Source organism: Oryctolagus cuniculus, chromosome 6 (genome assembly GCF_051225735.1).
Source record: "Oryctolagus cuniculus isolate XC-2025 breed Fujian yellow rabbit chromosome 6, ASM5122573v1, whole genome shotgun sequence".
Lineage (NCBI taxonomy): Eukaryota > Metazoa > Chordata > Mammalia > Lagomorpha > Leporidae > Oryctolagus > Oryctolagus cuniculus.
In genome coordinates, this window is record NC_142872.1 from 63,256,316 (window position 1) to 63,326,802 (window position 70,487).

The window sequence follows — 70,487 nt, forward strand, 5'->3', positions numbered from 1 at the left end:
GATGCCGACATTGCAAATGGTGGCCTCACCTGCTGCGCCACGAGGCCACCAGCCTCTTGGTTCTTAGTACGATTCGGAGCAAGGAGAGATTTGGGGCAGTCAGATCTCAAAGCCTTCTTAAAGGGTAGGGAATCTCGATTCTGACCATTCGTGACAATGATAACTCTTCATACCATCAAAGAGCTCAATAGCTTCCAGAAGTTTCCAGATCTGGTACAGACCGGAAACTTTTAGAGCTGGGAGGAGTGGCAAATGCCATCCTGATCAGTTGCATGGCCAATCATGACTCAAAGCCGGTAGGTGAAGGATACCACTACCCTATCGCCAACCTCCTCTGGTCTTCACATTGAAGATGAAGTCACCCACCACCCCTGTAGCACCCCTCCCCACGTCCTGTGCCAACCTTGTCTCTGACCACTGCCTGTCTCCCTAAGACACCCAGCTATGCCCCGCCTCCATGCTCCAGGTTCCTTGTGGAGGCCGAACGTGTCCCCACAGCAGGGCATTTGCACTTTCTGTTCCCCAGTGTGGCTGTTGCTTCTACCTCACAGGCCTGGCTCAGTTACAGTATCACACGCTCAGAAGGATCTTCAGCAGTTTCACTCCAGGCCATGTGACATGACTGCACTCTGTTTCATGTATCTGGAGCCAGAATGATCTGGCTTGCTTCATCTGCCTCCAGCTCAGCAGGTGTTTATCTGGCATAGTCATGGCTGCATCCCAGAGGAGACCCAGGGCCTGACACACACAGAGTAGGGGGCTCAGTTCTCCTCTGTTAAGTGAATAAACAAATGAATTTCACATCCTGCTTTTAAAAATCTGAACCTCATCCCAACTCTATGTGGCAAGCATCACCATTGTACCTATATTATAGGCAAAGAAATGGGCTCAGAGAAGAGACTGCATTCCCCCAGGCCACTTACTTAGTTACAGATTGCTGCATAACCAACCACGCTGGTTTGCAATAATAGGGTGCATTATTGCCTTCGCTTCCTTGGTTGGCTGTGTGGCTGTGCTGTCCCAGCTGAACTCATTCCTGTGGCTGCTGCCTGGTGTCTGCCGTGAGAGCTGGCATGGCATGGGATGGGGTGGGGACATCCTGCTCCATGTGTGTGGCTGTTCAGTTGTCTCAGAGCGTCATTCCAACAGGGCGACGGCTGCAGCGGCAAGGGCTCTCAAGGCCTGACCTCAGAAGTCACGCAGCATCATTCATTCCCAGTGGTCCCAGTGGTCAAAGCAGCAGGGACATAGACCCACCTCCAGGTGGGAGAAGCCTGAGCTGAATAGTCCAGTCTGGGAACTTGGGACCAGCTTGATGGAGCTTCTGACCCCCGACTGGGGACAGACCAGGGACACATGACCATCCAGCAGTGTCAGATGGTTCCAGAAACCATTACAACCCATGACATATTTACCTCTCACTCCATTCCATGTGCACTGGGAGCTTGGGGGGCTCTGGGGTTCCACTCTGGGATCCCCAGGGATGGAGCAGGTGCTCCTTGGAGGAGTTTTAGTCCCATGGCAGAGAGGAAAGAATGTGGCTGGAACTCACTGGCCTAGAGCCTCTGTATGGAAGGCACACAACCATTTCCACCTCTGCAGCAGGAGCCCAGCAAGTTGCAGACGCCTCGTCCACTTCCTGGAGGGGCGATGAATTTGTGTGGCCAGTGGCCTCACCCATCACAGACCCTGTTTTTCATCTTCCTCTCCTCTAAGAAAATATTTTTTAAAAACATTTATTTATTTATTTGAAAGGCATAGTTGTTACAGAGAGGCAAAGAGAGAGAGAAAGGTCTTCCATCCACTGGTTCACTCCCTAGATGGCCACCAACAGTCAGAGCTGTGCCGATCTGAAACCAGGAGCCAGGAGCTTCTCCCAGGTCTCCCATGCGGGTGCAGGGCCCCCAAGGACTTGGGCCATTTTCTACCACTTTCCCAGGCCATAGCAGGGAGCTGGATCAGAAGTGGAGCAGTCAGGTCTCGAACCGGCGCCCATATGGAATGCTGGCACTGCAGGTGGCGGCTTTACCAGCTACCCCACAGCGCCGGCCCCTGGTTCACTTCCTAAAAGCCTGCAATGGCTGGGACTGGGCCAGGGTGAAGCTAGGAGCCAGGAAGGCAGCCCCAGTCTCCCCCAGGTGGTGACAGGGACCCAGGTACTTGAGATCTCACCGCTGCCTCCTGGGGTCCACATCATAGGACACTGGAGCCAGCAGCCTCAGCAGGGAATCAAACCCAGGTGTTGTGCTGTGAGACTCCGAGGTCCCACCCTCCAGGCTAAAATCGGCTCTCTGGTTTTAATTAATAACCCCTAGACTAATTGATTTTTGTCCCCTGATCCTTTATGTTTCTAGATTTCAGATCCCAGAATTGTCTAGACTTTCACCCCACTTCCAGCCTGGGGACCCAAGGCTAGGACAGCCTGGTCTCAGGTGGTCTAGCGCCGGGACCCCCACTCCCAGGGCAGGGTCTCCAGCGCGCGGGGGCGGGGGGGGGGCGGGGGTTCACCACCAGGATTCTCCTTCCCACCCAGACCACACAGGCGGACACTCAGTCTCAGGCTCTCCAGTAGAGGGGGCGTGGGCATCACAGCCAGGATGGAGGGGGAAGGCTAAGGAAGGAGGGTGCAGTGTGAAGGAAAGAAAGCCGATGTCACCGGCAGAGAGAAAAGGAGAACTGGGGTCAGTGTGGGAGACGAAGGCTGGAAAACGGAGGGGAAAGGAGGGAGGGGGAGGGGAGAGGGGAGGGGAAGAAGGCGTGGAGCGGAGTGCGGGAGGGAGGGAGGGAGGGACCTAGGGACAGAGGAAAGGAGGGAGGGAAGAGGGAAGGGAAGGAGTGTTGGAGAGCGAGGAGGAGCGAGCCGGGGGCGGAGACGAGGAAGTGGGTGCGAGGCGCGGGGCGCGGGCCGTGCGCGCCGCCCGCTCCATCCCTGCCCGGAGCGCAGCCGGCGCGGGCGCGGGGCCGAGGCGAGCCCGGCGCGGAGCCCCCGCCCGCGGCCGCAGCACCAGGTAAGGCGGTTGCCGCCTCCCTGTGGGGGCCTCGGCTCGCGGTGTGGACTGAGGCGGGCGCTGGTGGGGCCGTCCGGGGCGGCTGCTCCCGGGACCCCGGCGGCCGTCGTGGCTCCGACCCCCGGCTCAAACCCGTATCCCGCCACCTCCCTGGCTGTGCCTGACCTTGTGGCAGGTGCCTCCAGCTGCCAACCTCAGTTTCCTTCTCCGGGGTCGTGCCTGCGCGGCCGGGTTAGCTTTGCGCCCCCTCCGACCACGTAGGTGGAGCTTGCTTTGGAGAGTCCCTGGCTCGTCCCCGCGCCTGGGAGGTGGCATTTCCCCGGGGCGCTGTGCTTGTCGTGGGCAAGGGGTGACTTTGTGCCTAAGGCGAGCCGGTGGAGAGCCCGGGGGTGGCGGGCAGGGGACCGCCGGCCTTCACCCTCTTGGCGAATGGGACTAGGTGGCACGCGGGCCGGGTAGGGGGTCTTCCCCGGGACGTGGTGAGAGGGATTGGCCCTGGGGTGAGAGGGGGCAGTGGCCTCTTAATAGTGCGGTGACCTTGAACCTCCCCCCCCCCCCAAGCCCGCCGTGGGAGTGGGAGGCGCTCGGAAAAGTGACTGGGCTGTGGTAGCCCTCTGGGCACCTGCGGAACCCTGAGTCGGGGGAACTCATTTGCATGTGCCAGGTCTCCTCCTTCTCCTTGGTCAGAGATGGCCAATGGGTGAGGCCTTGATGGGGGCCCAGGGGAGCAGGGAGCAGGAGCCCCACCCCTCGGCCCAGACACATCCGGAGGCCCGGCTGCTTCTCAGGTGACGGTGTGGGTCGGGGGAAGACTCTGGGTTCAGTTTCTCAGAGCCTGTTTGTAATGGGAAGCTATGAATTTCAACTAGCAATGAGTTCTGCTGCCGGGAGTTCATCAAAGGCAATTGGATGGATTGGGTTTCTTGACATCGCTCACCCTAGGATATCAGGTGAATTGAATACAGCGAGAAAAAGAAGCATCCCTCCCGTTCCTGCTCCGTGCGAGCCCGGCACTCCGTGCCTTGGGTCTACAATATTGGCTGCAGTCCTAACGACGGTCCTGGGAACCCGGTGCCATTAAACCCCAATTTACAGATGAGGACACTGAGGCTTACAGAGCTAAGTCGTTTCCATGTGGCCACTCTGAAAAAAAAAATAATACTATTGCTGGGGCTGGACCTAGGTCTGCCAGCTTCCAGAGTGCTTCCAACATCACCACCCAGGCCCCAGACTGTGGCAGCGTTAGGTGCACCCCACAGGGCACCTGGCGTGGGCTGGTCAGCCTGGCTTGCTGGTCCCTCCTGTAACAGGAAGAGCTGCTATGTGATCCCGGGGTGGGGGGGGGGGTGCACCTGCGGGTTTGGGTCGTTTGCCAGATGACTGATTCCCCCAGGGTCCAGGAGGCAAGAAGGTCGTTCTTCCATGCTACACGAGAAGCAGATACCAGGCTGACCCACCCACCCCCCCAAGCCCCAGCCCGCCAGCTTCTTTCCTTTCTGCATCCCCTTGTCCCCATCATGCTCATCTCCATTCATCTCAGCCTCCACAGGCTCTCCCGGTGCTTGGGCGGGCACTTTCTGCCCTCTACTCTCGGGCGGATGACAAGCCGAGCTGACCCAGCCAGCCCACAGCTCTGTGGGGGAAATTTGACAGCTGTGGTTCACCAGGGCCTCGAAGAAGGGAAAACAACATTAAGTTCCAATCCCAAGGACTTAGCTGAGCCTTGGGAAAGAGATCCCTGATGATGGGGAAAAGGGAGTCCCAGTGGGCCAGAGGGATTCCTTTGCCAAAAACGCTTTAAAAGACGGGGAGTCCATCCAAAGGAACAAAGGTCCTTTCAAAGGCCAAGATCTTCCCAGTCCCCAAGGGCTGGAGCGCGCCTGGTTGGCCGGTAATGGGGGCGGCCGTGCACCCACTGCAAATGGGGAGTTTTTAACCAACAGGGAATGCATTTGAATGCATGCAGATTCATGGCGCAGTCCCAGTTGTGTGGCAAGAACTTAGGAAAAAAGACTAGAAGGAAGCGGACCGAGGCATGTGAGCAAGGTTTGCCCACAAGCGCTGGGAGTAGGGGAGATTGGTTTCCTAACTGTTTATTATGGGGGACTTTTCCATAGTGTATGTGTCGAACATAGTCTTTAATAACTAGCAGACACAGAGCTTTCTGGCTTCCAGTGCTGTGATTTTGTGGAGAGCAAAGAGGAGGGTCCCTGGCTGAGACAGCAAATGGGTGTGCAGCTCAGAAGATCTCTGGGAGACCGAGTTGTCTCTGAAACAGCGCCCTATGTGTTTACCAGATTGGATGTTTCAGTCTTGTTTCCTATCTCATCCCCTGCAGTTCTGCGACACCTTTTGTCCCATCGCCAGTTTGCTACTATAGGTCTGAAGAACGTGCTTCCTCTGTTAGAAATAGCCCAAGGCGCCCCAATCCTGAGTGAGTCGTGTCCAGAACCATTGGACCGGCATGCATGGCCCACCCCAGTGTGGGTTCTGCCCAGCTGCTACACCCCACCCCCACCCCCTGCTGGTCCATCTAGCCATCTACACCCAGTGGGCTGCATAAGCCAGGTGCCTGTGCACGCCTGAGGCTGTGCCCTTGCCATCTCTCCTGCCTGTGATGCCTTCTTTTTGCTTAGCAACCTCCTTCTCACTCAGCTTTCAAGATTCCATTCAAGCCGGACCTCCTTGGGACCCCGTGATGTGTAGGCATGCTCCTTCCCCAGGGCTCCTCGAAGAAGGGGACAATAGGATTGGCTCCCCCTGCCTCCCCCTGCCAGCACCCAGATCAAGGCAGCCACGTACATACTTATCAACAGCAGTGCTGCTTCTGTGTTGAGGCCTGGCAGGCCCCTAGAGGATGATGCAAAATTACTAATGCCAAGAAAATCCGACATTTGTTGCATTCTTCCTATGTGCCGGTGCCTACCCGAGGAGGATGGCACCACCAGCATCCCCACTTGCAGAGAGGTAGACTAGAGTCGGATACATTCAGCCTCTCACCCGACGTCACACAGCTTTCAAATCCAGGCCACCTAAATCCACAGCCTATGCTCCTCACCTGAGTCCGGGAGAGCCGACAGAGTGGATCAGCCAGTGTTTAAGTACTCATCAGAGAGTCCCTGTGAGAAGAAATGAGTCTGCGAGCACTGGCTCCATGGTGACGTTGATGGGCAGAGGTTTGTGCCAGATGCTAGGGACCCAGACACCTAAGTGCCACCTTCACAGGGAGCTCGCAGGCAGCAGGGTGGGGGTGGAAGGGGTGTGGGGTCTAGTGCAGCACTGCCACGAAGCACGGCCTGCCTCCCCATCCTCAGAACATCATCCTGTCCCCGCGTGTCCACTGCACAGGCTGGAGAAAGCCTGGATTGGAGGAGAAGGGCTTTCCCGGTCAGGGAGCAGCTCTTGGGTGGCATCCGCAGGTGTTTCCCGAGTGCCTCTCATGGGTTGGGCACTTTGAGTCCTGTTGGGCTGCCCGGCCTCCCTGCTTGCCGACCATCAACCTTCACGGAACTATGATACTGTCAGATGCACCCATGGTTTTTAGTTTCTTCCCAGAGCTGTGCCTCCAGCCCCACTGTCTAATTTCAGAGCATTTCCCTCCTCCCCAAAAGAAACCCGCAGACAGGAGCTGTCCCTACCTCCCCACTCGAGGCTGGCCAAACTGTCTTAGTCTGGATATTCTCTGTAAATGGGATCCTGCAGTATGTAGCCTTTGGTGATCATCTTCCGACCCCTCGCTGACTGTTTGCAAGGCGCAAGCACAGCTCGTGATGTCTGGATAACGCGGCGTGTATAGGAGATGCGGTACCGCCATTCCCTTATCTCTTAGGTCCTCCCTGGGCACTTGGGTTCTTTCCACTTTCTGGCTATGAGGCATAGCGCTGCTGTGAGCGTTTGTGTACAGGCTTTTTTTGGGAAGCATATCTTTTCCTTTCTCCTGGGTAGTTACCTAGGAGAGAATTAGTAGGTCATATGGTAATGCGGTGTTTCACTCTTTGAGGACTTGCCAGATTTTCTCCCCAAGCGGTTGCACATTTTTTATATTCGCAGCAACCAGCGTGCAGGGGCTCCAGCTTCTGCAACGGCCTCACCGACGCCATTCTGGCAAGGGTGAAGTGGCATCGTCAGGGTTTTGATCTGTGCACCTCCGGTGATGGGTAGTAAACTTGAACCCTGTGGTGTGATTGTGAACTTGAACCCTGTGGTGTGATTGTGAACTTGAACCCTGTGTGTGTCTTTGGAGGACTGTGTCTTCCCATCAGGATCCCCCTTTTAAACTTCCTTCCTTAGGCTGAAATGCAAATGAGGCCCCGCCCCATGGGGCACCCCGACTTTGTCTCCCCCCCCCATCTCCCCTGCTGTGGCCCACTGGTCTCAGCAGCCTCCAGTGCTTGCGCTCACCATCTCCTCTGCCTGGATCCCTTGCGTCGGAGCTCCAGCTTGGGTCAGCCTCAGAGAGGCCCCCTCCCTCTTCCCACTCCCACAGGCCTCCCGCCAGGCCTGCTCCAATGCATCTCAACATTTCCTTTGATTGTTTTTTTGTCTTTCCTGATAAGATGTTGAAAACCTGGGCTCCAGGTATGATACTTTTGACTCTTGTATGGCCCCGGGCAAGTCACTTCCTTTCTCTTGGCCTCAGCTGCTCCATCTGAAAACCAGAGTGGGGCGTTGGCGTGCATTGAGGCTGTAGGCCAGCATTGCTCTGGGAAGATACTCTTCTAACCACCAGCCCTTCTCTGTCAGAGCTCTTCATTTGCTTAGTCAGTCATTCAACAAACATTCCCCAAGGTCCTGTTTGTGCTAAGTCCGGGGCAGTGTGCTGAAGACACAGACATGGATAAATGTAGCACCTGCCAAAGGAGTCCAGAGGGGTGCAGGCCTGGCACCATTGCAGTGAGAGAGGGGTGGCTGGAGCCACATTGGTCACGGATTAGAGCAGGCAACGTGGCCAGTTATCACCAACCCCTGGGGTCCATCTCCAGGAGCTGGTGGCGGCTTTGGCTCGAACTCAACCTGCAGAAGCACCAAGAACTGGACATCTTGGCCACTTTCTGCTCCAGAATCACCCAGTTTTCCTGGTAGAATCATCTTCCAACCACCAAACCCCCTCTGAGGATCAGAGCTATTCATTCAACAAACAGTTTCCAGGATCCTTTTGGTGCCCAGTCTGAGGACACAGAGACGGACAAATCTAACCCCTTGTGGAAGGATTCCAGTTAGTGACAAAGGTGTCCCCCTGCGCTGGGACAGCGCAGCCCCTCAGCTGCGTGGGGAGACCCCACGCCCCGTACAATTCGCAGAGTCGGCTTTGCAGGGGAACGGGAGAGCAGCAGGTGGAAGAGCATGCGCAGAGACACAGAGCTGCAGCACCGCCCTGTGTGCTCAGAGCATTGGGAACACTTGGGCTTTGCCTGAGGTCTTGGGGCAGCAGCAGGAGGTGCCAGAGAAGCAGCAGGGCACAGATCCTGAGCGGTCTCCCGGCCAAGCCCAGACATCTGGGCTTTGTCCTGCAGACTGCGGGAGTTGCAGTGAGATTGGGAGCTGAGGACAGAGGCCATCGGTTTGCATTCTCTGAAATGCTCTTTCTGCACAAAGGAGAGTGGGACTGGAGAGAGAGAGAGAGAGAGAGAGGAGAGAGAGAGAGAGAGAGAGAACAGGAAACTAATCATGGTGCCCTGGCTCTTGTTCCTCGCTGGGACAGGGCTGAAGGCCAAGCGCTGCAGCTGGAGAGAAGGGAACAGGTTCAAAAGCTGCTTGGGAGGTAAAGCCACCTGAGGAGTGAATGTCACGGAAACAGCTGATGGCAGCCTCCTGAGCTCCCTGCGACCGTACAGGAGGCACAGGGCTGCAGGCAACTGGAGTTTGTGTGTGGCGCTTTCTAGGTGGCTGGAGGTGGGGGAATCGAGGTAGCAAGAGACAGTGGCCCATTCCCAGAGATGTAGATGGGGAAGGGCAACAGAGGTGCAAGGAGCAAGGGCGAGACTGGGTGTGGAGCACAGAGAGCATGCTGGGAGGAAGGCAGGGGAAACAGAGGCTGCTGGGGGTCAGGGCAGTGATGTTTGGCTTTGGGGAGCCAGGAGCGAGGGTCCTGGCTGCGAGGCCACGGAGTTTCGCTTGCAGATGCAGAGCGGGCAGCACCCCCAAGGAAGCCGCAGCCAGGGTTGGACAGCTGCTCCCAAGTCCTTATCAGCTCTCAGGGCCCACGTCTGTCTCGGGGTGGGGGTCCCTACAGGCAGGGGTGAGTTCTAGCATCTCAGTTGGCTCTTTGGAAGCCCTGCCATCCACAGCCCCTGCATCACAGTGCCCACTGGCTGGTTCGGTGATGTCCACGGGGGAGACCCCAGTTGGTGGGACTCACCCCTGAACTCCAGCACAGATTCTGTTCCTTTAACAAACAGAGCCCTCAGGTGAATGCTGCTTCCTTCTGAAGCTTTATCAGATGGCTGTGTGTTTTTTTACTTTGTCTTTCAGATAAATAAATCTTTAAAAGACAGAATTAACTCTCAACGTAGAACATTTTGAATAATGAAATATGCAAAGACGACGACAGTAACCAGTACCAGTAGCCAAAGAGAACCACAGTATTCTTCCTTTCTGGGCATAAATTTTAGCTGTTGTTTTTGCCCTGTAGGTAACAGGGAAGGAACTCACAGTTAACAGTCATTCTCTGCATACAGTTTGAATCCTGCTGTTTCTTTGACCTACATATAAGCATTTCCCCGTTATTACCTCATAGTTTCCAAACTGTGATAGTAACAGCTATTCTAATTCCTGTGACACAATCTACTCAATGACTCTGCTAGTTTTGAACATGGAAGGACCAGTTGTGGGGCCGGCATTGTGGTGTAGCTGGTAAAGCCATTGCCTTTGACACTGGTATCCCATATGGAGGCCAGTTCATGTCCCAGCTGCTCCACTTCCAATCCAGCTCCCTGCTAATGCACCTGGGAAAGCAGCAGCAAATGGCCCAAGTGCTTGGGCCCCTGCCACCAATGTGGGAGGCCCAGAAGAAGCTCTTGGCTCCTGGCTTCAGCCTTGCCTAATCTAGCCACTATGGCCATCCAGGGAGTGAATCAGTGGATAGAAGATTCTCTCTCTCTCTCTCTCTCTCTCTCTCTCTCTCTCTCTTTCTCTCTCTCCCACTCTCCCTCCCTCCCTCTTTCTCTATAACTCTGCCTTTCAAATGAATAAATAACTCTTCATTAAAAAATAAAAGGTAATTTGCAGCATCCAACTGTTGTCAAGAGCACAGTTAAACCTACAGCTTATTGTGTACTTGGAATTGGGCTGAGTGAGCGCTGGGCAGCCAGGCATCCGGTACAGAAGCTGAGAAGCCATGCTTTGATTCCCCAGTGTGGGGACCAGGTAGACCAGGTATAGAATGGGAACAGGAGAGCTCCTAAGAGCACAGCTGAGAAAGAGGGCGTGGGCAAGGTCCTGGAGGGGGAAGCCGCAGAGTTCCACAGAGCGGGTGGAGGAGGCAGGTGCATGGTCTGGGTGCCCTGAGTGCGCATGCATCAAGAATGTGCGGTGTTTACGCTCACTGAGTATGGACTCAGCAGTAAGTTCTGGGGCTTCACCACAGCAGTCAGATAATCTGCTGGGGGACTTTTGTTACTGAGGGATCTAGTGTGGAAAGGCATCAAGCCACTGCTCAGCCACCAAGAGCAGCAGGTGGAGGGACAGAATGTGACCCCCTGGTTGGCTTCGGAAGTGCCCTGCTTTTAACCCCCGTATTCTTCTCAACACCTTGTGAGGGTGGGATTCTTGTTCCCCACCATGCAGGAGGGGGCATTAGGGCCGGAAGCAAAATCTCTTATCCAAACTGCAGGCTGAGATGAGAGTCGCGGTGAGGGACAAGCTAGTTGTGGAAGGACAAGCACTGGCCAGTGCAAAGAATTCCAGAGAGTGGTTCTGAGGGCTGACAAGGTTGAAATTGTTTGCTCGCTGAAGCAGAGTGAAGGTGAAAGGCATTCAAAGCAGCTAAAGGGGGAGGCAGCAAGGACATGGGCAGAGTTGTCCAAACTCAGAAGGGCGCTGGGAGAAGCCGGGGAGGCGGGATTTCCCGGGAGCAGAAGGGAGGTTGAGGCCAGCACTCATCCTGGGGCTGAATTGTGGGGAGAAGTGGGATACTGCTGGTGCAGAGGGGTTCGTGCAGACTCTTGCGGGGGAGTCCCAGTCTTGTTAAGCCGCTCTGTTATTGATGTTCAAAGGATCCTCAGCAGCAGGGAAAAGCATGCAAGGAGAGCTTCCGTTCCCTTTTGCTGGCCAGTCTCCAGCGTTCAACTTTTTCCCAATGATCTTTCATCCATTTCCCACCACCCCCTGTATTTTTGTTCGTCCAGATGAGGACTTTAAAGTGAGCCTGGGGCATCATGCACTGTGCCAGGAAGAGTTCAGTGTTGATTTATAACGGATAAGCATACGACGACTTTTCCTGAGCCTGTGCTCAGATCAGGATGCACACAAGGTCCAGGTCGTGTTTGGATGCCCCGTCCCTGGAAGGACCCTTTTCAAGCTTCCAGAGAGCATGAATGCTGCACTAAAAGGATTTTGTCTTTTCTGTTCACAGACTGAGCAGAACCTTGGCGATTAGGTGTTTCTGTAACTTCGCATTGCTTTTCTCCTTCTTCTTTTTTTTAAAGACTTGTTGATTTCTTTATTTGAAAGAGTGAGAGTGAGAGTGAGAGCAAGAGAGATCTTTCATTCACTGGTTCACTCACCAAATGGCCACAACAGCCAGGGCTGGGCCAGGCCACAGCCAGGAGTCCACAGCTCCATCTTGGTCTCCCCCATGAGTGGCGGGAGCCCCAGTACTGGGGACCATCTTCCACTGCCTTTGCAGGTGCATTGGCAGGACACTGGGCTGGAAGCAGAGCAGCCAGGACACAGACCCAGCATCCCAAGCGGCAGCTCGGCCTGCTGCCCCACACCACCAGCCCTGACAGTGCTTCCCTAAGGTTCCTGACTCTTATTAGCCTCCTGAGCAGCTCCCTCAAGCTGACAAACTCTGATGCTTCAGAGGCCGGGCAGAGCACAGCACTGCCCACTGTTGTTTCCTAGTGGGTCCATGCCTGTGCAGAGAGGGGCTCCTAGCACTGAGCCCCAGTGTGAAGGTGGCAGGTGAGATGTAGAACAGGACCCTTTTAAGATTTATTTATTTATTTATTTATTTGAAAGTCAGAGTTACACAGAGAGGAGAGGCAGAGAAAGAGAGAGAGGTCTTCCATCTGATGGTTCACTCCCCAGATGGCCGCTACGACTAGAGCTGCGCTGATCTGAAGTCAGGAGCCAGGAGCTTCCTCTGGGTCTCCCACGCATGTGCAGGGGCCTAATGACTTGGGCCATCTTCTACTGATTTCCCAGGCCACAGCAGAGAGCTGGATCAGAAGTGGAGCAACCAGGTCTCGAACCGGTGCCCATATGGGATGGTGGTGCTTCAGGCTGGGGCGTTAACCCACTGCGCCACAGGGCCAGCCCCGGAGCAGGACCCTTCTAGAACAGCACGTGCTCCTCGACTTACAGTGGCGTCACATCCCAATAAACCCATCTTAAGTTGAAGATCTCCCGAGTTGAAGATGCATTTGACTACACAGAACCTACTGAACATCATAGCTTAGCCTGGCCTCCCTTACACGCGTTCAGAACACTTACCCCAGCCTGCAGTTGGGCAAAGCCCTCTCAGTCAAGCTCTGTTTCATCATGCAGCGTTGAATAGCTCATGTATAACTGCTGGACTGGCAGTGAAAAGCAGAATGTCTGACTGTGTACAGCTTTCGCATTGTAGAGTCAAAACACCAGGTTGGACCGTTCTCAATCTGGGACTCTTTGTAACTGGAAATGTAGAGTTTTCCATGAAATCCCCCAGTCATTCAGTGTTGGCACTTTTTAAACAAAAAGCATATACATTCTTGGAACCAACAACAACACTCTTTAACAGGATGAATTCAGTCGATGGCTACTTCTTGTGTCTTTGCCATGTATGTTATTGAAAGGGAGTGACTTCCCCATCTGAGGAGGCAATCTAGGAGAGGCAGCTTGGCCATGGATCTGGAATGCTGGACAAGCGTTACAGCATCCTCAGTGGCCACTGGGTTGTTTCCAGTCCTCCATGCTACTAGTAGATGACCCAGAGAGACCTCACGCCCCTCCTCTCTCGGTCTCTCTGTCTTTCTCTCTCTCACTTTCTCCTTGGGTCATCAGTGTGCTGGAGAGCATAGCAACATTCAGGCTGCAAACCAATCATCTGCCTGAGGCAGAACCCCAAGACCCTTGAGCCCACTGGGGACCATTTGAGGATCTGCACCATTCAGATCGCTGCTTAGTCCTCACCTCCACCCGTGGCCAAAGATCTACCACGTGGGGACAGCCGAATAATGTGGGCCATTTACCGTGAAGCCACGATGTGCCCAACCCCGCCATCCTTTGCGGTGGCTGTCTGTGTCCTCAGTGCTGTGTGCTCGCTGGATGTGACAGCCCTGGAGGGACAGTCTCCGAGAGGTCTGACGGCTGCCAAGAAGTGCACAGACCCAGGTTGGCCCAGGGATGAGTGAAGAACTCCCTCCAGGTGGGGGCGGGCAGCCATGGGGGTCCCGAGATGGATTGGGGTGGACCATGACAACGGCTTCCGGTAGGCATGCAATCAGGCCGTGGCAACACACCTCTTCCAGTTCTCTTCCTTGCCTTCTTCTTTGTGGCCAAGAGAAAGCACAAGCCAGTGTAAACCCCTGGGTAGCACCAGCCCGGCGCAGGCCAGCTCCCCTTGTAACCAGGAGAGGGTCAGCGGGGAGCCACACGCAATCGTCTTTGTGTGAGGTCCGTGATGTTTCAGGAGCCGGTTTGAAGGAACAGAATCCCGGCGGCTGTTGTGATGATCACACAGTTCCTTGGGCAATAGATTCATCCACTTGAAAGAAAAATACATTTAAAAAAATAGTCTGGGACTGGTATTATGTTTGTCAAAGCTCATGCATGGGGTTTTGGAAATACAGGAGGCAAGGGAGAGAGAGACAGAGAGAGAGAGAGACAGAGAGAGAAAATCTCAGGAACTAAAAGCCGAGAGGGCTAGGCTCTTCGTGACTCTGACCGGCTGTGTGACACCAGCTGAGATCTTTGGCCTCTATGTGCCCTGTTGGCAGAGTGGGCGCTGGTGACTGCCCTGATGGTTCTCCCACAAAGCTCACATGCAGGTGATGGGCAGGCTAAAACAGCCTGAGACAGTGGAGGAGGACAGAGAGGGTCTCAGAGGTACCCAGCAGGTCTAAATGATGCCAGCCAGCTCAGCTGTTTGCTATTGTGTATTTATTTATTTAATTGAAAGGCAGAGAAACAGACTCAGGAAGACAGAGAGACAGAGATCTCCCACCCTCAGATTCACTCCCCAAATATCTGCAGCAGCCCGAGCTGAGCCAGGCTGAAGCCAGGAGTCCAGAACTCAAATCTGGGTCTCCTGTGGAGGGGGCAGGGATCCAAATCCATAAGCCATCACCTGCTGCCTCCCAGGGTGTGCTTTAGCAGGAAGCTAGATTGGACAGTGGAGCCAGCGGGGACTCGAATCAGGCACTGTGCCAAGTGCCTGCCCCAGCGCTGTTCTCGCTGAGGTGACCCAGCCCAGCAGTGAACATGCCCATGAAAAAAATCAAGTTGTACCTTGCTGAAAGAGCAAATCATTCAAGGGCGGGGCAAGGAGGAGAGAGAGGAAGGAAGGGACGGCGTCGGTGTGGGCAGCTGGGTGTCCAGTTCATCGGGTAGCAGGGGAGGCGACAGTGATGGCAATTAGCACGGTGCTGATGAAAGTGTCAGCAATGATGATGGTGGTGATGAGACCACGTGGAGGACTGGAAGCTGTTTAGTATGGAGAAGAGCAGGCGGCGGAGGACATGGAGCTGTAGGGGACTGCCGGGATAAAGGGACTTAACACTTGTTCTGCAGGGCTCAGCACTTTTCAGAAACCACACATACACACACACACACACGGAGTCCCAGATCTGAAATGCAGAAAGCAAACTGCCAAATTCCCCTTGATAAATGCCCAGCTGGCCTCGCACAAAGGTCGCAGCATGCCAGTGGAGGGGAGCGGCAGCTGGTGACACGACAGCAGTGTCTGCACAAATCCTATTTTGTGGGATATTTCCACGCGTGTATTAGTTTGCAGTGGCCACAGCCTCCTAAAGGAAGAGTGTGCAGGGCTCTGTAACTGTGGTTAAATGGCTGTGGCTGATGGGTAAGTGCTTTGTAAGAGAGTGAGTCCCCCAGCAATGGAGGTATGCAAGGAGAGCTGGTGGCTGCCTCTCCAGGACGCTGTAGAAGGGATTCCTGAACACGGGGTGACCGCTCTGATTCGCTTCTACCCAGAGCTCTCCTATGCCATTATCTGAGTCAGTATGCGTTCAGCCAATCCAGTGAGTCTCCATCCATCCCCAGTTAAGCGCCTGTCAGGGAGCAAGACGGTGCCTTCTCACTCCTGACCCTCATGGAGCTCATATAGCAATGGGGAGAGACAGTGAAGAAATAGAGAAACAAAAAATAAGGCAGGAAAAAAAAAGAGTGTGCTCCACAGAAAGGAGACCGACTGGAGGGGCTGTGATACCTGTAAATCGTGCAGCTTTGCTGGGTGGGGCGGGGGCAAGGGGGTGTCCAGGTCTGCCCCTTTGCAGAGCGGATCATTGCATGGAGGTTTGAATGCCTGGCTCAGTGGGCTAGGACAGCAGCACCTCCAGCACACCCCCACCCCCCAGGTACATCAGTCGCTGTCCCCCCACCAGCCCTTAGCTATCTATCATCTATCTAGCTATGTGAGGTATCCCCAAAAAGCTTATGGAAGATGCACATTGCCAAAATAGTAGGCATGGATTTCAAAAACTTTTTGCACCATTTTTTTTTGTTCTTGTTTTCACCATAAAGAGATAATGAGTGGGGACTGGCATTGTGGTGCAGCGGGTTAGGCCACTGCTTGCATCCCTGGCAGTCCGTCAGAGTGCTGATTCGAGTCCAGGCTGGCTGCTCCACTGCCCACCCAGCTTCCTGCTAGTGCACCTGGGAAGGCAGCAGAAGATGACCCCAAGTGCTTGGATCCCTTGCCACGTTTGTGGGAAACCCAGACGGAGTTCCTGGCTCGTGGCTTTGGGCTGGCTCAGCCCCAGCTGTTACAGCCATTTGGGGAGTGAGTCTGTGGATGGAAGATATTTCTCTCTCTCTCTCTCTCTCTCACTCTCTCCTTCTGTCTGTCAATCTGCCTTTCAAATACATAAATGTTTTTAAAAAATGTTTATTTATTTATTTGAAAGAGTTACAGAGAAGGAAAGACAGAGGCAGAATGAGAGACCTTCCATCCTCAAATGGCTTCAGTGGCTGGGGCTGGGCCAGGCTGAGCCAGGAGCCAGGAGCTTCATCTGGGTCTCCCATGGGGGTGCAGGGACCCAGGGATTTGGGCCATCTTCTGCTTCTTCCCCAGGCCATTAGAGGGGCACTTGATCAGAAGCGGAGCAGCCGCGACACGAACCCAGTGCCCATATGGGATGCTGGCATTGCAGCAGGCAGCTTTACTTGCTACCCCACAGCCCCAGCACCAAATATTTATTTATTTATTTATTTATTTGAAGGGCATAGCTACAGAGGCAGAGGCAGAGAGAGAGAGAGTGGTCTTTCATCCACTGGTTCACTCCCTAAATGGCTGAGGCTGGACCAGGCTGAAGTCAGGAGCCAGGACCTTCGTTAGGATCTCTTCATTGGATACAGGGGCCCAAGGACTTGGGCCATCTTCTACTGCTATCCCAGGCCATGGCAAAGAGCTGGATAGGAAGTGGAGCAGCCGGGACTGGAACCGGCGCTCAGATGGGATTGCGTGTTGTTGTGGGCAGCGTAACCTGCTGCCCCACAATGCCAGCCCCCGAGATGCCACTTTAAAGTCTATGCTTTACAGTGGCTAATTGTGTGGGATGTGAATTTCAGCTCAGTTGAGAAAAAGTGAAAGAGAAATAAAAAGCTTTCTCAGGCACACGAAGAGCATTGGGACATCCTCATGAGACTGTGGAGAGGCCGGACAAATGGGGTGCGCCCCTCCCTGGTAGGAAAACACCACAGCAGGAACCCTCACACCAGGAGGCAGTGCTGGAGCCCGAACAGGCTCCATGGCTTCTGGGTGTGTATGCAAAGTTACAGCCTCTGGAACCAGGCCAAGTTCAAAGTGTTCCCTGCCTCGTCACTAAATGTGCAGGCTTGGACAAACGACTTCTCTTCTCTGAACCTCAGTTTCCCAATCTGCCAAGTGGGAATAGCAGCCATCATCTCTGCCCCACATGGAGCCTGGCCCACAGTAGGTAGCTGGACAATGGGCGTGGTCAGTGTCCTAGCATCAGGCCCAGGTTTTGTGCTCCCTCTCTCTGATGCCAGGGCGTTGACAGCCATCATAGTAAAGCGTCGCCTTGGCTGCCAGCCTCCCGCTGGGCTGCAGGAAATCTGTCTCCGGGATGCAGAGGCCCTTCCCAACCTGAGCCAACAGCAGCAGTTACAGAACCACCTCCACGGTCGATTCCTGGATGCGTTCACCTTTCAGCCTGTGCCGGGGGGGGGTCCCACCTACAGGGCAAGAGGCTCTTAGGGACGGAAGCAAAAGCATGCAGGGCTTTGGGCCCTCCAAGGCTCGGGAGAAATGAAAGAACGGGAGCAGCGCCCCTGCGGGCCGAGCCCTTTCTCCCTAGTGAGCAGCCTCCAGCGAGCTCTCTTCCAGCTGTTCAGGCTTCGACCAACGCCCAACCCACTAAGAGGAATAAGTTAGAGACTGGCTACCATGGAGATGCAGGACGGTTCTCGCGCGGGAAGAAGTGGTGTGTTGCTGCGCACACACAATGGCCCCATCCCTTATTTTAAAAGTACATGGGGACTCTGGAGGCAGACAGACCTGGGTTCAAATCCTGACCTTTCTTCTCCCTGGCTCTGAGACTCCGGGCAAGGTCTGTAAATTTTCAGAGCCTTGGTTTCTGCATTTAAGAATGGAGGGGAGAAGCATCCGCTGTCCTCACAAAATCGTGGGAAAGCTGACACGGGCAGCATGCTCAGAGCTGCAGACCCACTGTGCAGTCAGCACGCGATGTGCGCCGGTTCGTAGTCGCGGTATCCGCGTTAGCGTGAACTGGCTGGGACCGGGAGTCATGGGTTCCCACAAATGCTGCCGGTGACCTTCTTTGTGCTCCCTGATGGTGGCTGCCTGCCAGGAGCTGATGTGATTGATCCTCCTGGCCTGCTCCCGGGCGATCTTGAAGATGCAGTAGTAGGTGACACACATGATCAGCAGAGGCAGGTAGAAGGTGACCAGGCCGTCCACCAACCCATACACCTCATTGACCTGGAATTTGCACTTGGGGCTGGTGTGGTGGCCCTCGCTGGTCGTGTTCCTGCTGTTCCAGCCCAGGTGGATGGACAGGAAGGACAGGGTGATGGAGATGACCCAGATGGAGACCAGCGAGATGGTGACCCGGCCGGGGGTGACGAGCACAGGGTACCGCAGCGGGTCCGTGACGGCGCAGTACCGGTCGATGCTGATCATGAAGAGGTTGAGGATGGAGGCCGTGCACAGCATCACGTCCAGGCTGATGTAGATATTGCAGAAGACCTTGCCGAAGCTCCACCTGCAGGACAGCTGGTAGATGGCCGAGAAGGGAAGCACCAGGAGGCCGAGGAGCAGGTCGGTGATGGCCAGAGACACGATGAAGCAATTGGTCAGGCTGCGGAGGCGGCGGTTCAAGCCCACGGCCAGGCACAAGACCACACTGCCCCCAGGCTAGTCTGATTGCAAAAGCAGTGAGGAGAGAGTGCTGAGTCCTGTGAACCATGAAGGGACTTATGGACTGAGCAGACCAAGCGCCGGTGCCAGCCGGGAGCCCATTCCCACCACGTGGCTCCGTCCCACCAGCAGCCACCCCTTTGTGTGCTGTCTTTCTGCCCAGCACACCCCACTCCTTCCCTTCATCCAGCAAACCATGTGGCTAGCAGACTTTGAGTAGGTGAAACCCACTCAGGATGCAAAGTTTGGACAGGCCCCAAAGGGAACATGGTGAGAAAGAAATCCCCCTGCACCCATGACCTGGCTATGTCAGTGCTCCCTGGAGGTGGCCACCAATGCCCTGCCCAAGCCAGAGCTGCACCCCTGGGGACGTGTGGAGCTGCCTGCTCCACACTTGGGTGCTTGTTCCTCTTTCTGAGTGGCACTGGACACACCCTGGGGCCTGCCTGCATCGCCCTTGACCGGAACGTTCCCATTCTGCCTGGTGCAGTTTTGCTTTCCCTCCAGACTCTGCTGGTGCAAGCAGGGCTGTGGAGAGACACACAAGACAAATTCTTAGAATTGCAACTGCTTGGGGCTGACGCTGTGGCATAGTGGGTAAAGCCCCTGCCTGCAGAGCCGACATCCCATATGGGCGCTGATTCGAGTCCCGGCTGCTCCACTTCCAATCCAGCTCTCTGCTATGGCCTGGGAACACAGTAGAAGATGGCCCAAGTCCTTGAGCCCCTGCACCCACGTGAGAGACCCGGAGGAAGCTCCTGGCCACTGGCTTTAGATGGGCACAGCTCCTCCTGTTGCAGTCATTTAGGAAGTAAACCAGTGGATGGAAGATATCTCTCTCTCTCTCTGCCTCACTGTAACTCTGCCTTTCAAATAAATAAATAAGTCTTAAGGGGCGGGGGGAAGGAAGGAAAGAAGAAAGGAAGGAAGGAAGAAATGAAACTGCCAAGGCCTTGATGTTCCAGACCAAATTGATGCCACCTGCTACAAATGCACGCATGGCCCACCCTCCCAAGGCTGTGGCCCACGGGGCTCGTTCTTCCTCCCAGGCCCCATGGACTCAGGGCACCTGCCCACAGACCTCACTACACATCCCCTGGCTCGCTCTGAACTGGCTTTTCCATGTGTCTCCCCAGCCCCACAGTCTGTCTGGGCTCCTGAGTGAAGAGAGAGAGAGAAGCCTCCGACTGCGGCCATCAGTGTTTCTTCCCGGGGAGGCCGGGGGTCATTCAGGTGTGACCATGGAACCTAAGCCACCTTGGTCAGCACCCGTGGCAGGGCATCTGCAGGGGCTCGGAAACGTGTCTCCTTGAAGAACGTTAAGGGGCAGCATCCAAATCGCTCTCAGCTCCCTGGGCCCACTTGGGGCAGCTCCGCAGGGGTTGACACCGGGGAGCTTTCGGGTGCCCTCGGCACGCGCTGTCTGGGACGTCTGAGGCGGCTCACTTGAGAGGAGTCCTGAGAATTCACGGTGCATGGAAATGAGGATATGCCTTCCAGCCATCCAGGGGCATCAGTGTCTTGGTATTCACAGTGATGTCTGGGGGTGGACAGTGGTGTCCCTGGGGGGGGGGGTTCACCACACCCCCACCTCCTGATGTGCAGCAGGGGCACAGGGACCCTGGAGTTCTCTTGCTGCCTCCCGGTCACATGACCTTCCTCTCAGCCGCCCCCTGCACCTGCCAGAGGCTTCCTGGGTTACAACCCACGCCTCCCTCCTCCAAGCTTTTGCTGAGCTGTTCTGGATCGGGAGTCTGTTAGCTCCCCTCCCCCATTTTCATGTAGTTCCCTGCCACTTTCCCACTGAACACAACTCACACGGCACCTCCAGGAGGGGCCTTCAGAATCTGCAGGGCTGGGTTCCCTCCCAACCCCCACCCCCCTCCTCCCGCCACCGCCACCAGTGCACATTTGTGTCTCGGTCACCTTCCCCTTCACCGGAACTCCAGCCAAGGTGCAGTGAAATGCACAGCACCCCAGTAGCTCAGTCTTTGTCATCTCCCCCAGCCTGAAGTCAGGGCTCCCAGCCATGTCTGCCCTACCCTGCCCCTGCTGCACCCCTAGAACCCACCCTGTGCCAACACCAGGGGTCTTTCATGCCTTACTCTCTGCATGTTCATAGCCACAAAGTGAAGACAGACCCATCATCATCCCCATTTGACAGAGGAGAAAGCCGAGGCTCAGAGGAGCGAAAGGGAAGGCCTGCTGAAGGACGGAGGGAATTACCCGAGTCCCTGCTTTCAGCCCCGGGGCTCCCCTGTGTTCTCCGATCGTCTGTTCCAGCAGAATAGGACTCAAACCTCCCACCCTGTGGGGCTGCTGCGCGGCTCGTCGGGAAGGGGCCTCGCACACCGGCTTGCTCGGGGAGGCTGGTGTATTCACCTGCTGCAAGTGAGTGCCTGGAGAGTCAGCTTTGCCCTCCAGGCCCCCCGAGAAGCCCGGTCAGTTCACTGAGTCCCCCAGACGGCTGGCTGCTGGCGTGCCATTCACGTCCCCACGTGGCCGGGTTTCGGGACTTGGACCTCTAAAAGGAGCTCCAGCTGACTTCCCACGGAAAAGAGAAGGGAAAACTCTGGGCTGGGATTGCTACAACTGGAGGCCCCCCAGGCTGGATGCTATCTGGGGAGGCCTCCCCCTTGGGAGGGTGGACACAGTGCCCACCAGCAGCGCTACTGGGATGGGTCGGTGGGAGCGAGGCTGTGACCAGGGCACGCCCTGTTTTCATTGCTGTCAGGTGGAAAGATGGAAGCAGGGAATTGTATTCTTGGTCTCCCTTCAGCTCAACTTCCAGAGAGGCCTGTTCTCATGGCGAATCACCAGGGATCCCCGAGGAGTTCACCTGAGGCCCGGAAAACTCAGGACTCTGCCCAGAAAGGATAAAGAACCCCACTTCCTCTCACCCCAAGAAGCATGAGCCTCTGCCCAAAAGGTGGAAGATGGGAGTGAGAGATGATAAAGAAACTATCCTGGAAGGCTTCCTGGAGTAGGTGCCAGAGGGGGCCAGTGCTTGAAAGAGGAATAAGAGCCCACCAGGCACGGAAGGGAGGGCGTTCCAGGCCATGGAAACAGTGCATGCAAAGGCTCAGGGTCAGTACAGGCACTTCTCAGGACTGGGAGGAATTAAATGCCAGGCCACTAAAGGGTACTTATCAGGCAGGAGTCGAGGCTCAAGAGGGAAGACAGGACCAAGTCACAAAGAGCCTAGAATGCCAGGCCGAGGATCTGTGCTAAGAGTACTGAGGCTAGGAGAGGGGAAAGACCAGGGCACAGAGCCTGGCATGGCCAGGTGCATTTAGCCCAGAGTGCACCAGGGCCTTGGCTGCGACTGCTCCAGAGGACAGCACCCCAGGCAGCTGCCGTGGGAGGGGCACTGGGGCCTCAGGGCTGGCCAGCTGCCCCCTGTGTGCCTTTGGTGGCCTAGTGAAGATGGCAGGTAGAGGCTCGAAGCCTCCATGGGCCGAGTGGGCTGAGGGGCATTGCCCCCATGGTAAATTCTCCCCAAAGGGCCTCTTCCCAGGCTGCTCAGGCCAAGAGGAGATGATTCAAGAGAAAGCAGTGCATGTGTAACTGAAACATCTGCGGTCAGCCTGCTGGGCGGGGAGAGGAAGTGGCTGGAGCCTGTGTTAATGAATTTCATCTCCTTTCCACCTACGCACACACGCGTGCGCACACACGCACACCAGAGAGGGAGAATAGGAGAGGTGGTAGAGCGGCTGTTTAATGTGGGCAGGTAGACAAGATGTCATTTATGTCATACTGTTTTTTCACCCTTCTGTGAGTGATTGAAAAACATTCGTCATGAAATGTTGGGGGGAAATAGTACCACCCTTGCACACCCGTTCGGACACCTCTCCAGGCCCCAGGGAGCACATCTTAGGCCTCGAGGTGGGAGAGCACATGCACCTGCTCACACATGCATGCACACGATCCACCCAAACCTCTCCTTCTACACAGAAAACAAGAGGTGTTTACTGGATGGATGGATGACGGATGGATGGATGGATGAACAGACGGATGGACAGGTGGAGGGATGGATGATGGATGAATGGATGGACAGATGGAAAGGTAAAGGGATGGATGGATGATGGGTAGATGGATGGATGTGCAGGTGGAGGGACAGGTGGAGGGATAGATGATGGAGGGATGGATGGATGAACAGATGGATGGACAGGTGGAGGGATGGATGCATGGACAGGTGGAGGGATGGATGATGGGTGGATGGATGGATGGGTGAAGAGAGGTCCAGTTAGAAAGTCAAGCTGAAGCCTGATCACTGGGCGGGCATTAGAGGCACCAGAGGAATTTGGATTGAGTTTGGATCCTGCTCTGCCCCTTGAGGTATGACATCATATTGGCCCCTCAGTCCTCACCCACCTCGACTTTCCTCTGTGTTAAAAGGGGACAGTGACTCGCCTGTCCTGTGGGGTTGTTGTGAAGACCCAGGGGTATTTCGCTGAACGCGTGTGTTACACCAGGACTGCCCCCGTGCAGAGGTGAGCCATCACCTGCTGATGGGCGCTTATTTGCCATGTCCTTTCCTGCCGGCACAGACATCCTGGTCCATGCATCTTCCCATGAGGGTGGCTGCACTGCAATCGGCTGGGTTCCCAAGGGAATTGTGCCTAAGTGCCTAAGTTCCCAAGGGAGTTGTGCCTAAATGACCAAATGGGGCATCCGTTATGTATTGGGAATTTTTAGAGAAATTAAGGCTTAAGGAGGTTGTAGAGTTCTGTGTAGGGTTATGTATAGAAGGGAAATTCAGAAAGGCCCCATCACACCAAACTGTCACCCAGAGCCGCCTTCCTGACATGAGGGCTTGGGTATGTGAGGGCTCTGACAGTTGGCCCTTCCTGTATACCTCAGGGATACTAGGTTTTCTATAAGCTTATAATCACTATGAAAGTTGGAAAGACTGTTCAAAAGAGTGTGTCTTTCTTTTTTATTTGAGAGAGAGAGAGCTCCCATCCATCAGCAACTCAATTCAGGTCTCCCATATGGATAGTGGGATCCCAACTACAGGCCCACCTTGTGGTTCAGGGCGTTAAACTGTCCCTTGTGATACTGGCATCCCATATGGGCGCCGGTTCCAGTCCCAACTGCTCCACTTCCTTGCTTGTTCACCTGGGAAAGCAGCAGAAGATGGCCCAAGCACTTGGGCCCCTCCCACTCACATGGGAGACCTGGAAGAAGCTCCTGGCTCCTGGCTCCTGACTGCGGCCTGGCCCAGCCCTGGCCTTTACAGCCATCTAGGGAGTGAACCAATGGATAGACGATCTCTCTCTCTCTCTCTCTCCCCCTCTCTGTACCTCTGCCTTTCAAATAAATCAATAACCAAAAGGAACTCAATGACTTGAGCCATTACACCACCTCCTAGGGTCTGCACCAGAATTGAATTCTGATCCAGCTCCCCGCTAATGTGCCTGGGAAAGCAGTGAATGAGGACCCAAGCACTTGGGACCCTGCACCTGCATGGGAGACATGGTTAGAGTTCCTGGCTCCTGGCTTGGACCATTTGGGAAGTAAACCAGCAGGTGAAAGATCTCTCAATCTCTCCTCTCTCTCTATTACTCTGCTTTTAAAAATAAATAAATTAAACCTTAGGGGGAAAAAAGAGAAACATTTGTTGAAGAGAGCAGAGAGAAGAAAGGGGAGGAGAGGGGAACCTAATTAGGTAAGAGGCTGGTTCATTCAGATTTGAACCCCCAACCCCCGAACACCAGCTAAAATGTCAGCCCCATGCCAAAATGCCTAGACCCAGCTGCTAAAGGAACCCAGACAATTTTGATCAGAAACAGAGATTCTCAAAAAAAAAAAATTTCCCTTGTTGCTACCCCCTCCAAAGTTAATTAAGTGTGGTGGAGAGATTCATGCTGCTTGGGCTATTTATGTAATGAAAAGATCTTCTAAAAATAATACCCAGAGGCTCGGCTCGCTCACTGGAGGGCCCGGCGGCGGAGCCAGCTGGAGCGGCAGAAGGCGATGGGGAGCCCTGATCCTTGCTCCAACGCGGTCGTTCTGAGTGAGTGACGCTTCTCAGATTCGGCTTTGCACAACTGCCCCAGGCAAGAGCCTGGGCGAGGCTTCATTCACATCCTGCGGGGGTGGTGGTGGGGGGACCGGCTTGCTCCGGAGTTCTGTCACTGGATTTCTGCACCCTTAGACCTTGGGGGATGCCTGCCGGCTGCGCTCTGAACAGTCGGGAGGGAGGAGCGTGTGGGAGAAGGGCCCCCGGGAACCCAGCAGGGCCTCAGCTTGTCTCTCATCAGGGGCAATCACAGAATGTCATCACCAGGAGGGAAGCCTGGAGGTGACCAGCAGCCCTGATGCAGTCACAGGCATGGTGTGCGCAGCTGTGTTTGCGGTGGGGCTGGGAGGCAGACAAGTGCGCCCACGAGGGGGATGCAGGGACGGCCCGCCCCTCCCCCACAGGCTGCCCGGCCCACGCGCCGTTCGGCACCAGCTGACCACAGGAGTTGCTAAATAAGACCAGCGTGAGTCAGGGCTGTGCTGTGAGCTAGCGCGGGGTGGACGGACCGTGGAGACGACAGGTGGAGACCAGCAGGCTGAATCTGGCCCTCTGTCTGTTTTTCTGACGCCCGCGAGCGGAGAACGGGCTTCCCATTTTCCTCCTGTACTGAGCGCTTGCAGAACTCGGTGCAAAGCTGAGCGTCACAGACCCTTACCTGTGGGCAACAATTGCTGGTGTCACCTGAGAACATGGCGGGGGAGGCGCTGTGGAATTCGCCTCTCCGTGTGAAATGAGGCACACGGAGCCTGCAGTGTGTTTAGGATGCAAAATGAGGACTCCGGCATTTATCTATGGCTGCTCTCTGAATTCTCAAACGGGTTTTGTAAGCGGCAATCAGTCTTCCAACATCAACTCGATGACGCTGCCTGCGGTTTTTATTTTAATTTTAGAAGTGGTTTAATTGACATACAATATTTGTACCTATTGATTGGATATGGTATAATTGGATACGAGCACACAGTGTAATGATAAAATCAGGGTCAATCAGTAATTCCAGCTCCCCAAATATTATTTCTATCTGTTGGGGACCGTCAAACTCTTCTCCGCCAGTTATTTGGAAGTGCATAATTAATTGTTGAGGACTATAGTTTTCCTACTGTGCTGTAGAACATGCAAGCCAATTCTCCCACGTCGTTCTATGTCGGTACCCTTTAGCCAAACCTCTGTTTTCCCTCCTCCCCTTCCTAACCTCTGATAACTTCTGTTGGTTTCTATATTTTTAAACTATTCTTAAAATTTCTTTTAAGGAGAGAGAGAGTGTGTGCACAGAAAGTCCTCCAGTTCTCTGGTTCAGTCTCCCAATGCCCACAAGGGCTGGGGCTGGGCCAGGCTGAAGCCAGGAAGCTGGAATTCAATCCGAGTCTCCCATAGGAGTGCCAGGGACCCAGTCACTTGAGCCATCACCACTGCCTTGCAGGATCTGCATTGACAGGAAGCTGGGGTCAGGAGCCAGAGCTGGGACTTAAAACGCAGGTATTCCAGTGTGAGACACATATATCTCAACCACTGGGCTAATTGCCCACTCCTGATTTTCTTTCAATAAAGATTTATTTATTTATTTGAAAGGCAAAATTACAGAGTGTGTGCAGGGTGTGTGTATGTGGGGGCGGGGGAGACAGAGAGAGAAAGAGAGAGATCGATCTTACATCTGCTGTTCACTCCCCAAATGACCACAACGGCGAGGGCTGGGCCAGGATAAATCAAGGAGCCAGCAGCTGCATCTGGGTCTCCATATGGGTGGCAGTGGCTTAAGTACTTGAGTCATCTTCTGCTGTTTTCTCGGGTAAGTTAGCAAGGAGCTGGATCGGAAATGGAGCAGCCAGGACTCTAACCAACATTCATACGCTGGCACGGCAAATGGTGGCTTAACTCACCATACCACAATGCCAGCCCCACCACTCCTGGTTTTAAAACATCAGAGAAGGGGCCAGCACCATGGCGTACTAGGCTAAACTTCTGCCTGCAGCACCTGCATCCCATATGGGCACCGGTTCAAGTCCTGGCTGTTCCACTTCCCATGCAGCTCTCTGCTATGGCCTGGGAAAGAAGTGGAAGATGGCCCAAGTGTTTGGGCTCCTGCACCTTCATGAGAGACCCATAAGAAGTTCACAGCTCCTGGCTTCAGTCCAGCTCCAGCGTTGCGACCATTTGGGGAGTGAACCACTGGATGGAAGATCCCTCTCTCCATCTCTCCCTTTCTCTATGACTCTGCCTCTCAAATAAATAAACACATCTTTTAAAAAAATTGGAGAAAATCAAAATAAGAAGATTTTGTGCCATGTGAAGATTGTATGAAATTCGCATGTCCATGTCCACCACTGCGTTCTGCCTGGGGCGCAGCCACACTCACGCACTACGTGTTGCTTCACAATGGCCGTAGCACAGGCAGCAGAGGCATTGCTGGGTGCCCAGCAGACTGTGTCCGCTCCCAGCTCTCTTCTGGAAACCTCTGCCGGGCCCCACTTTAGAGCGTAGGGACACTGCCTCAACAGCGGCAGGCACGGATCTCAGCCTTTGTGGGGGTGAATTTGCATGTGTGTATATTCACTTCTGAATTTTATCATTTACTCATTGTTAAGCATCATCAGATGCTTCGTGCCAGCTCGAGGGCCAGCCATGAACAAACAGCTGCAGCCCCTGTTCTCCTGGAGTGTGGGGTCTGTCTAGAAGGTTCTTTATCCACTATAAATCCTTCCTAGCCCTTCCAAGTGTTGTCCTACAAGACAAGGTGTTGTTGCCTCTGACATCCTGCCTCTTCTTGTGTACCCTGATTGTGACAGTCTCTCCTAAGGAGGGGTACCCACAATGGCCTCCACCTGCTGGTGTCCAGGCGGCAGGTCAAGATCTAGAAGGATCCATCTTGGATCAGGCCGTGCTCTCGGTCTGGTTTCCAAGTGCTCAATGCTCAACCCTTGCATTTTCAGCTCCTGCTATCCAGTGACCTCAAAGGGACACCATCAGTCCAGATGCCGGCTATGGAGGAGGACACGGCCACAAGGTCCCATGATCCCTCCCGCATAAAACCAAAGCCACCTCCGGACATGCGCCCTGGTGCCTCAGGCTCTATGCAAAACCTGGAGGGTGCAGGCCTACCCCAGACCCAGGACGAAGCCAACTCAGCAGGGGACCCTCTTGGGACTGGAGTTTGAGCCCCAAACTTGGCTTCGAGGCTTTGTCTTGCCCTCTTCTTTATTGAGATACACGCCAACAAGTTCCAGACGACACTGAGTCAGGGATCGAAGGCCTTCCGAATTCGCACACTTGCCTGGGCTCCACTGGGAGCCCGAAGGGGTTGGCATAACTGACACACTGGGAGGCTGGAGGAAAGGCAGCCAGGGATCGTGGGCTAAGGGAAAGAGCTGGAGGGTCCCAGGATGGAGCCCAATGACACAGCCAATGACACAGCCTCTTCGTCTTGCCTGGAATCTACTGCGTTCAAGGTCACCCTCAGTGTGGTCCTCACCATCCTCATCCTCATCACCGCAGCCGGGAACGTGGTCGTGTGCCTGGCCGTGGGCTTGAACCGCCGCCTCCGCAGCCTGACCAATTGCTTCATCGTGTCTCTGGCCATCACCGACCTGCTCCTCGGCCTCCTGGTGCTCCCCTTCTCGGCCATCTACCAGCTGTCCTGCAGGTGGAGCTTCGGCAAGGTCTTCTGCAATATCTACATCAGCCTGGACGTGATGCTGTGCACGGCCTCCATCCTCAACCTCTTCATGATCAGCATCGACCGGTACTGCGCCGTCACGGACCCGCTGCGGTACCCTGTGCTCGTCACCCCCGGCCGGGTCACCATCTCGCTGGTCTCCATCTGGGTCATCTCCATCACCCTGTCCTTCCTGTCCATCCACCTGGGCTGGAACAGCAGGAACACGACCAGCGAGGGCCACCACACCAGCCCCAAGTGCAAATTCCAGGTCAATGAGGTGTATGGGTTGGTGGACGGCCTGGTCACCTTCTACCTGCCTCTGCTGATCATGTGTGTCACCTACTACCGCATCTTCAAGATCGCCCGGGAGCAGGCCAGGAGGATCAATCACATCAGCTCCTGGCAGGCAGCCACCATCAGGGAGCACAAGGCTACTGTGACACTGGCGGCCGTGATGGGGGCCTTCATTGTCTGCTGGTTCCCCTACTTCACCACATTTGTTTACCGGGGGCTCAAAGGGGATGACGCCATCAACGAGGTGGTGGAAGCCGTTGTTCTGTGGCTGGGCTATGCCAACTCAGCCTTGAACCCTATCCTGTACGCTGCCCTGAACAGAGACTTCCGCAACGCCTACCAGCAGCTCTTCTGCTGCAGGCTGGCAGGACGCGGCTCCCATGAAACGTGTCTGAGGTTTAACAACGCTCTCCTGCCCAAGAGCCAAAGTCAAGAGCCCAGGCGGCAGGAAGAGAAACCCCTGAAGCTCCAGGTGTGGAGTGGGACAGAAGCCACAGCCCCGCAGGGAGCCACAGACAGGTACCAGCCCTTGCCGCTGTTCGTACGCAGGACGGAGGCATGGTTGGGGGGTGGTCGTGTGCCCTGATGGGGCTGTTGTGGGGTTAAACAAGGAACTAGAGCTCATGGTAGCCTTTATGGAGCACCTGCTATTATGCGTCTGCTCTCGGCGTGGAAGTGCTCAAGTCAGTGAAGGAGAATGGCCAGGTTGAAGAGGTGGGGCCCAGGGCCAGGCTACGGGGGTGGGCCTCCTAGTGGCCATGGTCGGGAGAGCCGCAAAGGCGGGGACAGCCTCAGCACACCTGTGCTTTGGAAAGAGGGCTCTGATGGCCCAGGAGGTGTGGACCAGCACAGGGTCAGTCTGCAGGGGGCTCTGGTCTGTGAGAGAGGGAACGAGAAGGAAAGCCAAATCTGGGAGGCATAAAAAAGCCATAATAACACTCTCAGATGTTCAAGAGATGCGAGAGGAAGCCGCAGGACTCCAGCGCCAAGAGACGTCAGGCTGACAGTGTCAAAACGAGGTCTGCAAGACTTCATGGGGGACAAGGCCAGTGCAGGGTGGTGATGGGAACCACACCAAGGGCCTGAATGTCCCTGAGGAGGCTGGCCATGTGCAGAGGCGGCTGCTGGGCTGGGCTGAAGCTGGCGAGGGCGGTGAAGGCAAGAATGCTCATAGAACACCTGCCACATAGAAGTTGCTCAATAAATGTCGCTTTCCTTTCTCTCCCCACAGACCATGCCTTTGCCCCCCAGAATGCTGGTTTGTGGAACTGACCATTCATTCATTCATTCCTCTGGTCCGTCATTCATTTGCAAACATTTCTCAGATACCCACCACATGCCAGGAACCATGTTAAAAGCCAGGGGTGTAGAAACAGCATCTAGGGTGGTGACTGTGGTGAGAAGATATGGGTAGCCTGGGCCTCAGCTCTGAGCAAAGCCCTGCCCCTCCGGGGGCTCCGAGTGTTGCCCCTATCTTCATGCAGCCTGCCCTGCTCGCCTCTCAAAGTTGCCTGCAGCTAAGGGACGTGAACAGGTGCTACAGGCTGAGGAAGCAATGCTATGCTCCCCCGCTGGGATCTAAATCCTCTCTCCAGCGCTGAGTATCAGATGCAAGAAAAAAAATTTGGGCAGCACTGCATATCCACACCCTGGGGCCCTGGGTTCTGCCTAATTAGACCACTGGGCCTTATAGCCCCTGGTCCTTGTAGCTGACCCCAGACCCCCAGCTGTCCTAGGTCTTCCTCCACTGTCTGTCTGGGGCGAGCTCTTGCTCCTGCACGTGGCCTCTTGCCACAGCCTCCTCCCTGGCCTCCCCACTGCCACACTTCTCACTTCAAAGCCATCCTCCAGGCCAGCCCAAGGTGTCCTTCTCGCACAAACTTCTAGAACCTTCTACACCCAGTCCTGATGGATGGAATGCCCATCTGTCCCCATCCATCCATCATCCCTCACTGAGAAATCAGCCTTGAAGGCAAAGCCAATTTAATTCACAAAGCGAGAGAGAGAGAGAGAGAGAGAGAGAGAGAGAGAAAAGTACAGGGTTATAGATAGAAAGCCGTTGACCCGATGCAATTTGGTCCTGCAAAACACTTTGTGCTGCTCTTCCCTGTTTGGCCAGAGTAAATAAGCAGCCTTTTAACTCTGATCCTTAAGGAAACTCACTCAAGCAGCGCCTGGCAACGTGGCTGACATTCAGGGAGCACGCACTCTTTGCCAGTCCGACGCTTTCGACATGGTTTCTGGGCATTAATCGGGGTATGAGCCCTCCTACTGCCAGCCCTTGCACCAAGTGCCAAGAGTGCAGGAGGGCATGAAACCAGCGCCCCCCACCCCCCAGCCCTTTCACCCCTTGCAGCTGCTCTCGTCACCTGCAATTGCTCCCAGTCCCACTAAGGAGCAGACTGGTCACGGTGCAGGGCAGCACATGCCAAGGTTGGAAGTCCTGCACCCCTGGCGTCCAGAGGGGCCAGGGCATGGGCCCTGGAGGGGAGCACTTAACAGGTCAGACCTCTGCACTGAGCTTTCTAGCACAAAGGGAATGACCCATGCGCCCAGGGCAGGGCTAGGCTCTGGAGATTAGGATCTCATTTCAGTCCCAGTGCAGCCCTGTGAAGTAGGGACTTGCTTAATCTCTGCCTCACAGATGGAAACTGAGGCCCAGGAACCCCCAAGGGACATGGCCAAGGCTGCCACCGTGCAGCACTCAGAAGAGCAGCTCCCCTATGGGCTGCTGCCTGGTGCCAGGGACACCACGAGTCAGCCGTCCCCTTACGCCGGGGATACTGGGAGTCTGAAGCCCACAGTCTCTTCTGACCCCCTTGGCCACCCTGGGGCATGGGGGCTGTGAGCACTTGGAAACAGTGCTCCCTGGGTCACAGGCGGTGGCCACAGAGCACAGCTGGAGCACGGGGTCCATGCATCCGTCTGTCCCCAGCTGTGGTGTCCTCCAACCCCCAGTACCAGGGAGACCAAGAGTTTTTGTAGAGAACAATGAGAAGCGAGTTAGGCCACATCACCCCAGGGAGTGAGCGTGTGGACAGGCAGCAGGCCAAGCACAACCAGAGGTTAACTTCCCCTCTGAGGCTGCCACAGAGGTCGGGGCCTCATGGGCCCCTTGATAAGCTGGCTCCTGGCTCTCTGCTGGCTGATAGCACGAAGCTGCTGCCGACCCAGAGCCCTTATCACTGCCAAGTTTTGGGTGTCTGCCTGAGCCAAGAATTCCAAAGGGAACTGATCCAGCCTGCCCTGGGACGGACGGGGACGGGAGCCCAGTCAGCCAAGAGGAGGTCCTGGGAGAGAGAGTGGCCAAGCTGGCCGGTCAACCCTCCCTTCCCTGTGGCCACCCAGCTGCCTCCTCCCGCCCCAGTGTGAGGCTCTGTCTGTCCCTTCCTCAGCCCCTCACCCCATCTCAAGTCCCTTAACTGGATTCCATGTGCAAGGTCCCTTTGGCATGTAAGGTGACATTCCCAGGTGATGAGGTCGTGGACCGATTTGGGGGTGCCTCATTCCACCCATGTGTGAGACCCACGCCCCTGGCCTGGCATGAGAGGCCCTTCATGGGGTGGCCCATGAGCCCCTGGTTGCTTCGTTTCCTGCCCACACCCACCCTCTGATCCTGCCAGAATAAGCTACTTGACGTCCATTCACTTCAAAGGCATTCGCCAAGGACTTGCAAGACGCAACCCTGTTTAGGGCTCAGCAGTGAGCAGAGCACACCCTCCCCGCATGGCAGTGTTTTCTAGAACATTTGGTTCCCCAAGGTTGACTCCCAGGCTGGCAGCAGACCTCCATAAACAAACTGGGCTCTTTACACAGAGAAAGGCTGCCTAGACTCGAACTTCACCCTGGGACTGACCATCACCTCGGTGCTAGTCCTGAAGATCTCAATGGGGAAACTGAGGCATGAGGAGGCAGGCCAGCTCTCTGAGGCTCAAAACAAGGTGGGAGTGGAACTCTGTACCTCCAGACCCCTGCGCAGAGCTCTTCAGGTTCCTTTCCCACCCACTCCCTTGCTCCGGGCAAACTCCAGAGGCACCTGGACTACCAGCAGCCTCTTGCTTCTTCATCACTGTAGATCCCCTGCACCTGCGCCCATGGCCTCCATATTCCCAGACTCCTGAGGGTTGGATCAGAGCTGGGGGCCTCCTCTTCCTTCCCTAAGCTCTCCTCCTGCCAAGGGACCAGTGTTGTCCTAACACCGGGTTCTAGTCCAGGTTAGGGTGCCAGATTCTGTCCCGGTTGCTCTTCTTCCAGTCCAGCTCTCTGCTGTGGCCCGGGAAGGCAGTGGAGGATGGCCCAAGTGCTTGGGCCCTGCACCTGCATGGGAGACCAGGAGGAAGCACCTGGCTCCTGGCTTTGGATCTGTGCAGTGCGCCAGCCACAGAGGCCATTTGTGGGGTGAACCAACGGAAGGAAGACCTTTCTCTCTGTCTCTCTCTAACTCTGCCTGTCAAAAAAAAAAAAAAAAAAAAAAAGTTCCAATAGAAAGCTCTTACCCCAGCCCCCAAAGCCCTGCACTGCCTGGTTCCTATCAGGGCCCTAACTTCCTCCCAGGCCCCTCTGTTGTGCCGCCCCACGTGGCCTCACCCCGGCCCAGACCCTCTTCTTACCCCTTCAACACATTCTGCCAGTTTAATGGGTTTGCTATTGGGTCCTGACACTGTGGCAGGCGTGGAGCAGGCCCGGGAGTATTGCTGAATGCATGAGTGAATTGATGTCTGTACCTGGTTCCCAAGAGCCCTGGGAAGTGAGGCTCAGCAGGGGAAATCCCCGGAGCCCAGTGAGAGCTCCGAGACCCCCGGCTCCCTTCCAAGCTGCGGCATTACAAGGGGCCTCTCTCCCAACCCGAGCATCAGGAGCAGGCCCTCAGCAGAATCAGCAGAATCCTGAATTCCCACAGCATGCGTGCTGGGGTGGGAAGAGCCCAACCTGTCCCAACAGGTGGAGCACAGAAAGTGATTGGCAACCAGAGGTGCCCGCTGCCCGGGCCACACCTGCTGTGTCGTCTTGGAGGGGACAAAGCTGTCTCTGACTTGTGCTCCCTGTGCTATCTGGAGAGCTGAGGCCCCCTGAGGCTGCCTGGGCGCTCCTTCCCCGGGGTACCGAAGGGTAGGCAGAGCCTGCAGGAGTCACGGCTCCTCCACTTGCTGGCCACTCCATCCCAGCTGCAGGTGCCTTCCTTGCAAAGCAGTGCTGCTATCGGCATGTGTGAGAAACGCAGGAACAGGCACAATTCCTGGCATGAGGCGGGGACCTTGACAAATGCAGCTTTTTGTTCTCCACCATCAGGCACTCGCTCTCTCTCTCTCTCTCTCTCTCTCCTCTCTCTCTCTCTAAGTTTTATTGAGATATATGTCATGTACTGTACAATTCATCCACTTAAAGTATACGAGGGGACTTCAAAAACATTATGGAAGATGGAATTAAAAGACAAGTTTTTCCAGTGCAAAAAATGCTAAAATCCAGGCAAATGAGGTTTCTTCAAAATACATGGAAACGCATATTATGAAAAAACTATGCATAGATTTCAAATTTTCATGTCAAAATAAATTTTTTAAAATTGTCTTTTCTATAGGATATAGTTTTTTTAAATCTGTGTGTGTGTTTTAAGATTTATTTACTGGGGCCAGTGCTGTGGCATGGCTGGTTAAGCATGGCCTGCAGCACTGGCATCCCATATGGGTGCTGGATATGGACACCAGTTTGAGTCCCGGCTGCTCCACTTCCAATTACACTCCCTGCTGATGCCCCTGAGAAAGCAGTGTAGGATGGTTCAAGTGCTTGGGCCCCAGCACCCACGTGGGAGAGCTGGAAGAAGCTCCTGGTTCCTGGCTTTGGACTAGCCCAGTTCCAATGGTGACTATTTGAGGAGTAAACCAGCAGACAGAAGATCTCTCTCTGTCTCTCCCTCTCAGTGAACTCTGACTTTCAAGTAAATAAATCTCTAACAAAAACAAGTTTAATTATTTAATTAAATTATTAATGAAATTATTTAAACATTTTATTAATTAAATATTTATTTAAATATTTTAAATTTTAAGTTTTATTTTATTTTAAATATTTGAAATTTTGAATATTTTAATATTTAAATAATTAAATATTTAATTGAATTATTAATTGGATTATTAATTTAAATTAAAGTTTATTTATTTGTGAGAGAGAGAGAGAGAGAGAAAGAAAAACTTCCATTCACTAGTTCACTCTCCTAATTCCTAAAACAGCCAGGGCAGGGCAAGGTCAAAGCCAGGAGCCCAGAACTCCATCTGGGTCTCCCACATGGGTGGCAGGGACCCAAGTACTAGGGCCGTTATCTGCTGCCTGCCCAGGCATATTAGGAGGGAGCTGGATCAGAAGCAGAGGAGCCGGAACCCAAACCAGGCACTCTCACATGGGATGCAGGCATCCCAAGCAGTGGCTTAACCCACCATGCCATGGTACCTGACCCTACAATAAAGGGCTGCTTGACTTCTATTTTTCCATGAGCTTGTCAAAGTCCCCTCATACAATTCAGTAGTTTCTAGTACATTCAGAGTTGCAAGGCCATCACCCCAATCCATTGCAGAACATTTTCATCCCCTCCTAGAGAAAGCCTGAACCTGCACCCTGCACCCTGTAGCTGCCACCTGCCAGTCCCTGCCTGTTCCCCCCACCCCCAACCTCTGGCCTCCCTCCTGTCTGCATCCCTTCACCTACTCCAGGCACAGGCCACCTGCTCTGTCATGCCTGGCTTCTTTCACTTGGCATAGTGTTTTCAAAGTGCCACCCTTGTGTTGTGCCTTTCCAGCCTTTGTCTTGCTTCCACTCTTCCTGGTCATCTTCTTCCCTGTGCCCCTCCTCATCTCCCCTTCCCCCCTCCCCAACCTGCCCCTCCAAGGCCCCACTCCTCTCCTTCCCCAGGTGCTCGGCTGCCCTTGGCCGTCCACAGCCTTGGGTGGAGAACTGCAGGTGTGAGGCTGCGCCGCCGTGCACCGCCCAGGGGGGCCTGGAGCACCCCACTCTTGGGGCCTGCACCCTGCTCAGCTGCCCAGCCCGGCGGATGGGCTCCATCCGGGAGTTAATCCTCTGTCTTCTGTCTCTCCAGAGTGTTTGGGGAGTGAGCCCTCCCCCGCCCCCCCATGAAGGCAGGGGAAGGAGAGCAGAGAGAGAGGAGGAGGGAAGCCCTTCACAGCCTCAAAAGTCAAGGAGAATAAATCGTGGCCCCCCAGTCACTTGAAAGGTAGAGAACCTCTCCATTACAGGTCTGGGGATCGCGCTTCGGAAGCCACCTGCAGGCCCCAGCTTGCACCTGTCTGACCCCCCTGCGCCCCCCAGCCTGCACCCCTTCTCCCCAGGAGCCTCCCCAGCCCCTCTGATGCAGATCTGAAGGCCCTGCCTTCCCAAGGGTCCTGGCAGGGAGGGAAGAGACACTGTACCTTCAAGGCCACTGCTAGTATCTGTGTGCCCTTAAGTGAACAAAAAAAGAGGTAAACACACAAAGAAAAGACCCTTCCTTCAGGGGACCCAACCCCAAGGCACACAACTTGGGGAACGGAGGGAGGGTTGGGTTTCAGCCCCTCCTCACCCCTTTTCAGCTGATACCTTTGTGCAGTGAACAACACGTGCAACCGTACAGGGGCTGTGTGGCTTCCTGCCCTGCAAGAGATACTGTGGCTGAAGGCAGGGGTCCTCAAGCTTTTTCCACGAAGAGTCAGCCTGTCACTGCCTCAGGCTTTGTGACACTAACTGTACCTAAATGACTGACAAGGCAAAGACATCACGCCAAGCCCCCTCCCCAAGCCCCACCTCCCGCTGGGTCGTGTCAAGAATCTCAAGCAAATGAGTCACACAGAGCAAGGAGGCAGTGCAGGAAAGTGAGTCCTTGCCACGACCTGAGTTCAGGTGCAAGAGCCGGGGGCCTGGCGAGGATCTGCAGAGAGAAGCCCCGCCTGGGGTGGGGGGTGGGCAGCAGGGAGCCTGGGTGTTTTACGCCTCCACCGTGGACAGGCTGTGTGAACTTGAGAAGGTGGCATCCCTTTCTGAGTCCCAGTGTCCTCATCAGCTAAGGATGCTGGCAGCGGGAGAAACACATGGAGTCTGTCTCCGGGTTGTTTGCTTCGGGTGACACTGGCATGCATCAGACTCCAGCAGTGATCTGTGGCCGGGTCAGGGGCAAGCATGGGGGTGCCTGACACCAGCTGTGTACTGCAGGCTACTCACAACCCCCAAGGCTGTCCCAGGGCATAAGTACCGCTCCCTTCCTGCCTAGAGGCAGGACACAGGCTGGCCCAACTGTCCCAAACTGGCCGACAGTGCTGCAAAGCCACTGTGTGTCTGCCCCTCCTGTATCTGATCCATGCAGACAGCCGCAGGGTACAGGGAGAGCCGTGCAGACCAGGCCCGCGCATGCGTGGGACTCGGCCGCTCCTCGCTGGAGGATGGGCCACATGTGCTGTCGTCACTCAGGGAGAGTGGCTGACCCCAAGGCCGCCCTCTGACTGAGGCAAGCGCCTTCCTGTCTCTGAAGCTCTGGAAAGTGGGGTTGAGCGGGAGGGACCTCCCCTTGCTGGCCAGAGAAGGACCCGCTGCATGACCGCTGTGGCCCGAGCAAGACCACACCTGGTGGAGGTGTTTGGTTTCCTTCTTCCCAGCAGCTCATGGGTAGTGGGAAAATGTGAATGACCCAGGTAGTGGGCACAACGTCCGTCCAGGAAGCTGGCTCGGCCACTCCCGGCGGGTCTCTGTCCAGGCACCCAATGGAATGCTTTAGCCTACTCCTGGGCTCCCCCCAGGAGAGTTGGGAACCAGCCACAGCCTTTGCCACAGGTCCCCATGCCCCAGGACTCCCAGGTTCAGCTCACTGTAGGTTCAGGGAGATTTGGGGGCTCCCTTGCACCCCCCGAGGGAGAGAGAAAGGGCGTGCAGCCATACCTCCTTTCATTGCACATCAATGTTCCTTGCAAATGTTGCGCTTTTCCAAAAGGAAGGTGTGTGGCAACACAGCACAGAGCAAGTCTGCGGGTGACATTTTTCCAAGGGCTCAGGTGATGCAAGTGAAAACTTGTAGTAAAGAAGGATTTTTAAATTAAGGCACAATGCTGTTGTACAGTTAGGAGACTAGCGTGCAGACACAACTTTTATAGGCACTGGGAAACCCAGCACCTTGTGTGGCTCCTGTAGGGCAGTGGTGTGGCGCCAGGCCCACGCCGTCCGAAGTGCACCTGTCCTGGGCAAGCTGAGGCCCCCACCCACCACCTCTGCTCCCCTGCACGTGCCCCTACCCTAGATGCAGCCCTGTGCTGGGCTTCCAGGAGGGAAGCCTCTGCAGACCCCTCCACTCCTCCTCTGCCGACCCCCACCCTTATCTCCAAGCAGGGTTTCCATCCCAAAGGCAGGGACACAGGCAGAGCCCACCCAAGCCCAGCCTCCTGCCCATCCCCCATGGTACCGCCTCCTCCCTGCATGGTGGGGAATTAGGAACTGCTCTCCCGGGTATTTTCTTTTTAAGGTTTATTTATTTATTTGGAAGGCAGGGTTAGAGGGAGAGAGAGAGAGAGAGAGAGAGTGAACCATCAGCTGGTTCACTCCCCAAATGGCCACAATGACCACAGCAGGGCCAGGCCAAATCCAGGAGACAGGAACTCTATCCAGGTCTCCCACAAGGCTGCCAGGGGCCCAAGGACTTGGGCCATCTTCTACTGCTTTCCCAGGCACATTAGCAAGCAGCTGGATAGGAAGTGGAGCAGCCGGGACTCGAACCAGCACCCATATGGGATGCCGGCATCGCAGGAAGCAGTTAACCTTACGCACCACAGTGCCAGCCCCTCTCCTGGGCTCTTGAAATCCAGACAAACTGTGCCTGTCTCTCGCCTCCATCTCTGTCTCTGCCTCATCCGTGGTTGCTGCCCAAGAGGTAGCGAGCAGTGCTGATGTAGATAGGCAAGGGTGAGGGGCTACAGCGAACCCTCACATGTAAAGCACCGCCCTACCTTGCCCCGCCCCACCGCACAGGCACCATTGAGTCACCTGGAAATGGTAACCAGCAGTCACCAGCGCTGTGGTAACAGCTGAGCCTGGGACAGTCACACCAGCCTGGGAGCTGGCTGACCTGCGATTTGTATCAAAGGCCTTGCTTCCGGAAGCCACGTCACCAGCTGGGGCCCGGGCAGTGTTGTGGGGCCCACAGGGAGGAGAGGCCACAGGCATTTAAAGATGGGAGCGGGGCGGCTCTGAAGGGACTGAGGGGGAGCCACATGAGAGGGAAAACCCTGTTGCATCCAGAGAAGGTCCACAAAGGCCCCACCCAGGAGACCAGCATTGGCGGTGCAGGCAGCTAAGCCTGGGGACGCGGCGCCTGGCAGGCCTGGGTTGAGCCTCAGCCCTGGTGCTCCCTGCTAGATGACTGCGGGCAAGTGGCAGGCCTCTCCCAGCCTCGGTTGTCCTATAACCCCATGGCTCTGCAGCCAGGCCGACCTGGGCTCTCTGGACCCCAGGCCCAGCAGCAGAAGGAGGCATGGAGGCTGGGAGGGGGCAGGAAGTAGTGCCCCTCATGCCTCACCTCTCCTCAAGCACCATGCCCCAGTGTGCTGGGACACACCTCGCACCAGCTTACTGGCTGTTGTGACCTTGGGCAAGTTTCCCTAACCTCTCTGCAGCACAGAGAGGGGAAAGAATGGTACCTATCCATGGGGTTGGCGTGAGAATTCACTGAGTTGATACAAAATGCTGAGAGGCAGCCCTGCATGCAGTAGGAGCTCAACAGATGAGGATGGGTGGCTCCCCTGTGGTTGCACCTGTGGCTCTGAGCACAGGCTCTAGCCCTAGCAGACACGGCACAGGGCCTGTTCCCTCACCCTCCAGCCGAGTGCCCTTTGTCAGGACACTGAACCCCATGGAGGGTGCGAGGTTTTGAGTTAGGTGAAGTCCTAACATCATAAAATGGGTGATAGCAAGAGCATGGAAATTTCATTCAAAGGTGGTGTCTGGGCAGTGGGGCCTGGAAGAAGGTCTCTAGAGGATCAGGGGCGTGCCCTCAGAAGGTGCTCTCACGAGAGGACTGTGTGTAACAGCCTGCGGGGGGGCCCTCTCTCTCTCCCTGCTTCCTGGCTCCGCGTGTGACCCCTCCTCTGCCTGTGCTCCACCACTGTCAGCCTCTGGCCTCGCCACACGGGTGAACCCCGGTGGGGGTGGGGGTTGGACTGCCCAATCTTGGACTGTGAACCTCCCAAACGGGAGCCAGAATACACTTCTGTCCCTGCTGAGTAGACTGTCCTGGGTATTCCGTTGCAGTGACAAAAAGCCCATGGCTACGGAAGGCCACAAGGCATAAGCTCACCAAGTGTCCCATCACACATGTCCCCTGGAGTTTGGGATTAAAAAGGATGTCAGTGAAAACTGCCTAGATGCACCTGCCTACAGCCCTGACTCTCCCAGAGGTGGGCGAACGCTTCCTTACCCGTTCGTGCCTGGGGCTCTCACAAAATTGGAGGAAGCTCAGTCTGGGTCATGGGCTGAGACCAGGCGGGGGTCAGTCCCGACAGGCCTCTGCTCCAGGCCTGCCAGCTCACAAGCTCCTCAATGCAGGCCATCCTATCCAGCTACAGACTCCCTTTCTGCCTCAGCTCGGTCCATCCGTGTCCCTCCTTCCCTTGATGAGCTAAACCATCCCCGCTCCCACCCCACAGCACTCATGGTGAGCCTGGTGCCTGAACAGCTGTCCCTGCTTCCCCAAATTCCCCTGTGAAATTGCCCACTCAGATACCACGTGCCCCATGGAGCTTCCCCGCTGCCTAGAGCCAGAAATGGCTTCTGGGTCACACCACGCTGCGGGCTCCCACCCGGGCAATCCCACACGTACTCTTGTACCCCTGCAGAGCTGCCTGTGTGCGCCCGTTCTAGTGCACATGCATGCATACACACATCCCACTCGCACGGGCTCACCTGCAGGCTCACATTCGCACACACGTGGCGTTCTGGGGCTGCCTTTCTTGGAGAACGTTCACTGTATTTGGCACAAAAAGTGAACCGGGGCATTTGCAAAACTCTCGCAGGAAGTCCCTAACCCCCTTCACTTTCGATGCCGACTACTGTGGGGCGGGAAGCAGGCTCCGCCGTGCGGATTGGGTGGCAGCCGTGTCAATCACCCCTTGCCCTGAGCCCGCCTCCCCTGCCCTGCAGACCCTGGGTGCTGATGCACCCTCTGTTTACTCCCAGGAAGTGCCCCGGGGGGCGGGGGAGGAACACTGCTTTCACGAGCTGAAGTTTGGTCATTGGGCGTATTCGGTAACATTGGTTTGTTGTACAAAGGCTCCAACGAGAGCCCTCGTGCTGGTTTTGTGGTAACCTGGTGGCCCGACACTTCTGTCTCATTTAACACGTGCTAAGTAAACATCCAAAAATTAGATGTGGCTCGGGGAGGAGGGCCGTCCCTGATCACTTAAAAGCCGCGAGGCGATGAGGACCACCGACCGCGGGGTGAGGCCGGCTGAGGGCCAGGGCCACCCCTTCCTGTCTAGGCCCCGCCTTTTCCGGTTCCGCCGAGTGAAGCCAGGCCCTCCCCTGACCGTGTTCCCAGAGTGTGCGGGAGCCTGAGCGAGGTTGAGTACAGGCAAAGCAGGTCTTGCCCTGGACCTTCAGCTCGTAGCCCTGGCGGGATCCAAAGGAGAAAGAAGAAGTGGATCCCTTGGAATTTAAAAATTTCCCCCCTCTCATCTCATCTCCTGGCTCCAACAGCCAGGATTTATCCCATTTTCCACATGAGAAGGGGGCGTAAGGATGGAGACCACGGCAGAGGAGTGAGGGGCCGACGCTAAGGGCAGGACTCCTGATTCCAAACCTCCCACGTCCTCCCAGCTGCCCTTGCTGCTCAGGGAGGGCTCAGGGTCCCCGCAGGCTCTCCAGGGTTCGCTGCCCTCGAGGCTATCACGGGAGAACACAGACACAGGAAGAAGACAGACACAGACGTCACAGGAATGCTTCTGCTTCTGACCATTGGTGGATTTGAGAAATTGGAAGACAGGAAGACCGCTATGTGGAATCAGGCTTGGGGCACAGCTGCCCACAGGCTGTATAAGCCCTGCGAAAGCATTTGCTCCGGCCGTTGTCAAGGCAACCACAAGCAGGAATCAGCATGCAGTAACTCTGTAGCAGGCTAATCTTTAAGTTCATAGTTTCGTATGGCCCACAAATGATAGTTATACCTATCTGCACAGCCCTTGGAAGAAAAAAATGTTCACTGCTCCTGAGAGATCCTTGGGAATTTGCATCCACGGGTTCACACTCTTGAACACCTTCTATAAACCTGGACAATGGGGTAGAAGATAGAAGATTCCCTATCTGCCTCTGTAACTATTCCTTTAGTCCAGAAGACAGACAAGGCCACTGACCCATAACCCAGTGATGTGCACAGAGGGCCTTTAGGAGCCAGGAGGGATCAATAATCCTGGGAGACCTCCCAGACCAGCTACCGAAAGGAGGCAGTGGCTGGATCTTCTTTAAACAAGAACAGGAAGTGATCAAAGAAGAAAAGAAAAGAACCTCAAGCAATGAGACTACCGCGTGCACAGGCACAAGAGGGAGCAGGTACACTGGTGGTTCTGCCTGATAATCGGTCCTCAAACAATAGAGGGGAGGGGATTGGAAGGGGCCCTGGCATTCACTGTCTGTTGTCTTTATAATAGTCCTGTGAGGTTGCTGTCATTAATTTACTTTACAGATGAGAAAGCTGAGGCTTAGAGGATCTGTGGTGGACGAGCATATTATAGCGACCTCAGTGTGAAAATATAAGATTCAGATCCAAGTAATGTGTGTTTAGGAATATTACTCATCTGGACACTTTTAGCTGCAAGTGGAAGAAACCCTGTTAAAAAGAGAGGGAGTTGGTGGGAATAGGTGATTGATTCATAGAACTAGAGAGCCCAAGATTAGCTTGAAGCATGGCTGGATCCAAAAGGTCAAATGTCATTAGGAATTGTTCTTTCTCCAGCTTCCAACTCCACTGCTGCCCTTGTTGATTTCATTCTCAGATTCTCCCCAGGGAGCCACCAGCAGATCCAAGCCCCTGTCTCATCATCTTTGCGGAGCCAACAGAGAAGTCTCCCACCACTCCAACAAATAGTTTGAAGCTTCGTCATCACTGGCTGTAATGGGTTGTGTGTTTATCTCTGAACCAACTGTCATGGACCCAAACCTGGAGCCAGAGGCTCATTCACATGGACAGAAAGTGAGGAAGGTTGCACCCCAAAGAAAAACCAAGATGTTGTTGTCAAGAGAAGGGGGCTTGATGATGGACAGGTGACAATGACAAGTGTTTATCACAGCATTGATTCTGTGTTATGTTTTTCCTCCTGGAATCCCACTTGGCATCTCCTGCCTTTAAGCAGTACCACTCAGGGCAAAGATGGGCCACTGGGCCATGATGCTAAACCTATTAAGTATCTCTGCATGTGTCTAATCCAGTCTACACCGTGCAAGAATCCCAGATCGGTGTCATCCCAGCTGACATGTGGCGTGGAAGGGCCACTAAGTAAAGAAGGAAAGGGCTCCACGCCAGGAGACTGTTTAAGATCAAATGTGCCTGTGAAAACGCCTACAATAATCAATTTTTCAAAAATATGATAGAAATTCCAAGTGGCAGGGAGAAAAGAGCAAGTGGAGTATTTAATTTAAAACAAGGTATGAAAAAAAAAACAGAGGAAATTGAGGAAATCTGAGATGAGCATAAACACAAAAACAGATGGGAGAAATGAATAAAATCATATCAGTAATTACAATGAATGCAGTGGGATAAACCAGCCAATTACAAAAATGAAGATGGTCAGATTTGATTTTTAAAACCCAAATAAGTATTTTTTAACCAAAGAAAGGCTTAAAATATAAGGAAATAAGATTGTTGAAAGTATATGGGAAAAAGTCATACATAACATTACTTCAAAAAATTCATAGAAAATAGAAGATAGGTTTATTTTGGTGGGGAAAATTTTGAAATTCTTGCAGGTTTTTTTTTTTTGTAATCCAAATTTCCATGAACTTTTTGAGGGCACCTTAATTCATGGATTTCAAAAGTTTTTTCCACCAAAATAAATTTTAGTCCAATGTTTCACAGACTTTTTGAAATATCCTCATACTAGTCAAATATTAATTAAAAGAAATCTGAATAGCTATATTAATGTCAGACAAAGTAAACTTTATGTGAAACTTATTATTAAAAATAATAAAGATGGCCACCATATTTGGAAAAAAAAGGTCAATTCACCAGGAACATAATTATTCTAAACTTGTGTATGCCACATAGCCTAGCTATAAAAATATGTGAAATTGACAGAACCAAAAAGAGAAGTTAGCCAACAATCACTCTAACAGAAAACATAATATCACTTATCAACATTTGAAGATCAAGAATATTTAAAAATCAATAAGGGCATATAATAATTAGAAAACACAAATAAAAAGCTTAACTTAATGAACAAATGAAGCAGTACTTCTAACAATGCAACTGCCAACACATTCCATTTAAACATCCCTGGAGTATTAAAAAAGCTGACTGAGAAACAAGGAAGCCAGAATCAATATATTTAAAAGAATTATCTTACCATAACAAAATTAAATAACAACAATGAAAAAACCCTCACTTATGTGCAAACACATTTTTAATAGATCATGGGATAAAGTAGTTATGGATATTAGAAAATATTTTAAAGTAAATGACAATGAAAATATTGTACACCACAACTTATGCTGTTAAAACTCTATTCAAAGGAACATATTTAGCCTTAAATGCTTATATTTTACAATACGAATTTGAAGTTTAATGATCTAAGCATCTAGTTTAGAACTTAAAAAGAACAACAAAGGGGCCAGCACTATGGCAAAGTGGGTAAATCTGCCACCTATGGTGCCGGCGTCCTATATGGGCACCGGTTCGTGTTCCAGCTGCTCTACTTCAGACCTAGCTCCCTGCTAATGGCCCAGGAAAGCAGCAGAAGATGGCCCAAATGCTTGGGCACCTGCCACCCACGTAGGAGACCGAAAGAAGCTCCTGGCTCCTAGTTTCGGCCTGACTCAACCCCAGCTGTTGCAGCCATCTGGGGAGTGAACCAGTGGATCTTTCTCTATCTCTCCCTCTCTTTCTGTAACTCCGACTTTCAAATAAATAAATAACTCTTTTAGAAAAACAACAACAAAGTCAATCCAACAGGAGTTCTTAAAAAGGAAACAGCAGAAACAAAGACAGAAATTAACGGACCAAAAGACAAAGGTTTAGTAAAGAGAAAAGCAACAAAATCAAAAGTCAGTTATTTGACAAATTCTGGCATGAAGTGAATTACATTAATAAAACTGATTATAGTAAAAGAAGAAAAAGCATATAATCGGAGCAGAAAAACATTGGACAGCTTTAGCATTGATTCACAATCTGAAACACAAAGCAAACGAGATTGCAGAGCACATTAAGAGTAGAAGAAACCCTCTTGGCCCTGGAAAAATGTAATGAAGCTTTTCTGCTAGGAGAGGCACGAGGCTGGCGAGCACACTCCTAATTCAGTGTTTTACTGGAGATCAATGCAGTAAGTCAAGAAAAAAGGTAATTAAAAAAATAAGAATGATTGAGCCGGCGCCGCGGCTCACTAGGCTAATCCTCCACCTAGCGGCGCCGGCTCACCGGGTTCTAGTCCCGGTCAGGGTGCCAGATTCTGTCCCGGTTGCCCCTCTTCCAGGCCAGCTCTCTGCTGTGGCCCGGGAAGGCAGTGGAGGATGGCCCAAGTGCTGGGGCCCTGCACCCCATGGGAGACCAGGAGAAGTACCTGGCTCCTGCCATCGGATCAGCGTGGTGTGCTGGCCGCAGCACGCTGGCCGCGGCGGCCATTGGAGGGTGAACCAACGGAAAAGGAAGCCCTTTCTCTCTGTCTCTCTCTCTCTCACTGTCCACTATGCCTGTCCCCCCCCCCAAAAAAAAAAAAAAAAAGAATGAGAAAAGAACAAAACTAGGTTATTCATGGCTGATAACTATCATCTATGTAGAAATCAAACAGTACCTACTAACAGATGAATAAGAGCAGTGCAGCGTTGGCAGACATAAAATCAACGTACATCATTGCTATGGTTTGACTATGATTTGGCTACCCAACACATGCAGGCAGCTAAACTCCACAGTGGTATTAAGAGGGTAGAAACTTAATCCACTCATCATGCTTAGAAAGAATGTGAGCCTTGGGGCCAGCGCTGTGGCATGGTGGGTAAAGCGACTGCCTGCAGTGCCAGCATCCCATATGGGCGCTGGTTCAAGTCCCAGTTGCTCCACTTACAATCCAACTCTCTGCTACAGCCTGGGAAAGCAGTAGAAGATGGCCCAAGTCCTTGGGTCCCTGCACTCATGTGGGAGACCCAGAAGAAACTCCTGGCTTCTGGCTTTGGATCTGCACAGCTCTGGCCATTGCAGCCATTTGGGGAGTTAACCAGTAGATGGAAGACCTCTCTCTCTCTCTCTTTCTCTCTCTCTGCCTCTGCCTTTCTGTAACTCTGCCTTTCAAACAAATGAATACATCTTAAAAAGAAGAAGGAGAAGGAGAAGTGCCTCGTGGAGGGCCCTTAGGTTACCGGGGGCTTGCCCTTGGAAGGTAGTTCTAAATGAAGGCTTGCCACAGGGTCCTTGCATTGTGCACACTGCCATTGTCATCTGCCTCCGTCGTCAATGGCCAAACCAACAGAGTCACCCAATCCACCCAAATGGACTTGAACTTCCAAAATCATGAGCCAAGAAAGACTTTCCTCTTTACCAAATTAGCTGTATTTTTGTTACAGTGACAAAAAGCTAACCAGCAAAATGGTCAGCTTTTTAAAATGCCATTTATAAAATCAATTAGAAAAATAGGCATAGAATACCTAAGCAGAGATCTTTCTATCACTGTGTATTTTTCTTCATAAAAATATTTTGTTAGATTAATACCTGGGGGCCCTGTGAGTTTTGATATTGTCCAGTGGTGTCACTTCATAGAGTACACTTTCTAACTATGTGTTGTTGGCACATAGACAGAAGGACTCCAGCAGTAAAACTGAGTCTTGTGTGTTTATCTGTTCCAGTCACCTTGTTGTGCCCTCATTAATTCAAATAACTTGTAGATTCTGGATGAAAAGATTCAGTGTTGTAAAGAGGTTTGTCCTTGCCAAATTAATCTGTACCTTTGGGACTCTCCCCCATTAACATTCAAAACCATGTCTTCATGGAAATTGACAAGCTGATTCTCGAATTTATATGGTTAAGAACGGGCTCAGAAATAACCAAGACATTTATAAAGGAGAAAAAATAAGCGCAATTAAGTCCTTGTGTTAGTGCTGCAAGGACAGACAAGCAGGCCAGTGTAAAGGAATATAGCATCCACTTAGCACATAGCTCAGTGAGGAAAATCAGTCTGTAGATACTGGAATTGGAGACAGAGAAGGGAGCAAAATGATGTTGGATCTTACATGAAACACAAAAGGCAACTCCACTAATGGTTGAAATATAAAAGACAAAATTTTAGCTTTTAGAAGAAAATACAGTACACTTCTATGACATTGGGATAGGAAAGGATTGCTTGAGTAAGGACAAAGAAACCAAACCATGAAGAAAAAGGAGATTAAAAAGAACTGTTAAAGTTAAGAAATGCTGTTTTGCAAAAGATACCATGAAGAGGGTGAACAAAGCAAACCCCACCTTGGGAGGAGATTTGCAACACAAACCACAAGCTGATATTTAAACAGACATAAAAACCTCTGTGCACCAATGATAAATGGGGAGAGGGAGGAAGGGGAAGGGGAGGTCAGGAGAGACAGGAAAAGAGAGGCAGGCATTAGGGGTAGCAGTCAAGACATCTGCTTTTATATGGGCGTGCCTGGCTTCAAGTGCTGGTGCCATTCCTGACTTCAGTTTCCTGCCAGTACAGAACCTGGGAAGCAGGAGGTGGCGACTCAAGGAGTTGGGTCCCTGCCACCCACCTGGACACTTGGATCATGTTCCATCCCCTGTCTTCAGCCTAACCCAGCCCAGACACTGTGGGCATCTGGGGAGTGAACCAGCAGATGAGAGTCTGTCTGTCTGTCTCTCTCTCCCTTCTCTCTCTCTCTCTCTCTCTCTCTCTCTCTGTGCCTCTCAAATAAATTAAAAAATAAAAGAAAAAGAAAGAAAAATAAACATTGGAGGGAAGGAAGGAGGAAGGAACAGAGAGAGGGAGGGAGGGAAGGAGAGAGAAAGAAATGTGTAGAAGACTTCAACAGGCGTTTCACAGAAGAGAAACAAATGTATATAGTCAATAAAAACAAAAAGGGCTGCAGTCTCATGTGTAATCAGAGAAACGAAGACCAGAAGATTCCATTTCACAGCCAGCAGACCGACAGCATCTTCAGAGGTCCAACAAGCCCAGATCCCGGTGAGGAGGTGCCGCCGCGGCACCTCCTGCCCTGCCACTGGGAATGGAGTGGGTCAGGCACTTTGGAAAGCAGTGTGGCCGCACCAACCATGGCTGAAGCCACCAGCACTCATCACTTAGCATCTCAACTCCAGGGTGCGCCAGGGGGCAGGTCCAGGGATGCTCTGAGCAGCACTTCTTGTGTAAGGATAAAAATTTGGAAACAGCGCTGGCGCCGCGGCTCAATAGGCTAATCCTCCACCTAGCGGCGCCGGCACACCGGGTTCTAGTCCAGGTAGGGGCGCCAGGTTCTGTCCCGGTTGCCCCCCTTCCAGGCCAGCTCTCTTCTGTGGCCCGGGAGTGCAGTGGAGGATGGCCCAAGTGCTTGGGCCCTGCACCCCATGGGAGACCAGGAAAAGCACCTGGCTCCTGCCATCAGGTCAGCGCGGTGCGCCGGCCGCGGCGGCCATTGGAGGGTGAACCAACGGCAAAAGGAAGACCTTTCTCTCTCTCTCTCTCTCTCACTGTCCACTCTGCCTGTCAAAAAAAAAATATGTGGAAACAGCCAGATGGCCATCAGCAGGTAGAGAGCTAAATAAATCGGAAGATGCTCAGACATTGGAATACTCTACAGCAATGCAGATTTAATCACAGGTTCACCCCTCACCCAATCCAGTTTTAATCTCAAAAATATGTTAAAGAATGACAAAAAGTCAGCTGCAGAAAAACTTCTAAAACCTGTTCAATTTATTTAAAAATAAAATACAAGACGAACAACATAGCATATCATTTAGGGTTACAGAATTATTTTGGACACTAGATTTCTTCTTCATATTCTTTAAACGGTGTATACGTGTATTATATAGAGTCTTTGGAAGACTGATGTATTTCATGTAAGCATATTTAATAACCAAATTGATATGTAAGCAAAAGGTGTGGCCATTAGGGGGATTTATTTTCTTCTTTTTGTTAATTTCTATTTTCTGCTATTCTCTGATGAACATGTATCTCCAGAAGACTCCTCAGTGTGATTTTTTTTCAAAGAAAAAACGTGGTTACTTCCTAGGCTAGGGTGAGCTCTTCCACCACAATTTCATTCATTGTGGTGGGAGTTACTTTCTCAGAGCCAAGGGCTCCTTCTGGAATGTTAACCCAAGGGCAGACACCTGTGTGCTTGGTCAAATATGTACACTGCTAACACAGAAGGAGACACTGCCGAAATGCCAGACATGTGACCTTGATGTCCAAGTGAAGGTGCAATGTCGGGGGGTGGGGTGGAAGGCTGCCCAGCTCCTGGGACAGCTGGAGCTGGACTGCGTCGACGCGGGGGAAGGAAACTTGGGGGCTGGCTGTGTCCTTGCTCACGGAGCCTGACAAAATCAAGGCTGCAAATCCACAGGCACCGTGTGATGCACTCTAGAGGAAGCCCCATGCGCCTCCCTCCCTCTCTCTGTGCGGGGGAGAGAGTGCAGTGAACTTGATCTCCTGATGCCAGGCTGCTCGCTACTGATTTCCACGCAAGGCAGAATAACTCTATTTGCTTCTCCCAACCTCCCCGACTTGTGCAAAGCATGCCAAGTGCACACAGGAGTGATCTCTGTTAAGATTCAGAAATGGCAAATATGAACTAGGCTCCTACTACGAGCTAGCCTGTGTGTGCTATAGGAGGGAATTCAAAATCATTTATGGACTTAAAAGATAAGCAATTTGGATGTAGAACAATTTCTAAATCCATGCACTCATAATAGGCACTCTCCACTTCTGAAGACCCTGGCCGTGGCACACGTCTAGGTAGAGCTAACAACAGTGACTGGGAAAGGTGGCTGTGCTTACCCTCATGTGAGATTCAGAGGCTAAGATACTTGACCCAGGGCACAGAGAGTTGGGATTTGAAAGCAAGTTTCTGGAATGATCCTCCTTTTGCGTTAAAGGAAAGAAGTCCCTGTTGCACCCGGGCTGCTCTGGGTAGTAAAAGGGAGGTCCCCGGCTCACCCCACCCCACCCTCCCCCGGGCCAGGCTTAGGAAAAGCCGCGGGAGCCTTGCCCATGGCCGCCAAAGCCCTGACCTGTGCTTGTGTCTCCTCAGGAAGCCGGCGCTGCCCCACCCGGTGCGCTCCAGCGACCTCCTGAGCTGCTGCAAGAGCCTGTGGGGGCTGAGGTTCCCTCAGAGACACACAGGAGGCCCCCTCGAGGAGCAGCCCAGAGAGCCACTGCCTGAGGGGCTGCTGAGGACACTGCGATGCTGCGCCTGGTCGCCAAGATTGAACTCCTGGAACCTCTCAGGACCCAGCTCCCAGGATGCACCCGAGCCCGAGTCGGGGGGCTCCCAGAACACACAGCAGAGTGCTGGGGTGCTCGCTCCTCCGGCAGAACACCAAGTCCCACGCCCGGCCTCCCAGACTCATGCCCAGGATGCCTCTGGGCCTGAGCATGCCGAATCCGATGGGTTCAAAACTCAACGTCGGTGCTGGCCCTAGGAGTCGTAAACAGAGATAGCAGGAGGCACGGTGGGCATGTGAGCACCTGCGCACGGCTGTGCGCATGCAGGAGCATGTGTGTCCTCTGGGCAATGTGGAAGGTGCTGCCAGCCGGGACTGTCCTCGCACTCCCTCGTGGGAGCTACAGAATGAAGGAATGGGAAAGACAAAAAAAGGGCAGGGCATGGAATTAGCCTGTAACAAGCACCTACTATGCACCAGGTCCTTCATCTGTGTGAGGTCCCATAATCCTTAGAACCACATGTACTCAGAATAAAGATCACCATCCCAACATTACAGAGGTGGAAACAGAGGCTCAGAGACCGAAGGGGATGTCCCAAAGCCGCTCAGCTAGGAAAAGTGTCCCTGGCACACAGGAAGCATTCAAAAATATTAGTTGAATGAATGAGTGAGAGTGAATGAGTGGGAGGATGGGTGAATAGTCAGACATCAAGCCCATGCTCTTGACACGACTGGACACTGCCTCCCCGGAGACAGGTCCAGATGTTTCTTGGACTCAGACTGCCCTCTGCCCAGCAAGGTTAGACCCCCAGAGCCCAGGGATCCCATCATGCTATAGCCTGACCCTCTCTGGCGTTTGTCCACAATGAGAAGTGATATGCAATGGACTTGCTGGGGAAAGTGTGTCTGTCTGTCTATCTGTCTCTGTGTCCTGGAAGAGGAGGTGGAATTTGGGGGAAATCCAAGGGCTGTGACTGGGCGAGGTTGACCCACCAGCGCCTCTGCTTGACCTTGGCCACATCACCTGGTCCCTCTAAAAGGCTTTTTTTCTCTCCTCTGGATAAGGGGGAAAGTTCCCCTTTCCTATTTACAAGACTGTGGAAGAGACCTCCAAGAAGATGGGACCCTCAGAGAGGTGAGAGCGTCTCCAAAACCCCAGGGTTCCTTGGTGGCATGTCTCCTCGCTGACCACCACCCCTCCCGGGCACACTCTCTTCCCCAGACTTCTAAGACCCTCCCCTGTCCACCCATGACTTCCAGGCCAAAAGGGTGCAACACACCATCCCTCCATCCAACAATTACATACAGCCTTTTCCCCAGGTTCAATCCTGGGCCTCCTCTGCACTCCAGTGTCCTTCCTCTGTGACCTTGCCTTGACCACAGTTGGGAGGCACAGGGGATTACATAGAGCCTTGCAGCTGTGGGCCAGACTCCTCAAGGAGCCACTGCTGCCTACACGACATCTCCACCTGGGGGTTTATAGGGGACCATGCCTTTAACATGTCTGTAGCTATACTCTCTACCTTCTCCCTGCACCTGCACCTGCTCCTCTCCCACTGTGGATTTCAAAGGCTGAAGGTCAACTCCGGCACCTTCCTTTGCCCCAGTTCTCGTGGTTAACCCTCTTGAGTCCACTGTCTGCTTGATTTTTCTCCACCGTCCGTGTTATCACTCAACCCAACTATCATGGTCTCCACTGGGAGAACTTCCAAGCCCTCATCTCCACTCTCGTTCCCCCTGCCCAGTTCCCATTCAACAGCCAATGTGGATTGTGCAAAATGCAAACCTGATCACATCACACACGGAAAGAAAACCATGGTCCACATGAAGCTCAGGCCCTGTGTGGTCGGCCCCCACCTGTCCCTCCATCGTCCTCCTATGCTATGCTCCCTCCTTCTCCACGCTCCAACCCTACTGGCCTTTTCCTTTTCATTTATTTCATTCACTCAGCTCTTCCCAGCTCCCAGGCCACGCACAATGCTGTTTTTATGCCTTGAAATGTTCCTGCTGCCCCTTAGACCACTTAACTCCAGGAGATCTCAGCGAAAATGTCACCTCCTTGAGGAAGTCCTCTTTGGCCCTCCATTGCCTGCCACACAGACACCTCAGAACTTTGGATGGAAGTCATTGGCATGCTTATGGATGTCACAGTCACTTGTGTGACTCCTCGAATGTCATCTGTCTCCCTACACATGGGGCCACAGGGCCCGCCTGTTGCCCTTGGCCGTTGTCTATTTGGCCCTTGAAGAGTGTTTGGCACATACATAGTAGCATTTCAGTATTGGTTGTTTGAATGAGCAGAGACGATTAAAAGCACAGAGAGCAGCAGGCAAAGCTGATACTTTAAGCAATTTACCTTCCAAGTAAGCCCTGATGAGCTCCCAGAGACATTCAGTCCCTCGACTGAATTCCTTTTGGAAGCCTCCAGAATACCCTCCCCCGAGGTTTTTCCAGGATTCTGAGGGCAGGTGGCTCTCTCAGTCACAGCTAAGGAGTTGAAGACAGAAGACCTGCCTGGTGTGCCTGATTATAGACTCAGATGGTCGGAGCTCCAACTCACGTGCCCACACGCCACCTGCCCCTGCAGAGGGCTCCCACAAGTCTGTCTCAGAGCCACCCCCGCCTTTCTGGAGGCCTCCTGGTGCCTCTGCAGGCTGCAGAAGCGGGGTGCATGCTGCCTGGGGGAGGAACATCTGTGGTGGGACCCCAAATCCATGTTCTGCGTTACCATCGTGTTCCAATAAAGCTATGGAAACACGCACTGCCTCACAGTTTTATTTTTAACTTCCTGGCGAGGAACTACTTCCCCAGTGTCATCACATGGTATCTTGATTTAGAAAGAGTCACGATAAGATACTTGGATAGAGGCCAGATTGAAAATTGCCTTCCAAGGTAAGCTAGATTTCAGCTTCAAAGACCACACTGGAAAGCAAGGCACGTGCTGGTCAGGGAGGAGAGTAGGAGCTTAATCAATATTTCTCAGATGAATGAGCAGAGAGGATAGAGCCAGCAGATACTCCAAGCAGCTTCTCTGCCAGGAAACCTGAAGGCGCAGTTTGCTCAAAGTCTTAAGCTCTTGGCTTAATTCCGTCAGAGAGCTGCTTGCTGGCCACGCCAGGTCCATGGCAGGTCCCTGGGAGGACTCACTCTGAGAGCGTGGACAGGAATACTTCTAAGTGGTCGGAGAAACAGATCCTGTGCTCATCGGATGAAAAGGACATATGAAAGATGGAAAAACCTGCCAATCAGATTCAGTGGGTATGAGAGGTACAATAAAAAAAAATGCATGGACTTTATGCAAGAAGGGAATCCCGTGAGAGGTTTCTGAAACGGAAGGAACTTGCCTGAAAACCTCGCCTTTGGCCATGAGCAGTGTGGCCTGCGATGGGCGGGAGAGGGTGAGAAATTCTGACCTTTAGCCCCTCCAGAGAAGTCATTAGGACATCCCTTGATGGGTTTTCACAGGAAGCGGAGAAGAGACGGGAAATAAAATCAAAGCACAGCAGAGCTGCTCTGCTCACAACGGAGTCTGGTATATTTCGGGAAAAATACAGAGGCTTGGGAAAGAGGAAGGTAGCAAGCTGAGCTGCCTGATGGTGCTAAACAGTTCTTCACCAAACTGCTCTCTCCTGGTCAGCCCTCTGGACCCAGGAGTTCTGTAGCTGGGGATTCAACCAACTGAAGATCAAAAACACTAAAAAAAAATTTAAAAATACATACTGAGCATGTACATATTTTTATTTCTTGTAACTAGTCCCAAAATCATAGAGTGTAACAGCTATTTATATAGCATTGACATTATGTTAGGGATTGTAAGAAATTCACCATTGACTCAAAGTATTCAGGAGGGAGGGGGCAAGTGGCAGAGCAGCTGGGTCCCTGCTTGGGATGCCTGCATCCCATATGAGAGTGCTACTTCAAGTCCTGACTCCTCTACTTCTGATGCAACTTCCTGCTACTGCACCCACATTCTGGAGGGCAGCAGACTATGGTCAAGTACTTGGCTCCCTACCAGCCGCGTAGGGAGACCCAGACAGAGCACTGGGCTCCAGCTTCAGTTTGGCACAGCCTTGACTGCTGCGGGCATTTGGGGAATGAACCAGTAGACAAAAGGTGTTTTTCTCATTCTCTCTCTCTTTCTCTCTCTCTCTCGCTTTCAAATCAAATGAAAAATACATTAAGTTTACAGGAGGATATGCACATACAAATCTTATGCCACTTTATCTACGGGACTTGAGCATCCACGGTTTGGGTCACTGCTGGCGTCCCAGGACCAATCCCCCATGGATGTGGGGGACAACAGTGTATCTGGGGCATGATGAATGCTTAGCCACTTCATTGGCCACCAGCTGGGGCTGGTGGAGTCTGGGAGCTCGGTTTCCAGCATCCTGTTTTAGCAGCTTCGGATTCCACCAGTGGGAATGGGAAGAGACCCAAAGCCATCATTGCCAACTTGGGGGAGGAGCCGAAGACCGGAGAATCTGGCAGGAACTTCTGCAGCAAGTTCAGTGCTAGATGCCAGAGTGGGCTGGGTGAGCAGGCTGGGGATGGCAGGTGCATTAGGAGCTGTGTCAAATTCTGCAGGTACAGGAGGTCTTTGTAAGGGTTAAAATGCTGCTCAGTCTGTGTTATGGAAGAAGCACTCAGGCTCCAATTTATTAAAAAAAAAAAAACAGACTGGCGAGATCAAGGGACAGGGTCTCCCAAAGCAAGGGAGGGTAGACAGTCACATTTTCTGAACATCTGCTTATGCCACAGACCCCCTCCCCCCAACTCAGCCACCCCACCATCACACCACTGCCCACCCTGCTATGGGCTGGGAACTCCCTGCCGTCCAGGGATACGGGCTTGTACCTGCACATCACAGGGGAATTTGGGGAAGGAATGGGATAAGAAGGTAAGGGGGTGGGACAGGGTGGTGGTGCCCAAGGCAGGGAGGTGCAGCATGCAGGGTGTGGAGAGTGTGCACTCAGCAGACAGGAAGTTCTTAGGGAAGCCCTCCTGGGCACACAGGGCCAGGCTGGGTTGACAGCCATCTCAGCTGAGCTGTGAGACAGTGACTCCCATTGAAGTGAGTGTGCCTGTGGCCCTACAGGTACCTGGGAACACAGTGGGGTCCCCCAGTCCAGCTTCAGAGGGAGAGTTTACCACCCTCATGGTGCAGGTGGATCAGGAGCTCGCCCAGAATAGGTGGCTCACCCAAGGTCCCTGAGCAGAGGACACACAGCTCCCACCAGAATCCCAAGCACTGCAGTGAGGATGCAGGAGCCCCCAGTGTTCCCTCACAGCCTGCAGGGTGCCCACAGCCCCAAGGGGCTCGTCACTCAGCATTTTGGAGGATCAAAGATGTCAGCACCAGGTCCCCGACCTCCTGGCTCCAGTCACAGAGCACAGTGTGTTTCTCACGCCCCGCCATGTCACTGTGCTAGCCGGAGCACCGGCCTGGCTGGCTGGCGGCCCACAGCCCATGGGGGTGTTGCCAAATTTCTCATGTGCCCGGTGGGGCTGGCAGGGCTCCCAAGGAAATAGGGCCCCCGAGGGACATGCAGTCTGGGCCCGGCGGCTCCAAAAACAAAGTCCTGTCTGTAGCTTTCGGCTGACACTGAGGGGCCCTTCCTGTGGCCAGATGCTCTGTCAGCCCCTTCTAAGGGCATCAACTCATGTCTTTCAGTGGCCACCCTTTGAGGGAGAGGCCAGCGTCCCCACAAACCAGAGCCTGGAGAGTGGAATGACTGGTCCCGGGTAAGTGACACAGCTGGGACTCCAAGCCTGGTCTCCCCTTGACTATTCACAGTTTAAAATTCATTTTTTAAACACTTGTTTATTTATTTGAGTGTCATAGCTGCAGAGAGAGAGGGAGAGACCAAGAGAGGGATCTTCCATCCACTGGTTCACTCTCCAGATGACTGAAATGGTTGGAGCTGGGCCAGGCCAAAGCCAGGAGCCAGGAGCTTCTTCCAGGTCTCTCATGTGGGTGCAGGGGCCCAAGGACTTGGACCATCTTCTACTGCTATCCCAGGCCATAGCAGAGAGCTGGATTGGAAGTGGAGCAGCCAGGACATGAACTCCCTACCCATGTGGACTGCCAGCAACCAGGTAGTGGCTTTACCTGCTGTATCACAATGCCAGACCCTATCCTAGAGTTAATTTTTAAGGCATATGGAATAATAAAGTTATAATCTCTTAAACATTGAGACTTTCAAGGTAGGCATTTGGTCTAGTGGTACAGTTGCCCACATCCCACATCCCACATCCCACATCGAAGTGCCTGCGTTTGACTCCTGCCTCTGACCCCTGACTCCAGTTTTCTGCTAATGCCCCCCTCCCCGGAGGGGAAGCAGTGATGACCCAAGTGACTGTATTATCCCACGTGGCAGACCTGGGTTCTTTCCCTGTTACAGCTCAGCCTCTGGGTCCTCGTGGGCATTGGGGGAGTGAACAAGTAGACAGGCTCGCTTTTTCACTCTCTCTCTCTCTCTCTCTCTCAAATAAATAAAAGCTTGAAATAAACACCTTGAAACATTACAAAGAAAACTAGAGTTAACTTGACCAACCCCTCCCCCATCATCTTTGCTATGCAATTTTCTCCGAGGAGGCTCTGACCCCAGTCACTACAAGGTGTTTAGTTCCATTTCACTTATTTTTTCCTTTAATATAAGAGCTCTGCTGTCTCTAGCAACTGACCTCAACATTAGGGCTTTGAGCATCAACCTCGACAGTCCATAGAGGCTCCTCTCACTGTTTTGAACTGCTGGAGGTAGCCCCATGGTGTCTCTGCCCCAGTTTATTGCACCTTCTCCCTAGCCATGGGCATTTGAGTCCTTTCTAATTTCTTTTCTTGCTGCTTAAACAATGATATGTGGACCATCTGACAGTGTTTCTTTGCATACATGCCCAGGGTAGAATTAACAGACATGCACCCCGAGTAGCTGGGACATTCCCAGTCCTTGTTGCACACCCAGACATCTTCAGGGGCCACCAGAGTTCACTGGCATGAGACAACAGAACAGGGAATACCAAATGCTAATACACCACTGGGGTAGGTCTGTGCCCCAGCCACACCAACTACCAATACTGTGAACATCACTCTGGCCGAAAGGGGCTGCAGCAACTCCACTAACCGGGTGCTGCCATCTGGGAATGTGGGTCCCAATTTGGTTTCTTAAGAGAAGACATAGATATGGATTTCTGTTAGTGAGATTGGGCGAGTTAATATTTGTAAAGGTCTGAGAATAGTGCTGGGTGCATAGTAAATGCTGAATAAGCATTAAAGTAAATGGGAGGAAGGAAGGATACGTAGATGGCTGAGCTAGATAGCTAAATGATACAGATAAATAGGTGGGTAGACAAATGATAGATAAATAGACAGGTGGGTAGATAGATGATAAGATAAATAGGTGGGTAGATAGCTAGATGATAGATGGATAGTGATTAATAGGTAGGTAGATATAGATAGATGATTGATATATTATAGATTGATTGATAAACAGATATATGATAAACATAAAGTATTGATCAATTGATAAATGATAGATAAAGAGAAGATAGATGGATATACATGATGCATGGATAGGTGATGGATCAACAAATTAGGTTGATTATGAGTGATAGGTGATAGATACATGATAGATTGACAGAGAGATAATAAACACATAGGCTATCTTTTTTTGGGAAGTCAGCCATTACAAAGACAACTCTACACAGACAAACCCACGTCTTTTCACCACCCACATCTCACTGAAGATAAGTTTTCAGCTTTGATGAAGAACTTCCGTGCCGCCCCAGGGCGCCCCTAAAGGGGAAAGTGGGGACAGAGCCCATGGCCTCCCAGGCAGAGCTGTCCTGACTGCTGACCACATCCCACCTTCCACACACCCCTCTGCCAGCGCCCCACCCTCTGCCTCCCTCAGCAACACCAGGCAAGCTGGGAGTATGGAGAAGACCCTCCAACTCCACAAGAGACCATGACGGCTGTCGCCCAGCAGGGCTCCCCTGCAGCACTCAGGGTAGAGCCTCTTGGACCTCCAGAAGGGTCCTCCGTGTGCCCCCTCCTCCCACCTCCAGGGCCGGTGCCCCAGGCAGGCCTCGCTGTGGCTCTTGTGGTCTCCTAGCTAGCCTTCCAGTCCCCTTCCAGTCCTCTTCCTGCAGTGTGAATGGCCCCCTTGCTCAGCCCCTAAGGGCCTTCCAGGGTGAATGGGTCTTGGCATCCAAGTGACCTTGAATTTGAGTTGTGTGAACGAGTGACACAACCACCTCGCACACCAGCTCCCTCCTCACAGCATCTCACAGACGCGCTGCGCCTACAAACAAGGTCACGCCTGCAAAGCACCGGGAGCAACACCACAGCAGAACTCCAACGCCAGGACATGCTCAATAACCATCAACAGTTGTGCTTGCTGCCCGAGTGCAAACTGTTGTAAGCACTTTTCTGCTTCAACACCTCGGGGACCCTGTCACCTGCCTTCTCAAGCCCCAGTTACCCCTCCATGCACCTACATGCAAATAGGTTCCAACCACAAGATGTACACACCCGACCTGGAAGGGTGCATCCCTGAGCCTTCCAAACACCATGCCCTTGCAGGCAACCCTTTCCCCTGCAACTGCAGAAATCCCTCCACACCCTGGGTGCTCACTCCAGGACGTGAGTACCAGGTCCGTGCTGCTTTGGCCACTCCTGTATCTCAGAGGTGTTGAAGGACAGAGCCCATTCTGAGTTTTCTCCTCAGGGAGCCAGGGTTCATAAGACTTAGGGACTGGGTAGAGGTGACAACCTAGGTGACAAACATGGGCCATTCTGAGTTGTATTTTCTCCCCCATGAACTGATGATGCTGGGCACTCTTTATTGGCACTGTACGGGAGAGAAAAAACCTTCTCTTCACTCTCAAGGCTCAGGAACTGGGTATCTGAGATGAACTGATATTTGACAGACTAACAGAAGAGAAGCCATATTGAACCATAGGCATCTACAAACCTTGAAAAGAGCCAGCTGATTGGAGTTTAAGTAACACCATGAGCTACAGACAGGAATCAGGGTCTGGGGCCTCTCAGGGGAGACAGGAACAAACTGGCAGGGGTAGCTAGGAAATATTTGGTGAATCAAGCTTGTGTGGCTATGCAGGTAAAAAGTCTCTGGGGCAGGAAAGTTGTCTTGGAGGATCCAAGTGTGATGGCCAGGGCTGTGGCATCTCCTCCCCTGAGAGTTAATCTTCTCAGGTTGTTGAGGTTCCTGGCAAGATCGCTCACAACACTAAAGTTCCTTTGTGGACAGACAACCTGCCTCCAGACAGATATGGGAAATTCAGAGACAGAGCCCCTCCCCACACGTCAGGGGAGAAAGAGGGGTGGGGGTCAGGAGGGCAGGAGAGGGCTGGGGAGATAGAGACTCTAAGGCTACTCCTGAGTCTCTCCAGTCTTCTTGAGTTCATGGTGCCATGGCATGCCGAGTGCCACCCATTGGAATCCTGCTTGCTGAGCCCCAGGCATGCTATTAATAGCTCAAACCACCTTCACAAGAGAAGGCCCCTTTATTGCTAACTGGAGCCCTTGGTTCTACTGAATACCTGGATGAATCAGAAAGTATTTGTAGAGGGGGCTGGCACTGTGGCGTAGTAGGCTAGGCTTCTGCCTGTGACACCAGAATCCCATATGGACACCGGTCCGAGTCCCGGCTGCTCCTCTTCTGATCCAGCTCTCTGCTATGGCCTGGGAAAGCATCAGAAGATGGCCCAAGTTTCTGGGGACCAGCACTCATGTGGGAGACCAGGAAGAAGCTCCTGGCTCCTGGCTTCAGATTGGCCCAGCTCTGGCCTTTGTGAACATTTGGGGGTGAATCAGCAGATGGAAGACCTCTCTCTCTATCTTTCCCTCTCTCTCTATAACTCTGTCTCTCAAATAAACAAAATCTTTAAAAGGAAAAAAAGAAAGTGTTTGTAGTCTGCATAATGATGGGAGAAGTACAGACCGGGGTGGCAGGTGGTGATGGGAAGAGCTGAGAGAAGAGGAAAGAGACAGGATGATGTTAATCACACACATTCCCAAAATAAATGAGTCATTCCTTTCATAGGTGTGTGCCCTGAGGGGTATAAATGCTCCACCTCCCTGCCCACACAAAGATCTCCAAGAGGATCCATGGCAATCACGTGTGTTTTGCACAAGAGGCTTTTGAGGGGACTCTAGCAAAAGGGTGGAGCTTCCTACCTGGGTCCACGTAGAACACAGCAGAAGGGGGCATAGAGAAAGCAAGCAGCCCAAGGCAAAGGAGGCCATGAGATCAGAGAGTAAGCGCCCCTGAGACACCAGCAGACTCTCTGGGAAGACCATGGGCTTCCTAAAGGGTAGTGAGTGGGTGGGATCAAACCAACCTTGCCCAGATCGCAAGAGATCAGGAAGCCACAGATGTCATTTTGATCCACAGGCTCCATGAACCTACCTTCTGCATTGCAGGGAAGACAAAGAAATGAAAGATAAAAGCATGTGTCGAATGCACAGTAAGTGCTCAACGAATGAGAGTGACAATTGCTGTTTGAAGTCTGTCTTTCTCGTGATATCCACCTCCGGAAAATGAGCCCCCTCACAATGCCAGAACAGCATGATAGAAATTTTCTGGTCTGAGGACTCTAGTCTCACGCAGCACAAAATGCAAAAGCACTGCTTGGATGTAGGCAGGTGTCTCAAATGATTTTCAATCCGTTAGACTCACGTTACATTCGAGAAACGGAGGGAGGCAGACCCTCTCAGATCTTAGAGCCTGTCTCTGTGGAAGCATGCTGCCAAAGACAGGCCCAGCCCAAGCTGAGTTACAGTTGCAGCCAGCCAGGCAGGGCGGGGAACCCTGAGACATCACAGACATATGTCAACTCAACCTTCTGGAATCATCCTTCTCTCCTAACTGGCAGAACGTGCACCCATTCCCACACTGGCAGTGAAGTTACTTGTGCCCTCTTAGGGAACTTTTGAAAAATCCCTTGAGCTGCCCCTCTTCTGCAGTGTTTTGTCTTAGTTGCCATGTAAGTTACATGTTATAAAATTTCATCCTTTTAGAGTATACAATTCCAGGCCAGTGTTGCAGTGCAATGGGTTAAGCCGCTGCCTGCAACTCCAGCATACCCTATCGCTACGTGGGTTCAAGTCCCAGCTGCTCTATTTCTGATCCAGCTCCCTGCTAAGGCACCTGGGAAAGCAACCCCTGCCATCCATATGGAAGACCCAGATGGAGTTCCAGGGCTCCTGGCTTTGGCCAGGCCCAGCCCTAGCCATTGTATTCATTTGGGGAGTGAATCAGCAGATAAAAGATCTCTCTCTCTCTGCCTGTCAAATAAATAAATAAATAAATATGTACATATAAATAAATTTTTTTTGAAAAAATAAAACATTCCATTCAGTGTATTTAGTATATTCCCAAAGCTGTTCAACCATCACCACAAATTCCCGAATATTCTCACCATCACAAAAGTCATACTCATTAGCAGTCACTCTCCCAGCCCTTGGCAACCGCCAGCCTACCCCCTACTCTGCGCACTTGCCTCCTGGGCCTTTAGCTACATAAACACCTGCAGTGCAACATTCACAGTGTCATCTGCTCAGATTCGGACACCCAGGAATTCATGCCATCGATACAAAGAACGTGCGATCTCACACTGCAACTCTTTCCTATGCTTTCCACGAAGTCCTTCGACTTGGTGACTCACTGAAGGAAACCCGAGGAAGAGACAATAACCACCCCCTGCCCCCACCCCCATGGGAAACTTCTTGCTGTTTTCAGAAAATCGACTCTGCTGCGAGTGACTGAGTGACTGCTCCTGTGTCCAGCTGTCCCTTGGTATCTGGAGGTGAAGCTTGGTTCCAGGACCCCTGTAGACACCCAAATCCACAGCTGCTCAAGTCCCTTCAATGAAGTCGTGAAGTTGTTGGCACAGAACCCATGTGCATCCTACTGTCTACATCATCTGTAGATGACTCGCGATACCTAATGCAACGCAAAAGCTCAGTGAACAGCTGTTCTCTGGGCTCTGGGAGACCAGCGACAAGGAAATCAGCTACACAATGTTCAGAGCAGACACAGCTTCTTCCCCGGTGTTTTTGGTCTGTGGTTGGCTGAATCCATGATGCAGAACTCGTGCAGACAGAGGATCAATTGCTTAATTATTAACAGAAAAATAAGTGCTGCTCTGAGCCCGCTAAATGAACGTTCAACAAAGATTGAAGGAGCGGACAGAACCGTTCACCACCTGGGCCTTTAGCTTCAGCCTGAGCCCAGCAAAGCCTCACCCCCTTTTCTCTCCCCATTCTGTGGTTAAGAAGACTTATCCGGAACTCGGGGTGACAGCGCGTCCTCTGAGTGCCATTGCAGGGTCACAGCGTGCAGGGCTGCCTGGGATTATCTGATTCGCCAGGGAAAGGTGCTTGCTTTGCTTACTGACTGCTGATTAGAGCCACACTCTGCCAAGACACATAACTTGTGGACATTCGATAAGTGGCGAACGTTCTCCTTGTGGCCCAGGAGAAACGCGAATGATTTCAGCCCGGTGGGAAAGGTTACCGTTTATGGTCCTGCAGGACACTGGCCAGTTTGCGTCTGACTTGGCAATCCTATTTCAAGACAGCCTCTCAGCGGCAGTGTGGCTCAGAATCTCGGGTACTTCTCTGAGTCAGCTCAGCCATCCTGCTCATTCCCTTACAAATGAGTTAAATTAATCCGTGGTGCGTGCTGACTGTCCCATTGTAGGTGCAGAATCTTTCCAACACCGTGCTTTGACAGTCTAAGCAGGGATGCCCCCTGCTGGCAGGGACGTTTTATCCTTTAAATGCTACAATCTCAAGATTTCTAAAAGCTTGCAGATAAGTCAGGGAGTGGGGGTTGGGATGAGGGGTAAGGGGACCTGGAGGGGGATCAAAATCCTCCAAAGTATGGAGAGAAAAGTGTAAATTTGAAAATTTACTAATGCTTTGTAAAAATCCAGAGAATACAGTATTTTCAACGTCTTCCAAGTAGAACTTGTAGCCTAGCTCTCAATTCAGTTACATAAGTGACTTTCAGTGTGGGCATACCTTCTGATGTTGGGACTCTCTGAAGATCAAAGGAGAAGGCCCCACATCCTGGCTCAGAACCCCAAAGGAAGCCAAGAACCAGAATTTGAACTTGACGTCCCAACTGATTCAGAAAGCCAATTTTGTCAAGGTCAGAGGATAAAAGGTATTTAACAGCTTGTGCCTTAGGTACCTATCGTTGTGTAACAAGTTACCCCAGTCACTGGCAACTGAGAATGATCCTCACACAGAGTTTTGCACTCAGGAATCGCAGAACAGACTCACTGGGTTTACTGCTACATGGTCGCCCAGTCTCAGCCCAGTCTCCGATGGCATCCACGGGCTCAAGGAAGGCAGGGTGGACGGCCAAGCTCACGCAGCTGGAGCTGACAGCATCCTGGTCCTCAGAAGTCATCCTCAGTTCCTTGCCAGGCAGGCCTCCCCACTGGACAGCTTTCACCCACGTGTGCAATGAGAGAATCTTCCAGGACAACAGAACCACCTTTGTGACCTTCTCTGGAAAGGACACACTGTGATAGTGGCCTCTTCCCCCTGTTACTGTTGCAACAACTCCTAACACTTGGGGTCTTGGCAGCAGTGAGCGTCCCTTGTTTGGCAGTGAGCTGACCGATGGCTGGCAGCCTCCCTCGGGAGCTTCAGGATGGGCGCTGGTCTCTGGGAAGAAGGCAGGATTAGAGAGTTGATTTCAGCTCCAGTCCCCAACTTCAGGGAGGTGAGAAGGAGAGGGGGACTGAAGACTGAGTTCTGCCCCAGTAGCCTGCACAATGACATCTCTGTGAAAACCCAACGGGTTTCAAAGGTGTCCAGGTCCCGAGGAGGTGACACACCCATACCTCACCCTGCGCATCTCATGATGTGGACTTCATTAGTACCCCTTGCCATATCCTTTATAAGAAACCAGTAAAAATAAGAAAGCATGCCCCTGAGTTCCATGAGCCACTCTAGCAAATTAACCTACCCCAAGCGTCGGGTCAAGGGAGTTCTGATTTCTATCCAGAGAGTCAGAAGCACAGGCGCCGACCTGCACTTGTGACTGGCATTGGAAGGGGGGCAGTCTGGTGGGGCCGAGTCCTCAGCCTGCAGGGTCTGATGCTGTCTCTGGGCACCCAGTGAGTCAGGGACACCCAGTGGGGCCCGCTGCACAATCCCACTGCCGAGTCTGCAGGCTTGCTGCAGGAATACAGAATTGCTCACGTGGTTGAGAGAAACCCACACACATTTTGGTGAGCAGAGGGAGGCCCCAGAAGCAATTTTGTGATCAAAGAGTAGAACACAGCAGTTTAAAAAAAAAAAATCTTGATTTTTTTTTCCTACACAGCCCATTGCCTTGGTCTTGGTTGTTTTTCTGTTCTCACTGAATACCACAGCCCCACCCCCATGACCCCGTCAAGGGCCCCACCTCCAAATATTAATGGATGTGAATGTGGGGATTAAATTCTCACCCCATGGGTTTGGGAAGACACAAACCATAGGCACCCTTGCATCACCCATTGGTTATAACGGAGTCACTTGGCCAGCCTGGGCACAAGGGGCAGGATTAGACAAGGGATGACTATTGTAATAGAACACCCCCATACTGGTTGGAGGGATTGCTGTAAGCGCCCCCTCCCTTCCAAACTGGGTCCACTCGCCTAGAGCACAGTAAGCTCATCACTGAACAAAGTAGCATTTTATTTGCAGGGCACCCAGCAGGAGTCAACAGAACAAACGCTCATTTCCCCGACTCCCTGACGGATGGAGGGCAGAGAATCAGCGCTCCAAGCTGAAGATGAGCAGGGCATAACCGCACGCGTGGATCCCTGTGCGCATGGCCTTCTTTGACTGGCAGTGGCGGGGACCAGCGTGCTGCCTTTGGAATGGCAAAGACGGGCTCCCTTCTGTGTGTCAGAGCAGATTAGGTGTCACTTTGTGTGACCAGGGTCTGGGCGCTCTGCAAAGCTCCCACAACAGAGGCTGGCGTGCAGATTTTACCTTTGGGACAATCTAAGTCTGTGATTCAGGGTCCTGGCTCTGGCTTGACCCTTGTGTCATCCCCCTAATTGCATGAGTCCCTCTCTACAGAAGCACTGCAGGTTGAGGAGCAGGGACTGGCTTGATGAAGTCTCCTTCAAAGGCAGTAGAGGTAGGGACTCAGCGGGGACCCTGTCAGGGGATTCCTACCCCAGTCTGCATGATACGCAACCTCTCAGTGCCTAGAGCAATGGCTTGGGAGCCTCTGAAGCCCACAAACCTTCAGAGCAGGGCTCCTCTTTCCTGTGAAAACTGCAAAGCATCTCCTTGCTGTACCCAAAATGTCCCACTGCAGGGGCTCCCCGGGGATAACCCAAATGCCTCACCTTCTGCCAAGCCCAGGGCTGTGGCCATAGAGCTGTCACCCATGAGCCCCCAGTGCTGCCGGGGGCACTGCCACCGGGCATCCTGGACAGATGACTAAGGGCCAACTCAGAGGGCGCTTCCATGAAGGACAGAAATTACCACCTCCTGTTCCAATTACCAGCTGAGCTAATTGCAAAAGTAATTGCAATCGAAGGGTCTAATTACCAGGCTGGGCCAGAGAAGCATTTCCTCCCTGCCTGCCTTTGGGGAGCCTGCTGTGCCTCCTGGGGGCTGCAGACAGGGTGAAAATCCCATTCCTATGGGAGCAGGACGTCTGGCCTGGGTCTCAGAGGGTGGAGACAGGACGGTCCTTTCCCCTGCTGAGGCTCCCCAAGCCCCACAAGGGGCCTCTCGTCCTGTACTCTCAAACCAAGGGACCCACTCCTTTGCAACCAGGGGCCAAGATTTAGGAGCAGTGGATTTCTTGGTCCTGGGTCTTGGCCTTGGTCTTGGTCTTGGCCATGGCCCTGCCTCTGGGTTGCCCCCACCACCACCAACTGCCCCAGGTGTCTCCAGCCAGGAACTGTCAGCCCAGGGCTTACATTTCCTGTCTGACTGGAGTCCCTCCTCCCCTCTGTGATGTGCACCCCAGCCCCCAGATGCCACCACCGACCACAGGACCAATCCACTGCCAGCACTGCCTGCTAGCAGTACCCAGGTTGCCCGGCACACCTGGCCCAGGACACCCAGCCCCAGCAAGCCCTGGGTAAGCACCTGGACAGCATAGGACAGGAGCTCATAGGTGACTGTGGAAAGAATGAGGCTCACTTGAGGGAGGCCCCTGAGGCTGCCATCCTCCGCTGCCCAATGACAGCTCCAGCTGCCCACTGCCTTCTATGAGACCACCCAGCTCGCTCCCTGCACCATCTAAAATAGCTCTCCCTAAGCCACACACTGTCAGCGTGGCCACCTCTTTCTGGCCCCAGGCATGCCTCGCCCCATGGGGAGCTAGACAGCTGGGTGACCAGGACAGGGTCTTTGAAAGCACAGGACCTGGGACAGGTCCCTCTCACCTGGGCCTGAGGGGTGCCCTGGGAGCACGCTTTGAACACAGCCTGGTTAGTTGCCGATTCATCAGACAGAGCTCCCTGCTGCCACTCAGAGCGGCCTTGGCAGTGACCCTCAGGACAAGCTCCCATCTCCAACAGGATCGCCTCCCTGCTGTGTGTTCCTATCATGGTTGCCCCACCCCCAACACCCCATCCCAGAGGCCCAGGGTTCTTAGCCACCTCCACCTGTGCCCCTTGTCTGTGGGAGCCAGGCCCCCCGAGCCCCTGAAGCTTACACTGCCATGTGGGTCCCATCTCCTGCGGGAGAGGAACATGGAATGATGTCTGCACTGCAGAGCCCAGAGCCCCAGGAGGGAGGGGGCTCCCTGCAGCCTTGGGGACATTCTTTTTTGTTTTATTTTGTTTTGTTTTAATAAATTTTCTATTTTTAGTTTTAAAATTTAACATTTTTAAAATATTTATTTATTTCAAAGTCAGAGTTACATGGAAAGAGGAGAAGCAGTGAGAAAGAGAGAGGTCTTCCATCTGATGATTCACTCCCTAATTGGCTGCAACAGCCAGAGCTGTGTCGATCCGAAGCCAGGAGCCAGGAGCTTCTTCTGGGTCTCCCACATGGGTGCAGGGGCCCAAGGACTTGGACCATCTTCCACTGCTTTCCCAGGCCACAGCAGAGAGCTGGATAGGAAGTGGAGCAACTGGCGCCCATCGAACCACAGGGCGTTAACCCACTGCTCCACAGCACCAGGCCCCTAAAATTGAACAATTTTTTAACATTTCATCACGTTCACTTCCAATGTAGACATTCTATCTGTATAGCATTCTTTTCTTGAAAGCAGAAATCTTAGTATCCCAAAAGGAGGGAACACACAAGAATGACCCCAATATGGAGAAAGAAGGACAGTGTCACATGCATGGGATGACACAGTGAAGCCACGTTTATAACTCAATACCAGATGATGGGACATCCACATGATTTGTATTCTCTCTTGTTCACTCTCTTAACTTCCACAAATAAGAGAAAACACGTGAGGTTTGTCTTTCTGGGTCTGGCCTAATTCACTCCTCATAATGACCTCCAGTTCATTGGCTTTGACCCATCTGAGTCCCAGCTCCCCCTCCTCTCACCTCCCTTCAGCACCTTTCCCACGAGCCTCCCTCTCCCTCCCCCTCCTCCTTCCCCCCTCCCCCACACTCACACCAGATTGAACTAGGACTCAGGCTATGCCCCTGCTCCAGCCTAGGGCGGTCTGGGCTCCCTGCGTAGTCGGCGTCTGTGGGCCTGACAGCACAGGAATGAGACTGCTTCCACAAGTGAGCCAGCACATGGAGATGTGCTGAGTGTTCTAGCAGGCCGAAACTTTCAGCTGTCCAAAAGCCAGGCCTCCAGCAGGGTCTCCCTTCAGCCCACCCACAGCTACCAGCCTGAAACTCCCAGGGAAGCTGACTCTGCCCACCAGGGGGCAGTGTAGGACTGTGAATGCCTATCAGGCCAGCACCTGCCAAGGTCTGCCCTACCCTAAACCCTGTTGGAATCATCTCTGCCCAGCTCCACTATCCTGGGGCCTGGGGTTTTGTCCCTGGAGGAGACCAAGCAGATCCTGAACCAAACCCCAGCTCTGCCAGCTCCATCTTGGTGTGTGCCTTGAGGCAGGGTCCCTCCCCTGTCTGACCTCCAACTCCAGTACTGCTTTCCACGCCTGCAGAGGAGTCTCTGGAAATGAAGAACCACTAAAGACAGCTTGCTTCTTTCGGGTTAATTCATCACTAACCAGTTGTTGCTGTCCACTGTCTGACTTCCAGACAATGCCATATTAACTTTAGGAGGAAAACGTTAAAAACGCGAGCTCATAACAAGGTGATGAAAAGCTGGCATTTCATCCGAATTAAAGATGTCCTGAACAGCTTGCTGATTTCATTTGTAAGGGAGATGAGTGGAAGCCGAGTAAAGCCTGCTGGGTGCCAATTGAATGAGCAGTCGGGAGCGTTATTGCACAGGAGACACCCGTACAGCAGAGTGCTGACTCGGGCTGCTGGGCTCCAGCCCCTGCCCTCTGCCATCTCCTCCCAGGGCTCCCAGCTTGTGGGACAGACGCTGCCCTGCAGCCCCAGTGGCTAGCACAGGGAGCTAGCTCCCAAGCAGCGCATAATAAACATGCACTTGGGACTGGCATTGTGGCACAGCCTAGCACAAATCCAAGTCCCGGCTGCTCCACTTTCTGATCCAGCTCTCTGCTAATACATTTGGGAGAGCAGTAGAGGATGGCCCAAGTGCTTGGGTCCCTGCACCCATGTGGGATACCAGGAGGAAGCACCTGGCTCCTGGCTTTGACCTGACCCAGTCCCAGCCATTGCAGCCATTTGGGGAGTGATCCAGCAGAGGGAATATCTCTTTCTCTCTCTCTCTCTCTCTCTCTCTCTCTCTCTCTCTGTCTTTTAAATAAATAAATAAAAATAAATGAGTACACAAGGAAGACTATAGGGAATGATTTCTCCTGCGCTACCTCCTTGCATTTCTGTTCACGGCTGCCAGCTGTGAAGACAGACTAGAGTGAACTTAACCTTAAGTAGCTCAGAGAGATGAAGGGAAGGTCTTGGCCACCCCGGGGGCAGAGAGCACTTCTCTTTACTGCCACACAGCCCTGTGGGGAGTGACCTTGCTCTCTCTCTCTCTGGGGTCAGGGCAGCCCCCGACCTGCCCTGGAGCGCACAGGAGTCTGCCACAGTCAGCCCCAGAACAGTGTCACATGCAGCGCAGCAGGGACAAGGCCCTCCAGGGAAGCAAGCACGAAGGCTGGGTGGCCAAAATCCAGCCAAGGTTCAGGACACAAAATCCAATACAGCAAGTGCTGGCCGGGACTCAGACCCTGTACACCTCGCTTCCAGTGTCCCTGGGCCCTGCTGAGGAAGGTGGGGGCGTGGGAAGGAGCAGGTATGAGAGCCAGAGCTCAGTCCAAGGCCGCACCCCACTCTCAGGGAGCCAGGAATTTGGAAGGAGAGAAAGCAGATCCAGGGGATACAGCCAGCAAAGAGGGAGAGGGGAGGGGGGGAGGCATTGTGGCACAATGGGTAAAATCACCGCCTGACACACCGGCATCCCATGTGAGCACTGAGTCACCCCAGCCGCTCTGCTCCCAACCCAGCTCCTTGCTAATGGCCTGGGAAAAGCAATCAAAGTGCCTAGGCTTCTACACCCATGTGGGAGGTCCGGATGAAGTTCCTGGCTCCTGACTCCTGGCTTCACCCTGGCCAGCGCTGGCTGTTGCAGCCATCTGGGGAGTGAACCAGCAGATGGAGGATCTCTCTCTCTCTCTCTCTGTAACTCGGACTTTCAAATAAAAATAGGGAGGCCAGAGTTGGAGGCCCAGCACACATCTTTGGGAGGGTCTCCTCTAACCCCCTTGGCATTCCTAGTGGTCATTCATTGTCACCCATTCCTATCAGATCCCGTGCTGGGGAGTAACACTACCACATGGACTGTGAGACCAAAGAAGCAGGTGAGTCCACCCAGTGTGGCTCAAGCTGGCTGGGGGCATGCCCAGACAAGGGCTAACAATCAAAGGGTTGCCTGCAAGCCTCCCCAGGGGCAATGGCATTGAAGCTGAGGCCCACAAGCTGGGGGGGGGGGTGTCCGTGGGAGCAGGGCCGTTGCAGGGAAGTCCCAAGCTGTGACAGCTCTCAAAAGCAGCTCCATCCAGCCATGTGTGCTGGCCTGGTGCTAA

The 70,487-nt window shown here is 53.1% G+C and overlaps 1 protein-coding gene and 1 pseudogene across 4 annotated transcripts; one reads left to right on the top strand and one right to left on the bottom strand.

Annotated features, from left to right (window-relative positions):
* Positions 1-2,819: 2,819 nt before the first annotated feature.
* Positions 2,820-53,092, top strand: HRH2 (histamine receptor H2). Of its 4 annotated transcripts, XM_051843632.3 has the most exons (4): positions 2,820-3,008; positions 27,742-29,279; positions 35,842-35,976; positions 50,202-53,092. In XM_051843632.3, the coding sequence occupies exons 2-3, from the start codon at positions 28,192-28,194 to the stop codon at positions 35,855-35,857; spliced, it is 1,104 nt and encodes a 367-aa protein (XP_051699592.1). In that variant the 5' UTR covers positions 2,820-3,008; positions 27,742-28,191; the 3' UTR covers positions 35,858-35,976; positions 50,202-53,092. The 4 variants fall into 4 exon arrangements, with proteins under 4 accessions (XP_051699592.1, XP_051699591.2, XP_089191212.1 ...); XM_051843631.3 differs by lacking the exon at positions 35,842-35,976 and having other exon boundaries at positions 2,821-3,008; XM_089335086.1 differs by lacking the exons at positions 2,820-3,008; positions 35,842-35,976 and adding an exon at positions 3,832-3,958.
* Positions 17,895-19,241, bottom strand: LOC103348006 (histamine H2 receptor pseudogene; annotated as a pseudogene).
* Positions 53,093-70,487: the final 17,395 nt, after the last annotated feature.

Excerpts from the sequence above, each read along its gene's own strand:
- HRH2 (XM_051843631.3), top strand. The coding sequence starts at position 28,192 with ATGGAGCCCAATGACACAGCCAATGACACAGCCTCTTCGTCTTGCCTG. Across the intron at positions 29,280-50,201 it reads CCGCAGGGAGCCACAGACAG|GAAGCCGGCGCTGCCCCACC; the intron begins GTACCAGCCCTT and ends GTGTCTCCTCAG.